Below are 72,089 nucleotides of genomic sequence, written 5' to 3'. Positions count from 1 at the left end.
TTAACCTTCGAAGAACTACTACCATCTGGTGTCTCAATCTCAACAACGCCATGAGGAAAAACAGTACGGACCAAAAAGGACCGGTCCACCGAGAGCGCAACTTCCCGGGGAATAGATGCAAACGAGTGTCATACAGAAGAACTTTTTGACCTGGAGAAAATGACTTTCGTAAAATATTCCTATCATGCACAAGTTTCATTTTGTTCTTATACTCCTTAGCACTATCGTATGCATCTCTACGAATCTCGTCCAACTCATTGAGCTGGAGCTTTCTTTGAGCTCCTGCCTTGTCAAGTGAAAAGTTTAAGTTCTTAATAGCCCAATAGGCTCGATGCTCTAACTCAACAGGCAGGTGACATGCCTTGCCAAACACTAAACGATAAGGTGACATTCCAATGGGTGTCTTAAACGCAGTACGGTAAGCCCATAAGGCATCAGTAAGCCTCGACGACCAGTCTTTCCTTTTGGATTAACTGTTTTCTCTAGAATACGTTTAATTTCCCTATTGGAAACCTCTACCTGACCACTAGTCTGAGGGTGATATGGGGTTGCTACTTTATGGGTAATACCGTATTGTTTCATTAAAAGAGCAAACGGTCTATTACAAAAGTGTGAACCTCCATCACTAATTATAGCTCGCGGCGTACCAAAACGTGTAAGTATATTCTCTTTCAAAAACTGGACTACGACCCTGTGGTCATTCGTTTACACGGAACCGCCTCAACCCACTTAGACACATAGTCTACAACGACAAGTATGTAAAGATAACCAAACGAAATAGGAAATGGACCCATAAAATCAATGCCCCACACATCAAAGACCTCAATCACTAAAATAGGGTTCAAAGGCATCATATTTCTACGGGAAATGGTTCCTAACTTCTGGCAACGCTCACAAGAAACACAATGACTATGGGAATCTTTAAACAACGAAGGCCAGTAAAATCCACACTGCAAAATCTTAGCAGCAGTCTTCTTAGCACTAAAATGACCCCCACATGCATGTTCATGACAAAAGGAGATAATACTAGACTGGTCACTCTCAGATACACATCTCCTAATAATCTGGTGGACAATACTTAAACAGATAAGGATCGTCCAAAAAAATGCTTAACCTCGGCTAAAAACCTAGAACGATCTTGCTTACCCCAATGTTGAGGGGTTCGACCAGTAACAAGATAATTCACTATATTTGCATACCAAGGTGATTGGGAAACAAGAACAATTGTTCATCAGGAAAGCTATCCCTTATAGGAAGGGAATCACTAGGGGAACTAACAACTAGCCTAGACAAGTGGTCTGCTACTACATTTTCTGCACCCTTTTTGTCTCTAATGTCTGGGGAAAATTCCTGTAACAATAGGATCCATCTAATCAATCTAGGTTTGGTATCCTTCTTAGATAAAAGGTATTTCAAAGCAGCATGATCTGTATAGATTATGATCTTAGAACCTAATAGGTAGGACCTAAACTTATCCAAGGCAAACACGATGGCTAAAAGTTCCTTCTCGGTAGTTGTGTAGTTCATTTGGGCATCATTCAGAGTTTTCTAGCATAATAAATCACATGAAGTAATTTGTTTTCTCGTTGTCCTAAAACGACGCCTATAGCATAATCTGAAGAATCACACATAATCTCAAAGGGTAGGTTCCAGTTAGGTGCCTGGACTAGTGGGCGTAGTGAGTAAAGTTTTAAGCTTCTCAAAAGCCTCTAAACAAGCATCATCAAAGACAAACTTAACATCTTTTGCAAGCAAATTGCAAAGAGGTCTAGAAATCAAGCTAAAATCCTTAATGAATCGACGGTAAAAACCTGCATGCCCTAGGAATGACCTAATATCTTTTACGGTTTTTGGGACCTGTAAAGTCTTAATAAGGTCAACTTTGGCTTTGTCTACCTCTATACCCTTTGGAGATGTGCCCTAATACAATTCCTGATTTAACCATGAAATGGCATTTTTCCCAATTAAGCACAATTTTTTTCCTTACACCTAGTCAACACTAATGTCAAATGATGCAAGCACTCATCGAAAGATGAACCAAACACTGAAAAATCATCCATAAAGACCTCTAAGAACCGTTCTACCATATCAGAAATATGCTCATCATACAACGCTGAAAAGTTGCAGGGGCATTACATAGCCCGAAAGGCATGCGTCTATACGCAAAGGTACCAAAGGGACAGGTAAAAGTGGTTTTCTCTTGGTCTTCTGGGGCAATAACGATCTGATTATAACCGGAGTAGCCATCTAAGAAGCAATAGTGACTATGTCCAGCTAATCGCTCTAGCATTTGGTCGATAAAAGGAAGGGGAAAGTGATCCTTCCTTGTGACCTTGTTCAATTTCCTATAGTCAATACACACACGCCATCCCGTGGTCACTCGGGTTGGGATTAATTCATTATTATCATTCTGGACTACAGTGATACCTGATTTCTTGGGGACAACCTGAACAGGGCTGACCCACTTACTGTCTGAAATTGGGTAAATAATACCCGCATCTAACAACTTAAGCACCTCTTTTCGAACTACCTCTTTCATGTTAGGGTTCAGTCGACGTTGCATCTCCCTAGAAGGTTTGGAGTCTTCCTCTAAATGAATCTGATGCATACACACAGTAGGACTTATACCCTTAATGTCTGCTATAGTCCACCCTAAAGCTTCCTTATTGTCTTGAAGTACATTTACTAGCCTACTCTGATCACTATCCAAATCGGAAGCTACATCACAGGTAAAGTCTCAGATGGGCCTAAAAACACATACTTTAGAGTATCGGGTAGTGGTTTAAGGTCCAACTTTGGGGGCTCTTCTAAAGAAGGAATTAGGGTAGTCTCAGAAACTGGTAACGGTTCGAACCTAGCTTTCCATCTATCAGTGTCTAACACAGGGGTAGAATCTAATAGAGCATTCACCTGTTCAATAGTGCTATCGTCGTCAAAATCTAAACCAAAATGGGATAGACAACTTTCTAATGGGTCTTCAGACAAATGTTTGGTAATGACTCCTGAACTAAGGCTTCTATCATGTTCACCTCTCAACACATGTGTCATCTAGCTCATGAGGTTGCTTACTGACATTAAAAATGTTCATCTCCATAGTCATATTACCAAAAGATAAACTCATCACACCATTTCGACAGTTAATGATCGCATTAGACGTAGCTAAAAATGGGCGACCTAAAATCACAGGTATCTGGTTCTCTGGGTCAGGGACAGGTTGGGTATCTAGGACCACGAAATCCACTGGATAGATAAACTTGTCGACCTCAATAAGGACATCCTCAATAACACCTCGAGGAATTTTAACAGACCTATCAGCTAACTGCAGTGTTATCTGAGTAGGTTTCATTTCACCAAGTCCTAGCTGTAAGTACACATGGTACGGAAGTAGGTTCACACTGGCTCCTAAGTCAAGTAAAGCTTTTTCTACCCGGGTTTACCTATTGTACAAGCAATGGTAGGGGAACCTGGGTCTTTGTACTTTGGAGTTGTAGTGTTTTGAATAATTGAACTTACGTGACTAGCTAAAAAGGCTTTCTTATGGACGCTAAGTTTTCGCTTTCGCGTACACATATCCTTAAGGAACTTGGCATAAGCAGGAATTTGCCTAATTGCATCTAATAAAGGAAGGTTTATGGTAACTTGCTTAAAAACCTCCAATATGTCATTAAAGTTCGATTCCTTCTTTGTTGGTACTAATAGCTGAGGAAATGGGGCTCTAGGCACAGAATCAGACCTCTCAGGAACTGAGTTGGCATCATCAGAAATTTTATCAGTTTCCTTAGCTAGTGGTCCTGAGGGGTGAACTACAGTATGTTCACTATCGGGCATGGTTACCTGATTGTCTACTATTCTACCACTCCTAAGGGTTCTAATAGCATTCAATTGATTCGATGGTTTTGTACCTACTTCATGAACTCCTCTAGGATTGGGATTAGTCTGACTAGGGAACCTACCATTATCTCTCTCACTTAAGGTCTTAGCTATTTGGCCGACTTGAAGTTCTAACTTAGCAAGGCTCTGAGCATTAGTTTGAAAATTCTGCTTGGTTTCCTGTTGAAAACTAACATGGCTCTGTGCTAACATTTCCTGAGTTTTTGCTAACATCTTAATAGATTCCTCTAAGCTAGTCGTTTTATTTTCTGGGCCTGATGTATTCCTAGTGTAGCCAAAACCTGGGGGAGCATTAGAATTATTAGACTGACCCTGACTCTGGCCCTTAGACCATGAAAAGTTCGGATGGTTCTCCAACCAGGATTATAGGTTTCTGAATATGGGTCAAACTTCTGACGATTATCAAACCTAGTGTTATTATATAGAGCATTGGCTTGCTCTTCATTATTCTGGCCTTCCCAAAAGGCTCCAATCTACCACTAGTGTTACCCACTTCTAAAGCTTCTAACCTTTTCGCTATAGCAGCAATTTTGGCATCTGATTCATAGCCTCCTTCTACCCTATTAACGTTTCCTCTGCTAAGAAGAATTGTTTTCTGGGGTCCCCTACTACTTTCCCATTGTTGGGTTTTTCGGCGACTTCATGCAAATATGTCATCGCGTCATCAACTGTTTGGTTCTCAAATCCACCAGTACACATAGATTCTACTGTGGTTGTGGTGGGATAATCTAAACCCTCATAAAGGATCTGAACTAACCTAACCTTCTCTAAACCATGATGAGGACATTGGGCTAATAAATCATTGAACCTTTCCAAATACCTATACAAAGTTTCCTCTGTTGAGAAAACGTGCAGATTTGCGTCCTAATAGACGATGTTTTGTGCCTAGGGAAAAACTTGTTCAAAAAGGCAGATGTAAGTTGTTCATACGTTTCGATTGACCCGGAAGCCAAACTATATAGCCACGATTTAGCTTTATCTTTCAGGGAAAAGGGGAATAACCTAAGTTTCAAAGCATCATCATCTAGGTTTCTAATCCTGAGGGTACTACAAATTTCCTCAAAGTCCCTAACATGGAAATAGGGGTTTTCATTTTCTTTCCCTAAAAAGATTGGGAGCAGCTGTAAGGTCCCAGGTTTAAGTTCATAAGTTGCTTCCGTCTCAGCTAACCTGATACATGAGGGACGAGTAGTCCTAGTTGGATTCAACAAAGCTTTCAAAGTTGCCATTTCTGGCGCTATCGGAGCAACAGGATTCTCTCCTCAGTCAAAGGACGTTCAAAAACAGACTCTTCAAAAGTCGGACTCTCTAGATTAAGGTAATCGAGACGCTTCGAACTACTAGGTTTCTCTTTAACAAATCTACCTAGTGCGTCTCTTTTACGTTCAGGCATACAATAGAATTTTCTAAATTGGAAGGGTAAGCAAACACAGATCAAGGCCGACTCAACCAAATCAAACCTATTGATTTCTAGCAAACAAAAAGCATGATGGCTCCACTTAGATTGTTTCTAGACCAGCTTCTAATCCTTCGAACGGGAATTCGTTACAATTTAAGCAAACCCCTCTGGAATCAATCCGAGTTAAAGTAAGTTGAATAGAGGCGAGGGAAGCTCGGTGGAGCTTTGATACCCAAGGCCTCACCGGTATTACAAGGCGGCGCAGTCACGCATTCAACTTACAGAAACCGTCAAGAACTTCGAAGTATGCTTAAAAGAGTAACCAATATTTTTCGAATGACTTTCCTGTTAAGCTCGTTACCCTATCGGTCTCGTTCTAGTCAAAATTTTAGGCTTAGGTTCGCGTAGGTTACGTGTTCCTAAAGCGGGCAAGAAGAGAACGGTGATGAAATCCGAACCCTTATCTTGTATGGCCAGGCCTTGCCCTTTACTAGAAAAATAAATGTCCGTATTCAGTCCTCAACATATATGCATACGAAGGAGTCCAGTAACTCGCTGACAGGGGATTCGCGAGTGTTTAGAATCTTACCTCCCGTTCCAGACGGGGGATGAATCGGTTGTAGTCGACTCGGGCCACTGACTCCGATGTCAAGTGTACGAACCCAAGGTGCAGAGACAATATCGTAATTGTCCTCCTTCTCTGCAAACAGTTTATATTTAAAGTACCCTTCCGTAGGGTAATAAAAAAAATAATGTCCCAAAGTCCAAAAGTCCAAAAAGAAAAGAAAAATTACAAAAATAATAAACCCTAATACAGTTTTTTTTTTCTAAAAGAAAAAAAAACCCTAAACTAAAATTGTCTAAAATAAAATTGTCTTCTTTTCTGTTCTTTTTGCTTTAATCTTTAGCTCCAAGTCTTTATGAAATCACCAAACTCTTTGGCTCAATTTTCTTTATGATCCAGAACCTGTAGACACAAGATAAATACCCAAAAACATAAAAAAGAACAAAAAAAATAATAATAAAATCTAAAACCCTAAAAACAAGTCCGCGTCGGCGGCGCCAAAAATTGATGTGATTTGTAGATAGTGGTAAAAAGTGATTCGATTCTCGAACTTGTGAAGGATAACTTTAGACTTAAATTCAAAACTAAATAGAAAACTCACTAATAATTATAACAAACACAAAGTTGGTATCAATATTAAAAGAACACTGAGGCTAAGATTCCACTATTTTCCAAGTTCAAAGTGATTTGGTCCAAATATTTATATTCATGCAATTTTCTCGTTTAATTTGATTCTAAAATATTGCAACTAATAGATTTTCAAAAGTAATAATTGTAAATACCAAGTATGAAGCATCAAGTCTATAAACTAAGCATACTCCATCAAAATAGATCACAATCACTCAAATAAAAATCATATTCAATAATAGTTCAAGGCAAATAATCATAATAATAATTGCAATAAATTAAATAAAATAGATTGTACCAATTTTTGTTGGAAAAATAGCTTCCTCTATCGCCTCAGCAATGGGGTTTAGCTCCTCATATTAATCATGATCTCAAAATATTTGTTTATGGCTCAAAAGATGATTAAAAAGATGAAAAGATGAAAAGTGATAATAAAAACGATTCGCAACAGTTTGTTGGTGTTGCAGAATCACTGTTACAGGGAGAAATAGTAGCTAAAGACCTAATGCAACCGCTGTGATGAACGACACATAGGTTCTGCTGTGAAACAACGATAGTTTTCTGCGACAGTTGCTTGTGCGTCAATGTTCTTCGTGTTCTTCCTCTTCAGCAGCAGCAGCAGAATAAGGTATTTTCCTGCAACTTGATCTCTGGAGCTCTGTGGTGTTCTAAACTTCTCTGAAAGGATTCGTACCCATTATATGACTTATCCCCTCTCCTTTTATAGGCCACAACTCGATTAAATCTCCCCCAAAATCTTGGTTTATCTCCACAGCAAGTTTCGGAGTTTTCTTTCTGCCAAACTCTCTTCACGCGTATTTGACCTCTCCCAATACTTCCAAACTCTTTATTAGATAACTACGAATGTTGGGGAAGCTTTTCTAGCCTTTAATCTCCCTGAATTGTCGAAAAAATATTCCAACAGCAACCCGTGACCACAACACCTCTGTTTCCTTCTCCCGGTCGATCTAACCCAATTCATTCGATCCAATCACATATACCAACCCTGTTATGCTCTAGGAAGTCCAGCCCAACAAAAATCCGATTGAATCTCCTTATTTCCCAAGAATGCGAACCCAATCTACATGCATGCTGGTTTGTTTTCCCGCCAAATTTGAAATTTGAATTTGTGAAGAAAGGGGGCGCCCCTATCCAGAGTAGGGTGCCTTTAGCAGCTGCCTTAAGGGGTGTCCTGGGGTGCCCCTTATCCAAACCGGGGTCCGAATAGCAAGTGTCCTCCGGGTGCTTTCCGACAACTTTTCGAGCCAATTTTTTCCAAAAATGTTTATTGGCCAAAAATACCTACAAATAAATAAAACACCATAATAAGTACAAAAATGAGCCCTAACAATATATAGAATCGAGACAAATCGGACACAAAAATGTGTCTATCAACTACCAATATGTGTATTAGTATAACCACTCATAACTTGCTTATGTTCTTGGTAAAACTATTCACAAGGCCTGACTTTTGCATTGGTATGACTTTTATTAGTGAAAACCGATCTAAGTAATCACCTGAGATGGTATCGATTTAGTGTTATTGGTATGAACAACTCTAGGCAAAGGAACCGATCCTAGTAAGAGGTGCAACCGATCACAAGAGGGGACTCGATCCTTGTATGGGTGCAACAGTTTCTAGATATTGGAACCGATCCTACGAACATGTGCAACACTTTTTAGACATTGGGAACCGATCCTATGGACATGTGCAACAAATACAAGTTATATACCATATAATGTGGGAACCGATCCTAATACCTAGTCAAAACCGAATTTTGGAAAGCTAGCGTGACTAATTCCAGTACCCACATGGAGGTAGAACCGAAACTTGTTTTGGTAGAACCGTGAAACCCATGTTTTGGTGATATATAGTAATCAATCACGTAATGCTGGGAAGTCAGATGAACCAATTCTAACTTGTTTGGAAGTGTGGCAAAATCGATTCCAAGAATGTAAGTTATGAAAGAGGACTCACAAAGCAAAGATGTCGACATACTTTGCACGTGCAGTAACGCTTACCTTTTATTGTTCAAAGATATTCCTTAATAGCTAAAGGAGAATCCCGGATCGAAAATAAATTGAGTATCTTTTAATTAAGTTTTTAATTTTATTTGGAAATGAAATTAGTAATGTGCATTTACTATTTGGAGATTTTCTAAGAGATTTCGGTCATTATTTAGACAAAGCTTTCCAGGAATTATGGAAACCAAATTTGGAATATAATTGCATATCTTGAGAAATTTTCGGTTTTGGAAATTCCTGGTGTCCAAACTTCTTGGTCTATAAATATCAAAGTTTGCATTTCGAGCAAACTAATCCTCAGAGCCAGCAAAATTACCTAGTTGTGTTGTTGGCTGGCGAAGCCGCCTATTTCGAGAGGAAAGTAACCTAATTAGGAAGAATCTCTTACGACCGCTCGGTTTAAAGACTTCTTTGGGATTGAGAAGATCTATTAGTAGCATTGGTGGGAAACTAGATAATTTCGGTTTATTATTAGTTTTCGATTGATTGATTGACTAACGTTGGTGACTTTGATTGCACCTGGTCTGTTTATTCTTGAGATCTCTCTTTTGATATAAGATTACTCAAACTAGATCGAAATTTCGATGGGTATCTTTAGACTGTTTGTGGATCTAAAGAAGTCTTGTGATAATCCTTGTTAACAACTTCGTTCTGTGTATGATTGATCACAAGAGATTCAAGTTGATTGTGCAGTGTTTATTGAAGTCTAGAAGACTTCAAATTTCTGATTTGGGTTCATAATCTTTCGTGCACAATACTTGTTTCGGGTAAAGAGGATCCACTATAATCAGTTTACCCTTGTGGTAATTGGATTGATTGTTGAGTAGATCGCATCATCAATTCTTTGTGATTCAAGTATTGATTGCAAATCTTGACAATTATTTTTGGTATTTGTTATTACATAGATCTAAGGACCTGACAAAGGAGTTTATTGGATAAACGGAAGAGCCTTTTGTCGAACTCATATCACTTGGTTGAAAAGTTGTTCCCGAGACAATTTGTTGTTCCTTTACTGTTTGGAATACGAACCAAAGGATTGTTCCAATGCGTGACTATTTGCAAGTTGGAGCGCAGGGATTCAACAGAACTAGGTGAACTATAGGTTTTTAGTTACTTGGTCTCAACTATACGAAGTTGGTTTGATTTTTATAGCGGCTTCATCCTGAGAGTATTCAATTCTGGACAAGATCCTGGGGTTTTTTCTGCATTTGCGGTTTCCTCGTTGACAAAATCTTGATGTGTCTTTTACTTTTCTATTTCCGCAGATTATAATTTGTTTTTATTATAATTAAAAGTAAAATACACAACGTATTCTTATTTACTTGATAATAATCCTATTTTGTTTGTTTAAGCCCGAACCATTTATCAAGTAAACATACTTCGTTTTGTATTGTCCTCGATCTTGTATCTATATCAATCATGCAAGTTATCTTGTTGTCGTATTTTCCGATCTGGATCCATAAACGATCACACGAAGTGTGAATCGGTTTGTTGTATTGTCTCGACTCGGTCTATAGACAATGATACTTTCACCCGTTTCAGAAAAGTGATACTTCACCCGTTTCAAAAGTGATCTTTCAACACTGTTTCAGGAAAAGAATACTTTCTCAGTTTCAAAGAAATGATACTTTCATCCCGTTTAGGAAAAGTGATACCCTCATTGCTTTACAAATTCACAAGTCCGACTCCGCGGCAATTTTTTTGATCGGTTCCCACTGGCACTGGTCATCTAGTATTATTTAGCCAATATACAAAAAAAGTTTAAAACAAGAACACAACGATAAAAATCTAGTTTCATAAGAAAATCAAAAATGGTTGTATGTGCTGACTATAGGCAAGGAAGCCAAAAATACCTTTCACTGGGTTAGGATTGTATTCTTTACAAGGTTCTGTTAGGAAAAGATTGAAGTCAGGATAATTCATCAACTCTAATTCAACAGATCTATTCCAACGTCACACCACCAAGCTGAAATCAGGATTAAGGAACTACAACCTTCATATAGTCCTCATAGCACCACTCATCCGACCATTTTATCTTTTATGGTCTTTTAATCCTCTTCTTGTTCTCCCAATGGCTGATGAGCAACCGCACTCTACAAGCAATGCATGGAAGACAAATCTAGCCAACCAAACTCATACAATCTCCCCAACATCAAGCACGCCTACTCGATACAATGCGAATTGTGAGTAATGAGTCACCTGCATGCTCTCTTTCTAAAGCTCTCACTCAAAAAAAATATTACGTCACCCCCGTCAATATCATCAACATCATCTTTATCCTTTCTATCATCCGCAACTATCTTTTCAAAAGAAAAACAATCTCCAACCCCGTGTCTGGTTCGAGAAGAAAGTTCTAATTCTCCACAGAACAAACCTCAAAAAGAATATCAACCTTTTGCACAAAAAGGAAAGTGTTAGAGCACTGCTCGGTCGAACTCGCAAGCGTTGTTATCTCAAGATTGTTTGTCAAGTTTAGTTGCCAAAACTATAGGTCTTGATTTCTAGTCTACTAATAGCTAAGTCTCGGACTAGGATAGAGGGTGTAGTTGAGATCTAGACTCCACGGTGTTCATCATGCAAAGACGAAGAACTACTCAAGGAACTGGTGGAAATTCATCGATAAAAAGGTATGTGGAGACTTGAACTTATCTATCACTCAAAAGTATACTTTATCTCATATCTTGAGACAAAAGTCGTATTGATATATAGACTATGATTATACACATGTACTATTTCGAGCTGAGTTTATCTCGCTTATCTATTTCTCGAAATATGTGTTGGTAAGCTTTCGCTTTGGCCAAGTTCATCTTTACTAGTGACGAAAGTCATATTAGTTTCAATCACTTGAAAATCGCTTTGATGAAAAATAGTTTGTGAACAACAACTATATAATCTTCTCTAAGAATGTTTCAATGAGAGTTTAGAATACATAACCATGGTTGGATATAAACATTGTGAGACAACTCATATGTGTGTAAGTCCAATATCCTTGAACCAAAGTATGCGTACTTTGCTGCTCAGGATAACCAGAACTAAAGTCTACGTACCAGTACGCGTACTGTCGGAAGTTCACATCCCGTGAATTCTGCTGGAGTTTGTGAACTGAAAACAAACTTATTCTAGGTACTTAAGTTCGCGTACCAGTATGTGTACTTAAGCAGGTTAATTTCTAAAAACAGTTTAACTCGTGAACTAAGACATTTATATTTTAAGGAATGCAATCTTTGCAAACCGTGGCTATAATGTTCATGAATCGATTGGAGTGAACTAAAACTGTTTTTGTTTCGATTGTGTCTTTTATACTTCTATGAGATCTAAGAAATTTAACAACTCTCTAACTAGTTCATTTGAGTCATTTGAACTAGTTGTGGTAAAGAAGTGTTGATGGTGGTTTTTATTTCAGGGTTAAAATTGTAAACCTTGCATTTAATATGCCGTCACTCTGCAAAGAAACAGAGCCATATAAAAGTGATGAGTGATTCAACCTCTTCACTGGCGTATTTATTGAGCAATTCAACATTTTCATATGAAATTTATCCAGAATGGTGCATGTAGCAACAATCCCATAGATTCTGTAAATTTCGGAACCTTGCCTTGCCTTTATTATAAGTTTCTTTGAATACTTTCTATGCTATGTTCCCTGGACGAACCCTTAACATTGATATGGCATGACAATTTGTGTTCATTTGCAGCAGAGTAACACGAATTTCCAAGTATCAAGGTTAAGGTCCTTGCATAAAGTACTCAATCAGAAAGCATACTGCTCTCTAGCAATAAACTTAAAGAACTCTCTGTCAACACATATAATACAATCAATTTTGTGATAATTCATAAGATTCGAATATTACCCTGACTAATTTGCAAAAATTAGGGTTTTGCTCCTTGCGCAATATATTAGACCTCGTTGGTAGAAATAAAGCTTAGGAGAACTAAGCAATTAATCCGCCATGGATTAGTAGGTGCAAAAATCCTACCAAAAATCATAAAGGAGTCGCGGAGTAGGAGCAGCAGCAAAGGGAGGTGTGGCCATGCTTTAGGCACGCCACATGTTTCCCAACCAGCCCTATTTGCTTTCGACCAATCAGGTCGCCTTAAACCCGCCACACGATGGCTGGGCCCATACTTTCCGACCCTATTTCCCATTGACCAATCATGTCGCTTTAAATCCGCGACACACATACCAGAAGTGTGGCCACTCCCATGCTTGGCCGACCTCTCTTATATTAACCAATCAGGTTGCTCCAAACTTTCCACAGTGTTAATAGAGGCAAACTACGCCAAATGGTCACAAAGCCATTGGTTTTCTAAAAACCGCGCCAACATGCCAAACGTGCTATCTTACGCCAATATGCTGAATGACATGCCAACATGCCACTCCGCCACGCCAAACGTGCAACAGGCCAATGTGTTGTAAATAGCGCCCTACGTGCTAACCTACCTCCTATTCGTGGCCAACGCCATTTTGTGCTTAAATTAGGGTTTTCTAGTCAGAAGCACGACTCTGCTTCAGGCGCATTAACAAAAAACCTAATTTCCAGTTGTGGCTCAAGTTACACCACTTTGGGCCCCACAACATGCCACGAGCCATATGGGACCCAGGAAACCCTAGGAATGGCGCCATATTATAGTCACTCATATGAATTCTTGCTCCTGTGGATTTTTCCACATTATGGCCTTACTATAGTTCATTTGGCATGACTATGGCGCCTTTTACAAAAGAGCGTTACAATGCCGCGGCCGCGTACCACACGCACTAATTAGGGTTTCGGCATGCCAAACCCTAATTTAGGCGAAGTTGCTACGCCAACCAAGCCAAATCATGCTACCCAGAGCATTGGGATTGATGTGGCAACTAAAACTAATATTTGGGTCTAACACCAATATGCCAAAATCTAGCTGCCATGGCTACGTTAGGCGCTATTTTCACCACCGTGCCACTGGTACGCACAAACTATGCCAACCACGCCATTGTGTCATTATCAGGCGCCAACAGAATGTGGCCATAATCGATGGCCACCATTTCTCATGGGTCACAATCTTAGCCGTCCAAATTCTCCACAGAATTGACAGGCCTGTGGCAAGTCTTAGGCGACCAGCCAAGACAAGCCTAATAGCATCACATGTTATTCTCCCGCGGCAAGTCTCCTGACTTTGACTTGCCACACATAGCAACCTGCTACACGTTTTCCACGAAAACACTCGAGACATCAAACATGTCACAAACTGTGGGATACTCATCAGGGTATTGGTCTGGCGGTTTACAGCGTGCGGTGTGCAACACGCCCATTATAAGAAAGTGTCAGAAAGCAGGGAATTTAGTGGCGGCAAGAAGTAGTGGGTGTAAACTAACTCGTCTCCTTCATAATGGGAACGTGGTTTTCTGGCATTTACACACGACCCCATTTCTCCATCACTCAATCATTCCCACTTTTTTCGAGATCATGGTGCGTTCAATATGACTTGTATAAATAGGTTCTACCTATTTCAACCAAACGACAACAGTTTGGTTAATAACAACACAATATACAGAAAACACCAAAGAACTGATAGCTTACATTCCACAAGCCAGTTCCACATTCTGATACAAGTCATACAATATCCACACTTTCAGAATTAACCATTCTGGTCTCAACACCTTCTTCGCTTCCCTCCCTAAGACCAACCCTTTTCCTTCACTTTGTGACCGAAGCAAGCCTGGAACGGCCATTTCTTGGTTTAGGCCAGGATTGTACAGATTGATCTCTTGAATCTAAAGTACTCCCATGCAGTGCATTTGTTTAAGGTTTAGGCTCGTTTCTCATCCACACACCCAAATCGACCAAAACCAGCAGAAATAGTTTTTACTCATAAACAATTGGCGACCACAGTGGAAGATTAATCTCTCGGTTGCAATATCAAATTCAATTATCAATTTCATTTCCATCCCAATTGGTTTTAGGCTTAATCTAATCATTAACTAAAACTCATTTCAGTCAAAGATTCTTTCCATATGTATTCGGGTCATGCGAACCTTGCAGAAGCTATGAATAGATGGAAGCCAACTACCATGGAAGACATGAAAAAAATTCCATAGGATGTGGTTACCATACAAGTCGATATTATCAGGCGGAAAAATGAGACACTTCGTATCCTGAAGAGTATAATAAGCCTATTGTGGGAAGAATCAGCAAAGGCTTATCCGAAGGATCCCGCCAATTTCAAGAGTAATACGAAGTATGTTAAATATTTGGCTAAAGCCTGCGACTCTACCAATGAGGATGCTGACGGAGCATGTAGCCACACCATAAAGGAGCAGCAGAAGAGCGTCCAATTGGATTCTGCCAACACAGAGAGCCAGGAAAATTTCACAAGACCAGGGGAGGATACTTTCCAGGTGCGCCATAACATCTGCAAGACAAAGGTAAAGAGCCTTCCTATGAAGCCTTACTGGAAAATATTTATCTCCAAACCCTCGCATAAGTTCAAAGAGTTTTCCAACAGTCCGAAACCACGACTACTTTGCTGAAAAGAGAAGTACCTGAAGAGGGGGGAAAACTACCAAGACGCTTATGGAAACGAACACTACGCCAATGAACAATTTCCAGCTCAGCCACCACGTGTCGTCGTCGCTGACGCAACCCCTTCAAGATATATTACCTTTCAGCAATACGGTATAAGTAAACGGTCCGCTCATGAATCAATGATCGCTCAAGCGTCAGTTCTGCCCTCAAAAGAGCTTCATGCCAAAGCCTGCAAGAATTTACGCCAAAGCAACTACTGATGCGGGAGAAGCCAGACTCAAAATATCCACGCTTCTCGTTGCCTATCATAAGAGTTATAGAGTTACTGGAAATTTGGGTACGAGAGGGAGTAGTCCAACTACCCCCGTAGGGCGTCCACCAACTGATCAGGAGATGCTAGATTCAAGATATTTCCACTATCACAAGTTTATTCATCATTCGACCAACGAATGCAACGCTATGAAGCGCATTGTCCAGAAAAAGATTGATTCAGGGGAATTACGTCTTGGGACTGGAGGTTCTCCGCCTTGCCGCGGATCGACATAGAGATGTTACAAAGACAATAAAGGATGACCGGGGACTTCTCGCGGCCAGGATTGCGTCACACAATAAACTCGGATTTGCAACCTGAAAAATTCAGTTTTGTGGAGAGACCCCTAAGCGAATAGAGTATGTGGCCGTATCGGATGAGAGCAAAGTGGAATGGACAACACCAATGTACCATCCGCAAGCGCAGTCAAGACGTCCATGGCGTTACATCCTCTACCACCAACACCAGCAGCACCAGAAGCATCCCTTCTGACGTGACGCCTCTTATTACTAGAAACAGAGCCGCCGCTACTGCTAATATTTCTTCGAGCATGACGCCTCCAATCATCACCAGGACTGCCACCACTTCTTCGTCAATAAGAGAGACTGGAGGAGACAGAGGAAACCAACCTTCCCATTACCATTATCGATTTAATAGAGAGACATGAAGTTCTTGCCAAAACTCAGACGGACATGGCCACAACTCAGAAGGGGCCGCTTCAACGTTTCACTCCAGGAGCCGCTCCGCTTCAACGTTCTCTCCAGAAGTCGCTACTCCTCTCTGCCAAGGATCGTGCCGTAGCCTCCACACTCCTCCCTGCCAAGGATCGTAACGTAGCCATCACACTCCTCCCTTCAAAGGATCGTGCCGTAGCCGCCACACTCCTCCATGTCAAGGATCGTGATCACAACCAGCCAAGGTTCGTAGTTGTGGCCACTTTTTGATCCATCTCGCCAAATATTATGGTCGTGGATAGTTTACTCGCCTAAGCATACAGCCAATCCTTTTGGTTCCATGGACGCCCATGCAATTCCATCCAACCTATTTTGGGTTCCCATGACAATGTAGTCTCTTCTGCTGCCAAGAACTGTTGTTGTTCGTTTTTTGATACCAACCAGAGCTTTACCATAGCAACAAACACTACAAAGGTAATCCATATTTCTCCATATTTTAGTTTCACATGGAAGAAGTAATAGAGTCACCAATACGGATGCAAGATGATATCTTTATCATGGTCAGCTCACGACCATACAAGATATAAACATGTAAACCAAACTTGGGGACTGAGGCTCTACACGGAATCCCTTCACTGTCAAAGCTCGGGATGCACGGTCAACCCAAAAGTCATAGCCACGACAAGTCCATCTATTCTTCAAAGGTGTAACGTAAGGACATCATCACATCTTCGTCTAGAAGGCGCCCGCAACACTTTACGAGGCCTGGATCCCAAGCCTACTTAAAGAAAACAACTTCAGTAACCAAAGAGAAGTGCGACTGGGAACTGCTCACCGCGGTCCATCCCCGACAACAATCAAGCATTCATGAGATAACTCCAGAGACGCGGATGAAACATTTTTCTTGAAAAGATAGAGGGAGCCACGATTAACAGCATAACTCTCTTACTTCTACCTCTTCGTTGTCCAGAATGTTTCGTCCATGTGATGTTCCAAGCATCCCAGCATCACATCCAGGAGAGTACAATAATCTTGTATCAAATTACACAGGCGTGGACTCAAGGCGATGCAATTAAAGTAGGCTACACTTGGGGACTGAAGCCTCCTTCAGGTTTAGAAGTTTAAACGCAGTCACCACCTTACCAGTGAATGTAGTAGAAGCACATCTTCCACGAGAAACTAGGCTCAGGATAATTACACATGGGGACTACCAGCATGGGATGCCTTCACTTCCCTCAACCAGGTTATTCCTGATTTCAACATTATTACTGTCGAAGCTTTACGAGCCGCAGGAATTTCTCAACATGAAGCCGTACACATGCATCAAAGACTCCAAAATCACGCCACAGAGATATTCACATATCCGGCTACACTATCGGATCTATGACCAGACGGAAGTGTAACTGGGGACTGTCATCGCATCCCATTCCATACAATAGTCCAAGATTCAGAAGATGGTTCAAAGGATGTCTCTTGGAACGAAGTCCTTGAAGACTTGATAGCAGCACATCGGCAACAGAATGCCTCTCAACTCATTTATTTCACCCAATGATCCGGAAGATTTCGACCATACAAGCATCCACAACAGATCACCATCGCAATCATAAAGTCTAGGCACCAAATAACCTAAAGTCAAGGATGGACCAACAACACAACCACAATCTCCAAGATTAGCCCTGACATGATCATTGTCGAGCACATATTTCATCCATCCATCCCTAGAGTGCAATGGAGTTTGGTAAATTTTGAAATCCGATGGAGAGGTTAGATACTCATTCTTCTGGAGTCAGAACCTTATTACACATTCTGGAGAAGATTGATGGTACTGTTGGGTGGCTACATGCGCAAAATAGGAGAGAGCACCTACCTTGAGTTCTCTTGGCTCGCCTTGCTGCTGGTTATAACTATTGGAGATTGTTTTTTTGCCGTTAATGATCGCTCTACCACCGCTAAAAAAATGACGAAGAGGAGCCAGACGCTGCAAACGAAAGCACAGAGCCGGACAGGCAACAAAAACAGAAGAGGGTCGATACCCCTTTTCATACGATCGGAGTTTCTAGAGTTTGAACAGAAGAAAGATTCCTCCTTGCTCCATGAACGAGAATAGATGTATGGGTGCACCACACTCATGCTCCATATCCGAAAAACCAACGCGCCAAGATCACCTCTCCATAGCCGAACAAGCAGCGCACGAAGATCTCTGCTCCACGACCTAACTAGCAGCGTGCCAAGATCACCAACCACTCAGACTTGTAACGCTCCACAACACCAATATCCTGTGTCCAAGCCAGAAGTACTCCAGGCGCCAATACCGTAGCAAATACAGAGGTACGCCAAGCGCCTTCACCTTGTGGCCAAGCCGTCAATGCAAAGATCATAGACTACTCATGCCTCTTGTCAGGATTGACGAAACCTGAAAAAGAGAAACTATTTCACCTACCGTATATGAAAGCTCGGGATACGAGATGTCAACTGGTTTAGATACTTATCTATCTGAGATAATTGGCTCACCTGGGTTGCTGATGGAAGGAAGCTCGCCGCTATAGAAGCAAAGCCAACATAACAAGAGTAGAAGAGAATGTAACCCCTTTTGAATGCACGACACCTTGAGAGTTTGGGTAGGAAAAGGAATCCATTTTGGATTCATCCACACCCAAATTAGTGCCAACGATCCAGGATACGAAGCTCCATGACCGAACCAGCAACGCGCCAGCACGAGGAGCACCAGCTGCTCAACTTGCAATACTCCGTAGCCAAGCCAGCCGCTCAACCTGCAGCGCTTCGTGGCCAAAGTTACAGTGCCAACATCAGCATTTCGTGGCCAAAGTTGCACTACAAGCATCAGCACTCCGTGTCCGAAGTTTCAGCGCCAACATCAGTACCCTGTGGCCAAGCCAGAAGTACGCCAACACAAAGATCATGGACCACCCATGCCTCTTGTAAAAGGTCAGTCGAATTTTTCCTGGAAATCTCCGCATGTTTTGTCCCTTTGATTTTATCCTTGTATGTATCCATCTCATGCTTACCCCACAACAATGCCACTGGTACGAGCTAAGCAGGGGACTTAATATGATGGTGGTTTTTAGTTCAGGGTTAAAATTGTAAACCTTGCATTTAATATGCCATCATTCTGAAAAGAAACGGAGCCATATAAAAGTGATGAGTAATTCAACCTCTCCACTAGCGCATTTATTAAGCAATTCAATATTTTCATATGAAAATTATCCAAAATGGTGCATGTAGCAACAATCCCAGAGACTCTGTAAATTTCGGCATCTTGCCTTTATTATAAGTTTCTTTGAATACTTTTTGTGTTATGTTCCCCGTCTGAACCCTTAATATTGATATGGCATGACAATTTGTGTTCATTCGCAGCAGAGTAACACGAATTTCAAAGTATCAAGGTTAAGGTCCTTGCATAAAGTACTCAATCAGAAAGCACACTGCTATCTAGCAATAAACTTAAAGAATTCTGTGTCAATACATAGAATTCAATCAATTTTGTGATAATTCATAATATTCGAATATTACCCTGGCTAATTTGCAAAAATTAGGGTTTTGCGCCTTGCGCAATATATTAGACCCCGTTGGTCTAAATTAAGCTTAGGCGAACTAAGCAATTAATCCGCCATGGATTAGTAGGTGCAAAATCCTTCCCAAAATCAGAAAGGGGCCGCGGAATAGGAGCAGCAGCAAAGGAAGGTGTGGACATGCTTTAGGCACGCCCCATGTTTCCCAACCGGCCCTATTTGCCTTCGACCAAACAGGTCGCCTTAAACCCGCCATACGCTGGCTGGGCCCATACTTGTCGACCTTATTTCCTATTGACAAATCAGGTCGCTTTAAATCCGCCACACGCATACCAAAAGTGTGGCCACGCCCATGCTTGGCCTGCCTCTCTTATATTAACCAATCAGGTTGCTCCAAACTTGCCATAGTGTTAAAAGAGGCAAACTACGCCAAATGGTCACAAAGCCATTGGTTTTCCAAAAATCCGTGCCAACATGCCAAACGTGCCATGTTGCAATAGGCTGAACGGCATGCCAACATGCCACTCTTCCACGCCAATCGTGCAGCATGCCAAAACATGCCAACGTGCTGTAAATAGCGCCCTATGTGCTAACCCACCTCATGTTCGTGGTCAAAGCCATGATGTGCTTAAATTAGGGTTTTCTAGTCAGAAGCACGACTCTAGTTCAGGCGCATTAACAAAAACCCTAATTTCCAGTTGCGGCTCAAGTTACGCCACTTTGGGCCCCACAACATGCCACGAGCCACGCGGGACCCAGAAAACCCTAGGAATGGCGCCACATCATAGTCACTCATAACAATTCTTGCTCATGTGGCCGTTTCCACATTATGGTCTTACTATAGTTACTTTTTCATGATTATGGCGTCGTTTACACAAAAAGCGTTACCATGTCGCGGCCGCATGCCACACGCACTAATTAGGGTTTCGGCATGCCAACCCTAATTTAGGCGAAGTTGCTACGCCAACCAAGCCAAATCATGCTACCCAGAGCATTGGGATTGATGTGGCAACTAGAACTAATGTTGCCAAACCATATTTGGGTATAACACCAATATGCCAAAATATAGCGGCCATGGCTACGTCGGGCGCTACTTGCACCATCGTGCCACTGTCATGCACAAACTATGCCAACCACGCCATTGTGTCATTATCAGGCGCCAGCAGAATGTGTCCATAATCAATGGCCACCCTTTCTCATGGGTTACAATCTTAGCCGTCCAAATTCGCCACAGAATTGACAGGCCTGTGGCAAGTCTTAGGCGACCAGCCAAGACAAGCCTAATAGCATCACATGCTATTCTCCTGCGGAAAGTCTCCTGACTTTGACTTGCCACACATAGCAACCTGCTACACGTTTCCCACGAAAACACTCGAGACATCAAACATGTCACAAACTGGGGGATACTCATCAGGGTATTGGTCTGGCGGTTTACAGCGTGCGGCGTGCAACACGCCCATTATAAGAAAGTGTCAGAAAGCAGGGCAGTTAGTGGAGGAAAGAAGTAGTGAGTGTAAACTAACTCTTCTCCTTCATAATGGGAACATGATTTTCTGGCATTTACACACGGCCCCACTTGTCCATCACTCAATCATTCTCACTTTCTACGAGATCAGGGTTCATTCAATATGACTTGTATAAATAGGTTCTACCTATTTCAACCAAACGGCAACAGTTCGGTCAACAACAACACAGTATCCAGAAAACACCAAAGAACTGATAGATTACATTCCACAAGCCAGTTCCACATTCTGATACAAGTCATAAAATATCCACACCTTCAGAAATAATCATTCTGGTCTAAACACCTTCTTTGCTTCCCTCTCTAAGACCAACCTTTCTCCTTCACTTTGTGACCGAAGCAAGCCTGGAACGACCATTTCTTGGTTTACGCCAGGATTGTACAGATTGATCTCTAAAGTACTCCCATGAAGTGCATTTGTTTAAGGTTTAGGCTCGTTTCTCATCCACACACCCAAATTGACCAAAATCAGCAGAAGCAGTTTTTACCCATAAACAAGAAGAATAAGGTTGATATGAAAGTACTCATATGGATAACCTATGATTAACTACCGTTGAACCAACGACTTGTACAGGTTTAGGTACGGTTTCTCAAACCTAAATGAAGTTACATTTCATGTGAGTATAACAAGCTAAGATTCGATCTAACGGTTTAAAGATATTAGCTTGAATCTAATCAGGTTTTCATCTAACGGTGAATATTGAACGCTTTGTTACCAAGGTGACATTGATTGCAACCCCTGATTCTAAGACTATATAAAGGAGAACTCTAACAACTGGGAAACCTAATCCCCACTCCTCATGTGTGATACTAGTTATATGAGCTAGAGTCCATTCTCCTTTAACTTAGGTTTCTATCGAGACCATGTAGGTTAACGACTTGAAGGCTTCATTGGGATTGTGAAGCCAGACCCAACTATTTTCTCTGTAGTTGTTGATCTGATTTTGCTGTTTCTATCGTATTTGAGTACAATCGTAAGATTGGTTTGAGATTAATTTTTCAGATAGGCAAGATAAAAAAGTAGTCACAAACATCTTCGTCTCATCGTTTGTGATCCCACAATATCTAGTTTCGCCATCATACGATTTAGATTATTGTGAGGTGATTGATAATTCTATGATGTTCTTCGGGAATATAAGTTCGGGTTATCGATTGGTTCTTGTTCGATTTATCAAAAAAAGGAATAAAACTCGTAGGTATTTCTATGGGAGACAGATTTATCTATTCCTGTAAACTTTTCTGTGTGATACAAATTTGTTTATTAAAGTCTTCGACTTTGGGTCGTTGCAACTCTTAGTTGTATCAATCTATTATTGGTAGACTTTTATATCTTACAGCTACTAGACCTGATATTATGTTTAGTGTTGGTTGTTGTGCTAGATTTGAGGCCAACCCAAAGGAATCTCATCTTGCAGCTACAAAAAGGATCATACGATATGTGAATCACACGGTCGGGTAAGGTCTATCTTACACGTTTGATACTAACACTGACTTTTCTGCTTATTCAGATGCTGATTGGGCAGGATGTGTATAAGACAGAAAAAGTACATCAGGGGGTTTCTAGTACGTAGAACTGAATCTTGTGGCTTGGCATATCAAGAAACAAAATTCACAATCCCTGTCCACATGTGAAGCAGAATATATTGTTGTCGGCTCATGTTGTACTCAACTTCTCTGGATGAAACAAATGTTGGCTGATTATGGAATAGATAATGGAGTAATGAACATCTTTTGTGATAACTCTAGCGCGATTCGAATCACTGAGAATCCCGTTGAGCACTCAATAACAAAACACATTGATATAAGGTACCATTTTATTCGAGATCTCTATGAAAATGGTATCATAAATATGGAATTTGTGCCTTCTGAACAACAGTTGGATGATATTCTTACCAAACCATTAGACACTGCAACATTTCAACACTTACGACAGTCTATTGGTGTTGTTTTGGTTCATTAGTTATTCCTAAAACTCTTGCCCCTGTGCTTATCTCGATCTTTTGGGCAATTGAGTTTGGAACTCCAGTAAGTGTTTACTTCAATTCTGCATTTGTTTCACTAGGCTGTTTTTTTGTCAGGTATCTTAGTGTAATTTCCAAAGAAATCCTTCTTTTCTTGTGAAAATAAGGTCGCTCTTGTTGTTCTTTCGGGAATGGAATTTTATGGGTGAGAGTTCTTAATTTCCAAATCTTTGTGGGGAGTTGTTGATGGTGGTTTTTAGCTTAGGGTTAAAATCATAAAACTGCACATCTGACATGACGTCACTATGACCACTAGCACATTTATTGAATCATTCAACATGCCTACGTAAGAATTACCAGGTTACCTTTTTTTCTATATATACGTGTGTCATGTTCCACGGCAGAACCCTTAGTATTGTCCGACATCACCTTCGTATATGCCAAACCCTAATTCTCATACCACCGTGCAATGGAAAACCATGCCAGCCACGTCTCCGCGCCAAGGCATGCCAGCCGCACCACCGTGCCAATGGCAAACCATGCCAGCCACGTCTCCGCGCTAAGGCATGCCAGCCGCACCACCATGCCAATGGAAAACCATGCTAGCCACGTATCCGCGCCAAGGCATGCCAACCTCCCCACCATGCCAATGTCACACCATGCCAGCCACGTCTCCGCGCCAAGGAACGCCAGCATGTCAGTCGCACCACCATGCCAATGGAAAACCATGCCAGCCACGTCTCCGCGCCAAGGCACGCCAACATGCCAGCCACGCCTTCATACCAAAGCCATGCCGACCCTAAACCATGTCGTTGGCTGCCAAAACGAAGGGTTGAAACGATCAACGACCACCCTTCCATCTGAGATGCAGATCTTAGCCTTCCAAGGTCACCAACCAACGCGTGGTAACCTTTGGCCCAACGTCAAAACCCTAGTTTTGGCCGCGCCTAAACCGCGCGAAGGCATGCCGACAATGCCACATGTGCCGATGGCATGCCGTGCCAGCCACCTTTCCGCGCCTAAACCATGCCATGCCGACCTTCCCTTTACGGCTGCCAAAACGAAGGGTTGCAGCGATCAACGACCTCTTCCATCTGATATGCAGATCTTAGCCGTCCAAGGTCACCAACCAACGCATGGTAACCTTTGTCCCAACTCCAAAACCGCGCCAAGGCATGCCGACCATGCCACATGTGCCAATGGCATGTCGTTCCAGTCACCTTGCCGCGCCTAAACCATGCCATGCCGGCCTTCCCTTTACGGCTGCCAAAACGAAAGGTTGCAACGATCAACAACCACCCTTCCATCTGAGACGCAGATCTTAGTCGTCCAAGGTCACCAACCAACGCATGGTAACCTTTGGCCCAACGCCAAAACCCTAGTTTTGGCCACGCCTAAACCGCGCCAAGTCATGCCGACCATGCCACATGTGTCAATGGCATGCCGTGCCAGCCACCTTGACGCGCCTAAACCATGCCATGCCGACCTTCCCTTTACGGCTGCCAAAATGAAGGGTTCCAACAATCAATGACCACCCGTCCATCTGAGATACATATCTTAGCCGTCCAAGGTCACCAACCAACGCATGGTAACCTTTGTCCCAACGCCAAAACCTTAGTTTTGGTCGCGCCTAAACCACGCCAAGACATGCAATCCATGCCACATGTGCCAATGGCATGTCGTGCCAACCACATCTCCACTCTAAGGTATGCCAACTATGCCACATGTGCCAATGGCATGTTGTACCAGCCACATCTCCGCGACAAGGCATGCCAACCCCACCACTGTGCCAATACCATGCCAGCCTTTCCTTCACGATGTTGGCTGCCGAAATGAAGGGCTGCAACAATCGACGGCCACCTTTCCATCTAAGATGTGGATCTTAGTCATCCAAGGTTACCAGCTAACGCATGGAAACCTTTGGCCCGACGCCAAGCCTTAATTTAGTCGCGCCCAAACAATGCCAAAACCCTAGTTTTTGGCCACGCCTAAACTATGCCAAAATCCTAGCTTGGCCATGCCTAACCATGTCGGCCATGCTTTCATGCCACTAGATACCAAACGAAGGGTTGCAATAATCAACGGCTACCCTTCCTCTCAAGATGCAAAATCTCGACCGTCGAAGGTCACCACCGATCCGGCAAGTCTCCCAAACTCAACTTGCCAAACAGCAGCAACATGCTACATGTTTTCCACGAAAACACTCGAGACATCAACACATGTCACAAACTGGGAGATGTTCATTGGGGAATTGGTTTGGCGGTTTACAGCGTGCGGCGTACACTATGCCCGTTACAAGACAATGTCATAAGGATGAGGCAGTTAGTAAATACAGGGAGTAATGGTGAAACGCTTTCCTTCATTATGGAACATCAATTTCATGCGTTACCGTTTACCACCTCCTCCCATTTACTCATCCGTTTCCATTTCTTACGAGACCAGAGTACGTTTCACTTCGACTTGTATAAATAGGTCTTACCTATTTCCACCGAACAACAAGTTTTGGTCAGGACCATACAACACTCAGAAATCACTTGTTAGCTTTCCCATCTGTTAGCTTTCACTTTCTGATACAAGTCAAACAACTACTCTTCCAGAATCAACTATTCTGGTATCAACACTCTCTTCGCTTCCCTCCCTAAAACCAACCCTTCTCCTTCACTTTGTGACCGAAGCAAGTCTGGAACGACTATTTCTTGGTTTAGGCCGGATTTGTACAGATTGATCTCTCGAATCTAAAGTATTCCCTTGGAGTACATTGTTTAGGGTTTAAGCTCGTTTCTCACCCACAACACACGAAATTACCGAAACCAGCAGAAACTGTTTTCACCCTCAAACAGGAGTGCAGATGTGGAATATTATAAAAGTTATCTTGTATCTTTATAAACTCCTTGATGAATGCATTTAGCTTCGGCTATATGATTGCATCTAAAAAGTTGATATGTACTTTCTTTTGGTCATGAAATGTCTCTGTGGAAATTTCATGAGGATCCCACTAGTTTTCGTACCTTTGCCAATTTTATTGACAAAAAGGGGGAGAATTAATGTGTAGTTCACACTACAAATACATATGGTTTTCGGATCATTATGTAAGGGGGAGTGGTTTTCATGTGAGATGGAGTATTGAGTAAGGGGGAGTGATAAATATCACCATAGTATTGTTGTCGAAGTTGTGATACAATTGAACTTTGATGTTGTGTAATAATATTATGACACTGCATAACAATGATTGAGAGCTTTTTTTTTCTCATTGTTATGGATACATATTTTCAACAACGATAATGTTGAACTTACAACCTTTGGAATCATTGGAGTACTTGGAAGTGACGAAGATTTCGAGTAATGTTGAATAACCAAGGAGATCATGCATGTGGAAAAAAAGATGCAAAGTTTATTTATTTTGTATTCCATATGTAGTGTAAGAAAGGTTGTCGTTCACTCGGAATTGATGATATTGATTTTAATAATTAATAAACAAAAGTACTTAAAATAGCAAAAATATACAAATTATGGTGACAAGATGAAGAGGCACTGAGACGCAGGATTTCACTATTTTTCATATTCTTGTGGTTCAGTCATTAACTCTAGACAATATAGCTCAAACAAAAGAAGTTGTGACTCTAATTCTTTGCCAAGTTATTTGTAAGTTGTAAGCATGATGCATCAAAATTAATTTAAACTAAGCATGCGACATTAGACAAAATAACGAGTAATTAATAGAAATCATAAAACAATTAAATCTATGCAAAAAGTCAATAAAGGAATTAATTCATTTACCACAATCATGAAAAGTTGCTTCCTTCGTTGTCCCAGTGATGGGGTCTAGCTTCGCATAGTGAAAACACACTCAAGGGAATTTTTCATTGCTCAAAAAGGTGTTTTTATTGGAGAAATATAAGAAAACAGAGATTTGCAACCATCTGTGGGCGTTACAGAACCCACTGTTACAAGTTATACATTTGAAAATTGTTACAAAGAATCTGTTACAAAAACTAATGCTCAAAACTGTCGCAGAAGCAACAGTCGCAAAGAGGAGAAAAGATGACAGTCGTTAAACGACTGTCTTTATCTGTTGGCTGCACGTCTTCTTCCCCCTTCTCTGCTGATGAAGAACAAGCTCTCTGCACTAAAGTTTATCTCTCTGTTCTAACCCCTCACTCTACATGTCCCTTTCTGTGATCCCAGAAGCGTATATATACCCATTTGGACCGAGAATAAATCCCTTGAACTCCAAATAATCTCGGCAATCAATCAAACATATTTTCTTTTACTCTCATGCAAGATACGGGATTTTTCTTCCCTTTCAAATCTCTGCTCGCGAAAATCTTCAACTGACACACTCCAAATTGACTGAAACACGTTCCAGAAGTAGTTATGGTCGTGCTATCTCATGAAATCTTCCAAAAATACAACCAATCCCGTGATTATCTCTCGGTCAAATATTCCTTCTTCAAGCGTCTGTTGATGTCTGCAGCTGTTATTTTCTCCCTTTTTTTTTATCTCCTACACGTTTCAAATTGTAGTCTAAGTCCTCGCAAACATAGTGAAGATTGATTCCAACCCACAACAAACTCGGGACAGCAAAAAAGACCTGTGGTTATCCCACTTCTCTCTGTTTTGTTCCACACATGTATATATCCTTTTACCTTCGAAGCAAAGTCAATTACCATCCCTAGTTTATCAAAACATGCCCATATGCATCCAAACCAACAAGGAAATCACTAGAAAATCTCTCCACGTTCATTCCAGAAATACGCAGGTGATAAACATCTTTTGCCGCCAAAAATGATTTTCAAAAGGTTAAGGATGGAGTGCCCTTATCCTGTACGAGGTCTGAATAACATGTGGGGTGCAAATAACAATGGGTGTAAATAGCAGCGACTGCCCCTTATCAACTTGAGTGCCCCTTATCCGAAAGTGAGAGTCTGAATAACACGTGTCCTCCGGGGTGCCTTTAACAACTTTTCGAGCCGAATTTTCCAAAAATGTTTATTTCCAAAAAATACATACAAATAAAGTTTATTAGTGATAAAAAGAGTCACAGCTAATGTAGTTATGGGTGAAAATGCGTCACACTTTCGTGCTTATCACAAGGTGACCTAAACACTACTTTTTTTTACACACAAGCTTCAATCCACCACAGGCATAATCACATCCATCAACTTATAACGGACCAAGGTACATGGACTCAAATTCCTCATTTTTAGCTTTTTCCATAAGCAATACAGGGCTCAACAAACTACAATTGATTGGAACTTATTCGAGGGCATTCACCCAAGATTAACGGACACGCAATATGCAAAGCACAACCACCATCACTTATGAGGAATTTGAGACAACACTGCGATGAATCAGGTTGGAGTAGGCTCCAGGTCCAGACGGATACACGAGTAAATTCTTCAAGGAACTTTTAGATATCACTGGACCTAACTTGTGGGCTATGGGTGAACACTTCTTTCAGCATAATCACCCCCAACACCCGATAAACCACACCAATATCACCCTCATACGAAAACTCACAACCCTCTCAAAACCTTCTCAATTCCGGCCAATTGGACTATGCAACGTGGCTTACAAAGTGAAAGCCAAATTCTTGGTGAACATAATCCGTCCAATCCTTCAATTCATCATCAGCCCATTTCAAAGTGCATTCGTGCCTAACAGAGCTATTCATCATAATATTGTTATTGCCGCAGAACTCTTCCACCATATCCGCAGCCCCCCCACCCCCAACAAAACATTCAAAGATAGCACTGAAATTATATGTAAAAAGGCTTATGATAGTTTAGATTGGGGGTTTGTAAAAAAAACTTTCACTAAGATGGGATTTCCAGGAAATTTGTGGAATATATTATGACTTACATAACAACAGTCACGTATGCCATCAACATTAATGGAAGGGCTCAAGGACACATCCAACCAAACCGAGGATTACGGAAATGCGATCCATTATCCCCGTATATCTTCATCATTTGTGCTGAAATTTTATCAACCAATCTTGGTAAGCTTGAGATGCAGGGACGGTTGGAAGGAATTCGAATATCAAAAAAAGGACCACCAATACTGTACTTAATGTACGCAGATGATTTCCTCATCACATGCTCAACCAAGCCTGAAACATGCACCACGCTACAACAAATCCTCCATGCATATTCAACCTCAGCAGGACAAGAATTTAATAGATACAAGTCGAGCATCATCCATCACCCGAAACTCTGGCCACAGGAAATCCAAGGATTGGAAACTACCTTTCAAATAAGCACCACATCTGAACCACCAAAGTATTTGGGAGTCGTGTTCAATAAATGAAGATATTATGCACATATTCATGTGGAATTATTGGAACGGCTACAAAAAAAAGCTCAGGGATGGATAACAAAGTGTGTCAATCAAGCAGGGAGAGTGGTTTTGATAAACACTTCACTTACACCGACGGCAAATCAGGTGATGTAAACTCAAATGCTTCCTGATCGTGTTCACAAGAAGATGGATAGGATTACCATAAACTTGTTATGGGGGCACAATAATCAAACAAGGAAGATGCATCTGATAGGATGGGGATAAACTTGCTCGACCAAAGATAGAAGGAGGTGTAGGTATCAGGAAAAGCAAACAGCACAACCAGACACTACTACTGAAAAGAGTGTGGCATATGCATAAGAACCATCAGTCGATTTGGAAGAAAATGTGTGATGAAAAATATCTCCATAATGAGCCAATACTAGATCATATACACATCACATAAACACAAACCAATGCCATCCCATATTGGAAGAATTTTACTAACATGGTTGCTTTTTTTGCAGGATAAATGTTTTAAAATAATTGGAAACGGACAATCAACAAGTATCAACAGAAACTGGATACCAAATCAATCCTTAAACTTTACCACCAACTTACCACGCAAGGTACACCAGTAGCTTTTCTTATAAACAATGATACAAATTCATGAAACCGCCACCTCATATTCCAATCATTCAATGTGACTACGGCCCAAAATATCATCAATATCCACCTACCCAACAGCAGGTTCAAGACCAATATATCTGGTCGTATTAAAAAACAAGAGAGTACACAGTAAAAACTGGATATGCAGTCATCACACATTCACAACCACCCAATAACCAAACACCACTGGCATCACAGCCTAGCATCACCCCTATAAACTCATTTGGGATTTACCATGTCCACCAAAAATCCGACTTTTCTTGTGGAAAATAGCCTTAGAAGGATGACCAACCTTCGCTAAACTCCATCATATCAACCTCACCCCAACCAACTTATGCCCAGTTTGTTGCAATCATCAAGAAACCGAGCAACATCTCTTCTTCGAATGTACCCAAGCAACCCAACTGTGAAACCTTCTCCGTACACACTTTCCTAGAAGTCCAAACCCAACTCCAATACCCAACAAACCAAACAACATCTTTGACGTGCTTGCTAAACATCTACTAGCCGCAACTAAATGCATATTCTGCTTCACCATATGGCATTTATGGCTGGCGAGAAATTCACAGGTTTACCAAAGGAAGCAGCACATAGCACTACAACTCAATAGTATGGTCCTAACAATGTTTACAGAATACCAATGGGCACAACAACATCTCATACCAATTTGTCCGGACCAACAACCTCAAGCAAGACCAGCAAGAAGATTCACAAAAACCACAATTTTAATCACATGGCAGGCCCCTAAAGAACAACGGATCAAGATAAATTCAGATGGAGCAGCTCGAGGAAATCCAGGACCAGCAGGCGCATGATGTATAATCAGATCAAATACAGGACATGTAATTATGGCACTGGCAAACCCACTAGGCATCAACAACAATCACAACAGAAACATGGAGACTTTTATTAGCAACAAGAGCAGCAAAACAACAACTCTGGCCTATGGTTTGGTTTGAAGCCGACTCACAAGCACTCATTCAGATGATGAAAAACGAAAGTGACACCATTCCATGGTACTTGAGAGGGGTGATGCGGGAGATTAATTTGCTAATGGAAAGCATACCATATATTAAACTGACACATACATACAGGGAAGCCAATCAAGCAGCGGACAAACTAGCAAATGAAGCGGTGGATCATCAACAATAATACCCAACTACATCGACGACAAGAATTTGGGACAACACTTGTCCATCCTTTATTTCAAATATTGTTGTAGATGACATAAATGGGTAACCTATACCCGCATTATTAGAACTTAGAACTGTACTTACTACCTTTCAGGAAAAAAAAAAAAAAAGAAAAAAAACAACGAAAAGCAACCTTGTGAGCACATTAGGGTGCCAGAATAATTCCGGCATGTAATATCTGGAAGCGGAACAAAAGGAACTAGACCGAAAACCACTAATTGTTTTTTTTTTCTGAAAACCAGGGACCCCACAATTACCTGGAATGGAAAAACATCCGTAATTTGATAAATTTCATCTTCTATAAACCCAAATTTTTTGACATCATCAGCACCAGCGAGTAAATGCACATAGTGTTTCGATCACCCGCGAAAAATGGCGTCAACTCAGTTGACTCAGTCTCCATACAGAAATGGAAACCCTAGTTTTCATCAAGAATTCCCAAATTACTCAAAACCCTTTTCTCAAATTCTGAAACCAAACAAAATTCGATTCTTATCATCAAGCGGAAAAGTCAAAATTAGATGTGAATTAACAAGCTTTGAGAATTCACACAAATGGAGTAGGAGTGATGATCGGATTCCTGAAATCGACCATCACAGTTTTCATAGTTCAATTTCTGCATTACCAATGGCTACGAACTCTATAGATTCTTCTTCTACTCAGCAGAATTCTAAAAGAGTTTGTCTGTTTTATTGTACTGAATTCAAATCTCTAGCTGAACGAGTTGCTGCTCAGTCCGATTCAATTGAGCTCAGAAACATTACCTGGAGGTAAAAAAAAAAGATTTGATTTTTAGGATAAAGTTTGAAGCTTTTGGGGTTTTGGATTAAGGGTCATATCTAGTTTCAAACTATTTGTTAGAATATGCGTGTCCAAATTGCACGGTCGCCTCTGCTTCTTGAATAATGATACTATTTGAGTCATCTGACAAGTTGTTTATTCATTGTTAGGACATTTGAGGATGGCTTTCCGAACTTGTTTATATCTAATGCCCAGGGCATACGTGGACAACATGTTGCTTTTCTAGCTTCATTTAGTTCCCCAGCAGTGATTTTTGAGCAACTTTCTGTAATATATGCATTGCCGAAGCTGTTTATTTCTTCATTTACACTAGTGTTACCTTTTTTCCCAACTGGTACCTCCGAGCGTGTGGAAGAAGAAGGAGACATTGCAACAGCATTCACCCTTGCTAGAATTTTATCAAATGTACCAAACTCGAGAGGTGGACCAACTAGTTTAGTGATATTTGATATCCATGCTCTGCAGGTTTGTGTCATTTATGTATTAAAACAGCTTAACAAATGTACCAAATGTTGTACCATTTACAATGTCAATCATTATCCAAGTAGATGGGTTCTTTTCTGATTACTGTGCTGTCTATTGCATGTCGCGGAACCAATGTCTTACCCCTCTTACTGAATTGCAGGAGAGGTTTTACTTTGGAGACAATGTTTTACCATGCTTCGAGAGCGGGATTCCTTTGCTTAAAAACAGGCTTCAACAGCTCCCTGACTCTGACAATGTACAAGATCCTCATGCAGATGTTTGTAGTTGCTTTTCTTTACATTTGTTTACTACTGACAAGGTGATGTCGTTTGTTAGATAATCATTGCTTTTCCTGATGATGGTGCATGGAAGAGATTCTATAAGCAGCTGCAGCATTTCCCTATGGTAAACGTCCTAGCCAAGCATATACCGTACCTCTGATTCAAGTGCTATCCTATCATTTTTGCCCAGAAGTGTCTTCTTGGCATATAACTTTGTTCTGCGGTAGTGACTAAATACCAACAAATTTAATGTATATATGGTTTATTTTATAGAAGACCGCAGGAAAAAAGCTGTGTTGTTCCTTGCCTGTTGTCTAATAATAGTGTTTGCATGTTTGCTCTGGAAAATATGGGTGTATGTTCTTGTCGCGAATTTTGCATTCTTATGTGCATAGATAGTTGTCTGATTTACAACTTATATTCATTAAATTGCGTTAGTATCTAAGTAAGTACATTTCAGATTATTTGCACCAAAGTTCGGGAAGGTGACCAGAGGATTGTACGCCTCAAAGAGGGAGACCCCAAAGGCCGCCATGTTGTAATTGTTGATGACCTAGTTCAGTCTGGCGGTACACTGATTGAATGTCAGGTGAGAATGTTATTTATGAAAGTAGTTCGGCATCAGATCCTATCGTAGATGAAATTATCCTTAGATTGGCAAAATAAACTATGCATTAGGTATTAGATGATCAGGAGTCTATACTATGTGAAACCGTTATTTCGCCGTCTCATAAAGAAGCACACATGTCAAAGAACCAAAAAGGGAAAATAATCCAAACGTATTATCTTTATTTGGAAGTTCTGATTCTCAAAGTTGTCTTGATTTTAGGCCTCAAAGGTGCTTTCTCGACTTAGTTAGGCTCTATAATTGTTGTCAACACTCTCTCTTACCTTTGGCTCTTCTTTTAGAAAGTTTTGGCCGCACAAGGAGCAGCTAAAATCAGTGCTTACGTGACACATGGGATCTTCCCTAATAGATCGTGGGAACGCTTCGAACCTGATATGGGAGGTAAACTTTTTGTTAGTTGTAATATAACATTCGAGTAAAGAAGACGTGTTCCTCTTATGTAAGATTTATATATCATATTTTTCTTTGGATAACATTCATCTTTGCATTTAATCGACTCCATTTGAGTTTTTTGGGCTTGCTGATAAAATAGCCTATGGCAGAAGGACAGTCAATAATGATTTTGTTTTAGAATTTAGGTTTGTTCTTGTAAGTTGGAATTGTTCTTACTTGAGATTTAACTCCCTAATCAATAGTCAGAGAGACATTCTTTTTCAAATTTACGATTATATGATATTTTGATGAAGGATAAACAACAAAATTGTGTGATCTCTTTTTTCTTATTTGTCTCTCCAGGATCTCCAGAGAATGGGATGACCTACTTTTGGATCACAGACTCTTGTCCGCTGACGGTCAGAGAGGTAAAAAACAGACGTCCCTTCGAGATCCTTAGCCTTGCTAGCTCTATTGCAGCCAGCCTTCAGATATAGTGCAGCCCATCAACGACTGACTACTTTGTGAAGGTTCTTTGTTCATTTTTCCTTCTTTCTTTTTATGGCTTGCATTTTATTTTTTGAGTCAATCCAATGAGAGTGGGTGCTTGAAGTCCCTTAGAAGCGGCAGCAGTTCATTAGTCCGGTCCCTTTTGTGTACCAGCACAACCCCATTTATTAGGTAGATTTGGTGACATATTTAACTGAACTTGGACTTGGGCGCTTGAGATTATTTTAATAGGTATAAAATATTTCATTAATTGGCTGGATTGTACAAATAAATTAATTGTCTGAAAGAATAGAGTAGATTGAATGGCAAATAATCGGGTTGTTGGTCAGGTGGAAAGATTCTTATTTTCCATAATCGAATTTTCAAGTCGGTATTGCTGTTGGGCAGTATGCATGGTTCATTCAAAAAATCTCACTGCTGAATGAGTGTAACCTGTTTGGAAATTCAGCTCCATAACATCATTAGTTAGACTTAATCGTGACTGTAAGCATACCTTTGTGCTGCAATGTAATCATCCCTATTACGGGGTATTATCATTCTCTATAGCTTCATTGATAAAATCTTAGATAGTTAAACCACGCAGCTTGATAATTACTGTCGGACATGGAATAAACAGTTACTAGCAATACTTTCCTTGCGATAAAAATGAGTGATACTTCCTCCGTCCCAAATTAGATGAGCTAGTTGGTTTTAAATTTTGTCCCATAAATAGATGAGTTTTCTCTCTAATTAAGAGGATATTTCTAAAACTACCCTTTTAATTGATTATTGTTACTATAAGAAATATGTATAATTTGATAGTCATGTTTATATTCGTTATGTAGGTGTTTTAAAATGCTTTTCAACGGAAAAACCGTGGTATAGTTTAAGAGATGAATCATTTCTAAGTTTTACTAGTTATTATCCATAAGAGCATAATTGTAAAAAAAATACTTAAACATACTCCCCTTACCTCCCTGCCTTAAGAATTGTGCTAACTACAACTAGCTCATCTAATTTGGGATGGAGGGAGTATTACTGATGATGATAAACACGAGTATAAGACCGGTTCCTATGGGGTTGGCTAACCCATCCATTACCATGTCAGGCGGCCTGGCAAACTGGCCGCACCACTACGGGAAATAAGTTAAGCGATCGAGTCTCAACCGAGCGGTCGAGACTACACCTCTAGCGGCTTCAACTCGACTGCCCGGTGGAGTTTGCACCGGTAGCGATTTAAACTCGACCTCCTGCGGTCGGTGCTTTACCGTTTATAAATACCACCATTCCCTTCAGTTTTCATTCACAATTTTTCTTCTTCTTTCCTTCTCTAGAGAGCAAACTAGAGTTATTTTTTGCTTAAAAATGAGTAGTTCCAAAACAAATAGACAAAGGAAAAGAAACAGGAAAGATAAAGGAAAATCTGTTGCAGATAGTGATATTTTATGAGTCCAGGATAAACAAAAAGGATTCGTAAATGTTAGGCAACTAGTTGGACCTGGTGTATTACCTACACATTTATCTAACCATCCCGAGCGAGTTGGTTTATCTAAATTAAGAGGCGGGTGGTCTGAGATAGCCGAAGTGTTTAGGCTCCTCCCTGAAGCTGTTCAAGAATCCTTGCGAAGATATCCTTGGCAGCGTTTATATTTCATGAAAGGAACAAACGACAGTATTGTTGTTATGCGAGTTACTCCCTCCGTCCTAATTTAGATGCCAAAATTGGGGATTTTTTTTGTCCTAGAATACTTGCTATACTTCATATTTTTCCACCTTTTATCCTGATTTGCCCCTAACTTGGAATCATACCATAACATGGAGAATTGTGTATTTCAATTTTCAAGACACTTTTCAATACTTTTCTCTATATATTTCCTCTAATTTGAATTTTTCCAACTAAACAACAAAATCCTAGACATCTAAAAACTGGGAACATTAAATACTAACCTAGCGTAATTGTGGAAAAAAACTATTCTCTTTGTGTTTCTTAATCTTTGTGCAAAATACTATTTTGGCATCTAAACTAGGACGGAGGGAGTATGACAGAACATTGGTGGAACACTGCAAATACGTTATTTTTCAAGGATTTCAAGTGTGGTAAGTTCTATTTTCCATTCAATAGTTTGATTTTTAGTTCAGAAACAAATTTAAATTTTTAGAGATTCAATTTTTTAGTTTGATTCAAATTTTAGTTCCACATACGAACATTAATTTTATGTCCATGTTGTTTTTAGGGTTCACACAATTAGATTTGTATATGTTGACGGGAATAAAATGTGAGGGTGAAATAGTACAATTTAATCAATTAAAGTGAGTATCAGAAGGAAGATGGAAACAACTACTTCCCTTGTACTCAAATGATATTGATGAAAAGCCAGATTCCAGAATATTACACTCATATTGGTTAAGAGTGTATGGGTTGAAGGCTCTTTTGAACAGTTATGCTGCCAAGGGGTTACACAGAGTTGAAGATTATCCCGAACTTGAACGTATTTTTGTGTTATGGTTGTTAGTCCAAGTTTTTTGCCCTCAATGCTAGCTCAGTAAAATTAATTGGTTTTCTCGACTCTTTGGAAGATTTAACTAAAACCCCAAATTATGATTGCGTTTCTGCAATTTTAACTGAGCCATACATAAGTCTCGGTGAATGCTCGAGTAAGGATAAAGATAGCTTGAATGGATTTTAGGTCTTATTGGGGGTAAGAACTACAATCACTTTCTATTATTTGATTAATTATTGAATTGTTAAACTGATGGTAAATGTACTGGCACAACAATGTTCGTTGATGTTATTTTTCAGTATTGGTGGTATACCTACTTTAAGGTCTATGAACCGGAGCTTCATGAAACATGTGATACTTTTCTAATCGTGTATAAGTACAAAACTGATGATTGGATTGGTCAAAATAATGATGGTCAAAATGTCGTTGCTATGCAAAGGATGCAACAAGTGTGCAGAACTAGTGTAGACGGATGAATTTATATCCGTTAGATTAGATCTAATGAACAGTCTTGTTTCCACCGAACGGCCTAGTCTAAGCCGCTACCCGTCTAAACAACAACGAACAGACAAAACCTGAACAACCCAACTAAGCGTCCAAACTCAAAAACGTAATCATAATTAGCACGTTAACGGAAAATTTCCCTTTCGATTTACGAGTTGTAACAGCTAGCTATGAACCACACTCTTCAAGTGCAAAACTCAAATAAAATTTGCCATTTTGGCTGTTGACCTGTTGCGTTACAAACCACACTCGAACAAGCTGCAGATAGACAATCCCTTACATTGACCTGAGCCGCATCTAGCCGTCTTACCGCTTATGAGTATCGGGAAATGCTGCGCAAACAAATACTTTGAAATGTAAAAATTTGGAGGGAAAGAGAAACGTGGAAGACCGTTGAACCAAACTTGGCGCGAAAAGAATAAAAAACAAAACAAAGAAAACAAGGTCAGCTGTGTTTATCAACAAGGTTTCTGCCCGCGGTCAGATAATCCCGGGCAACTTCACCTTAACATTGCTAGACAAGAGTCTAGACAGTAGAGAGAGCAGTGAATAGGGAGTGCGTGTTTCTATTTAATGGTTCACTCATTTCTCATGTCCCGCCTCTATCTCACTTCTTTTTCCATCTTCATTAAATAAAAATAGCAACTTAGGAAATAATCATTCCATCCAAATAATGGGTTCTTTATTCAACTCAACTTTGTGCACATTGAGATGGTTATTCCATACAAAGATCATCATTCAGTGGGAGGAGGAAGAAAAAGCAAGAAGAAGACGAAAATTGAACTAGGTGGAACTCTATCAATATTAAGAACACCACCACCACCTTTACCAAAAATATGAACAGAGAGGGCTGAGATTCAAGTACAAAGGAAAGTGGAAGAAAAGTGTTCAACAACACCAACAAGTAAAGAAGCAAGATTGCCAAAAAGAATAGGATGTTCACCAGCACCAAGAAATAAAGGACAGTGTCGACATTATGTAATTTTAACGTTGAAGATTTTTTCCATCCACCTGATCTAGATTCTGTTTTTAAATGCTATTTTGGAAGTCCCAAGTACTGTTTGTTTTCTATTACTACTACCGTACACTTTTTTTTTTCGCTATGCAGTTGGGGAGAAGTCACCAAGAGTTCCAAGGATAGAGTCGACTGGCATAACCTTTTCTTTATATATTGTAAGTAATAGTTAGAGCTTTGTGCACAATGGCATTGGCACTTACACAACCCAGATGACAGAAGCTCATATCATGAGAATCAATATGATCCTTATGTTCCGACCTACTTTCATCAACCGCATCATTCAGCAAACCCGTGATTCCCAAGTGAAACCCTTCTCAACAACCTCATTTATCCTACATAACATAACAGACTTGGACTGGAGTCTTAGTGTTAAAAAGCTTAAACTAAGAAGACCGCGAATTCTTGTCTATCCAATTGCTATACTACATCAGTTCACATGTTTCGACTTGATACCCATGCATATGCCTTGCAAATTTTGCAGCCTTCCACCCAATTCATCGAAACAAGAGTGGATTCCATCACCTGGTTTACTCCTTTTCCTTAAATTTTGCAGCAGTTTTCATATTGACCTGTTGAATCAATCATAAGCATGCTCATGTAAGCACACAATACACAGCAGATTTGAGTACAGCTATAATAGTAACTTCCAATCCCTACTAATGCATTTTCGTGTTCAAGAATAAGGTTATCTGGCCAGTGTTTCTGAACATGCCACTGATTAGGAATACTAGCTTTTCCCAATCTGTTACAAAGCTAACAATTCGAGGTTCAAAAGAAACTTCTCTTTTTTAGTCTCTTAAAAAAAATGGACTTTTAAGGCATACAATAAGCATTTAATAAGATTGATCATATAGGACCGAGAAATTTGCAAGTGGCGGCATATTCATCATATTAAAGGCGCCCTGAATCTTAATACTTCCAGGTTAAATAAAAGAAAATACACCACCCATCATTTTGTATGGAGGAGATTTCAGACTTGGTACACAAGACAAAACAGAGTAGAATCGAAGATTTATGTTGGTTTGTAAATCTATATCTTCCTAGAGGACAACCTTTCACTATAAAAATAGCAACTGGAGAGGTTAGGACTTGCCTGACAGACCAACCCAGGTTGATTATTGAGCTTGTCCTTTAGTAGGAAGAGATGCTGCTATAATACGTAACTGATTTACAATCTCCGCAAAGCTCGGCCTTTCTGCAGGGTCCGCCGACCAGCATCTCTCCATCAGTGACTTCCAATCCGCATCACAAGATTCCGGCACGGCTGGGCGCAACGTGTTGCTGACGATACCACCTTATTTAATTATTTAAGCAAGCAGCAATATCAGTTGCAATATTTAAGGGTAAAACATCTCGATTGCCAAATAGCCACACCAAGTCACCAACAACCGTAGTGATGGAATAACTTGACTCGTCCAAAATCGTACCAGGCGAATTTTCTGAATGGAAAGCTATGGGAAAATTACCTATAATGGCTCCATAATGTAAGTCATCATATGGCTCTTCTCCAGTGAGAAGCTCCCACATAACAATTCCATAAGAGAAAACATCAACCTGAAAAAAGATAACAAGAATAATATGGAAGTCATGAAACTAAAAGGTACTTAGACGCTCTGGTAAATGTTTACTTGACGGTGAAATGGAAGAAATGAACAGAGATGGACAAACCTTTTCAGAGACTAGGTTACTGCTGCCATTTAAAAGCTCCGGAGCCATCCATGGAAGTGTTCCTCTAACCCCACCTGAGATCAAGGTCTGACATTTCACCTTAGACAGGCCCAAATCACCAACCTGGGATCAAAACAAGAAGTGTTAATTTATATGATATCAAATAATTGAAGAAACGGGTTTGTAAGTACTAAAGCACACTAAACATGACATAGAACAGATCCTTTGATCCGGCTTCAGCATCTCAAATTTTGGATAGCTGCACTGCCCAGATTAAATTCTGGATGCTGCCAGTTAACATGTACCACACACAGTTCAACATAAAGGTTGATCTTGAATATGAAGCAGAAAAAAAAACCATAAACCGATTAAAGAAAATACCATAACAAAGTCAGCGTCATAACATTGCTTGATAAGCAAAAACAACGTTAACTCAAACAGGAAGAAGAAAAGAATTCTAGTATCCTAGTCTGCAAAGTGAATCTGATGTAGCTAATGAACTGTAGGGGATGGTCAGGGACGGAGCCAGGATTTATTGTTTGGGGGGACAATATGCATTGGTAAAGTAGTAATGCCGTAAAATAGGCGGCCGAAAGCCGCAAAAATTTTTTAGGCGTTTTTTCTACTTCGAATGGTGTCACCAAGATACTAGATACGCTGTACAACGTTGAAATTAATAATTTTTGACATTTTTCATTTCTTTAAGCCGAGTTTTATATTTATATTTAAGCCGAGTTCTATACTATAAATGCTTATTACCTGCAGTTTTTAAAGGAAATTGTAGAATTTACATAAAATCTTATATGAATAAAGGCAGGGTAAGTGATATCTAAATATAATGGGGGACAAATTTATAAAAATTTAAACTTTCCAAGCCTAATATGATAATTATGAAAACCCTAATATGTAATTAGGAAATTCTAGGGGGGACAACTGTCCCACTAGACCTAGGCTTAGTTTGGGATGGTTGCGGTTTACAAAAGGACTTTTCTGCCGTGCGTTGTTGTGCTGCGAGAAAAAAGTAGTTAGACGTTTGATAAAATATTAATTAAAATTAAAGCTAATTAAAAGAGCAATCAAAGTGTGTTTGGTAAAATATCATATTCAACCATTGTTGTTGTAACAAATGACAAAAACAGACATATATATCTGAAAATAGCTTTGTTCAATTTTATTAGGTTTAAAAATAATTAATTTTTTTACTATTATATATAAACATATATAATATTAAATATACTTAACCACTTTTTAATATATATATATATATAATTTTCGAACAAAAAATCAAACTAAAATTATGTAATTATTTAATATTATTATCAACTGTGTTATTAAGCAAATATTTTATTATTTAATGTTTGTTTTTATTTTTGACAAACTAAATGAAATGGTATCATAAAATAGTTTGAAAATAAAATACAATAATATTTAAAGAATAAAATATTAGAAATTAAAAATTAATTGTATACATATTTAAGGGCAATTTTTGTCATTCACAAAATAAAATAGGGACAAAGAGGATAAATCAAGCATTAAATTTTGGTGGGACCAAAGCTTATGCTTCTGTAGCTTTTAAAAGCTCCTCCTCCCCAGCTTCTGAAAATTGAGGAATTTGGGAAGTGCTTTGGGTAAAAAGCGTTTTCATTTTTTTATCAAACACCAATTTCAAAAATTATTAACATAGATAGGTTTTGAAAGTGCTTTTGGAAAAATAAAAGCATTACCAAACCCAGCCTAGTGTGGTGCAAATATAAATGTGTCCATTACTACTTTTCTGTCTATCTAAACTACAAAGGTTGTGGCAAGCTTCAGTGCTTAAACTACCAGTGCCACACAAAAAACTAATATACCCTCATTTTATTCCAAAGCACAGATTTATCCGACTCCCAACAAGTTAAGACTTATGAGGTAGATACAGATCACAATATAATGGATGGTTTGCTTCATCTCCTTGACATCTACTAAGAAAATCTCAGCTTCGACAAGTAATGGAGGACCAGCTGGTTAAGGTTGATTCTCTTTATCTCACTCCATCTGGTCATCCCTAAACAGTATACATATTTCTACTTAAGCTTGTATCTGTTGAAGAATGATACATAAGGAGAGCAATTTCCCCGCTTTGCTGGCTTACAGAATACCACTATTTCTTACTTTCTATTTCATTACGTTGTGTTCTTATACAATTCTTTCTTGTTCATGTTTTTCTCTAGCGCCTCCTCTCTCCATAATCTGCATTATTTTCATGTATTTCCTTTTTTTTGTATATCCTATACTATATTGCATTATTGCTTTATTCTTCTTTTTCCCCAATTGTTCAAGTTTTTCTCTAGCACCTCCGCTCTCCATAATGTGCATTATTTTCATGTATTTCCTTTTTTTTTTGTATATCTTCTACTATATATCATTATTCTTTTCTGGTTCTAATTACATCATTATGATTGTACTTTATAACTAGTTCCCAATTCGGGGAACTTTGAAATCCATTAAGGATCTGTTCATCAAGTTTTTAAAAATGAAAATTTGTTTGGTCTGTCATCAGTTCTTTTATCAGCAAGTTAAAGACACAAGAAACAGCTAAGTAGGTAACATGTGGATCAAATAAAACTTACAATCAACGATAAGAGTATTATGCAAAACATAAGACCGTAGACAAACAGTTAGACACGTATAGCCACCACAATAAACTGGAAAGCATTTAATTAAGGCCCTGGCATGGTACCTTGCATATTGGCCGGTGAGGATCCCGGAGATTGACTAGTAAGTTGTCACTTTTAAGGTCGAAGTGTACGATATTCTTTCCATGCAAATACTCCATTCCAAACGCAACATCCATGGCTATAAAGAGACGTTTACGCTTATCAAGTGCCCTGGCAAAAACAAGTAGCAGTTCAAATGTCCTTCAAAATGACAATGATAACTCTAAATGCACATATAGTATTGACGGGAAATGCAATGGGGTTAGGCCAACTGTATTTCAGCTGATTAAGAGAGAGAAACTATTACAACCCACAATCTGAACACATAAAAAAGACATTACTTGTCATTCCTCTGAAAAGCTTGTCTTAGAGAACCGTTAACCATGTATTCTGTTACTGTTGCTACAGAACCACCAGGCCCATCAAGAACGACACCATAGAAAGCTACCACATTGGGGTGGTGTATGTCAGCAAGCTTGATGGCTTCGTTCCAACAATCGTCTCTCTATGAAAAACACAGAAGCATATGATATGCCCGAGTGAGAAAAGATAAAACATGAAGACATAAACAAGCTCAAAGGCCTAAATTTTGATAAACACAGACCATTCGGGTTTGCTCTGATGGCTTCCCAGCAAAACACCTATCATTGATACGTTTAATTGCAACATCAGTACCCCTCCATTTACCATGATAAACCGTACCGAAGGTGCCAGACCCTAGTTCTCGTAACTCTTCGAGATCACTGTTCTTTATTATCTGCCAAACAAAGAAAATCATAAATGCACAAGTTAATGAAGGAGCATACGAGGACAGCCTAAAAGAAACCATCCTGATTTATTTGGCAATATAACATCTTGAAAGTTAAATCAGTGACCTGTAAGCGACCGATGCCATCTGAAAGCGATACAGAAGAATTTGCCTCGTCTTTAACAAAATCCTGAGGTGAATTTGGACAGGGTAAGTAAGTCACTTTAAGTGATGAGGAAGTGCACAAAAATAGCAGTTCCACTACAACCATACCTCTGCTTCTGTGCAACCAACACGAAGTTCCATTTCTTGGTTGGCGTCTGGAATGGGCTGCTTCATCTCATGGTCAGAGTGGTCTGAATGTAATGAAGATTGGAGAACTGACGCAGCAACACCCTCAGCGACAGATTGAAGTTCTAGCCTGATATGTTCCTCTGCAGATCCTATATTGTTGAATCGATACATTATTATTTCAGCGAAAAACATTACAATAACATAACAAAGAAAAAACATCTTTTCAACATGTTTCCTACCTTTGCTAGAGTTACCATGTTCTGAGGCTGAATCCTTGTTAAGATTTCCAGGTTGCTGGTGGAGGACCCCTTCCTTGGTTGTACAAGTTTCTCTACCAGATACTACCTTGCTAGGTTTTGGAGGAGGGAAATGTGTGTCGTGCCTCAATATCCAAGGATCCTTTGTGCTGAAAAGCGAGTCTGAGGTGGCAGGATCACAAAACTCTGGAACCAAACCACTGGAGACGGATACAGTTGGCAGGTTTCCATTAGAAGAGGCAGCCGTTGCATCATTGAAACCCATACTCGACTGGATATGTGGAGCCTCGTCCTTCCAATCACCAACGAAGGGGACCCTTTCCCTTTCGACATTGGTAAATGCCGAATCAATCTGTGGGATTGTTGGTTTACCATGCCATATTTTGTCAGAAGCCAGATGTTCAGCAGGAGTAGTTGAATGTGGAAGTGGTTCAAAAACACCTAATCCTGATGATTGTGCGACTTGATTGAACTCTTCAAGTTGATGGTTGTGCAGGTAAAGAGCCTCTGTAGACGACGCTGGCAGTATATCAGCTGGCTTACCATGATTTTCATCGAGAAAATTGCCTGTATTGGCGAAGGCATTGGTTTGGGGCACGTCATTCGCCACGAACTGTGGTCTAGCATCCAGGATCCTTTCCTGAAATATATTAACAGGTGACCTAGAATTCTCGTTGTTTGCAGAAGTCTCAGGTGGAACTATGTGAAGTGCTTCCAATCTCACATTGATTCGTCTTAGATCATCAATGTCTTCCTTCGGAGCATTCCTAAAATTCCTATCTGAGTGTTCCAAGAACTCCCGACTAACTGGTTCTGAAGTTTGGAAAGGTACCACTCTAACTGGAGGGGCATCAGCATGGAGTAGATGGCTAATCGAAGGGTCGTTTATATCACGGTACTGATACTGCATCGTAGGTTGCTGGACAACATCTCCTTGGCGCACCTGAGGAAAATTAGCCATGTATACACCATGAGGTGAATGTACATTATCTGGCATCACGCCTTGAGAAAACATCCCCCTACATTGATCAACAGCCTCAGGATGTTGCAAGAGGACACTTCTATTGTCATTTCGCACACGCAGATTGATATTTGGAGGAAACCCATGCAATCCTAGCTGTTGAGCAGCAACATCATGATTCATAGGTCCAACATATTTAGGTCGTGGCCAAGCTTCTAGATGTTCAACTGCAACAGTACTCTCCCCTTGTGGTCCACTAACAATTACTCTATTAGCAGATCGAGCTCTTAATGCATCTTCAACACGGAGACTCTGAAAGCTGGCATTGAAGAAGAAACCATACTTGTGGCTTGATCCCTTTGGTCTTGTACCACAGTATCAGAGTGTGCATGCGGCAATGCTTTTTGGCACATATGACAATCTTCCAGTCTGGAAATTTGTTCAGGAAGAATCCCCTGTTGACGAGGTGAGCATCCATCGGAAAAGACCACACTACCTGGAGCTGTAGGTTGGTGCCAATCATAACCTAGTCCAGCCTGTTGTAAGGGAGCCTGTGATGGGAGAACTCTGTAGTTGTGGTCGTCTAACACCTGAGTAACCCTACCACCAAATGAATTTTCTTCGGGGTAGGAATTAACATGGGTTTGATGCTGTTGAATTAAATGCTGAACTCCATTGGGTCTCATGCTAGCATGAGTCATTTGCATTGCAGGGATGAACTGATGGGACTGAACACAAATTGTCTGCATTGTGTTATCGGCACGCCTATAAGTTGACCCTGTGATCCCCAATACTTGAGGTGGATTTAAATACCCCATTTGGGAAGTAATTGGCGGATGATCTGCATCTTGAAATACCTCCTGGCGAGGATATCCCTGCATATAAACAGTTGAGGGCGTATACTCTATTCCAGAAGGTGGACCAAAATCACTCCCCAATAATGGTGGTTGTCCCATTGCTTGCACTGGTCTCTCTAGGTCACTTTCAAACAATTGGGCAGGAGGATGACTTGATGAAATAGTTGGAGCAACATAATTTGCTGATTGAGCTTCTGTATACATAGCATGATTAGGAGCTACATAAACAATCCTTGCTTGGCCATCATGGGAAGAAGCCCCAGAACTTCTTCTGGGAGATAAAACGACTGGAGAAGGTGGCCCTTGACCCAAACTTGAGCTATCAACAGCTTCTCCCCCGCCACTCATCCTATCTGAATTCTGTGTTGATGCCACACTCGCCATACTGCCTCTCCTTGTAATACCACAACCAACAAGATCAGAAATTCTATTCACAGCATCAAAATACTTCTGTGCACTATCGTTTGAATCACCTAATTTCACTGTACCAGATGAGTCAAGCTCAGATGCAGAGAATAAAAATACCCGAAGTTTTGCTGACCCGTCAACGGAATTCTCAACCAACTTTTCATACTCCTCTACCATGTTATCGAGATCCTCAGGACATGAAACTGAGACTAGGGCATCAAGATCCTCATCAGGGAGTTGGTACTTGAAAACCACAGGTTGCCCATAAACGTCATTCATTTTCTGCACCAACTCATGAAAACTAACATCTCTCCTAACACTAATGATCCTAGTCTGACCTCCAACATATCTCAAAATTCCATCACTTGGTCTAGGCAGGATTTTACCACCAAAACTACATAAGAATTTTAATTTCTTAGTTTTAGAGGAATCGTCATTACCTTCATCACTGGGATACTCACCGAGATTGCTTCCATGACCTTGATTGTTAACGAAATTCTCAATATCTGTATCATCCCTGGATCCAGTTACAGGAACAAAACTAGAACCAACAGGTTGTAATCGACAAAGTGGGTACCAAGCCATGGCTGGATTAGCAAAACCTAAACCTGTTGCGCCATATCCAGCATCAGATATCGTTGCTGGATAGAATACTGATCTGGAACCAGGATCAGCAGCAGACTATTAACATCAACTACAGAATTAGGGCAAAATCCTTCCAATGCACTTCTCCCTATTGGAACGCGAGGTTCATCTCCAACTGTTCGAGGTATGTTCGAAGGACGAAGATCTTTAGGAATTGAGTTTTGATCACCCATTAATGACCAAAATGTGCTCCAGTGGGTATGTACCTGAAAGCAGTAAACAGTAATAAGTAAGAAAAAGATAGTACTGTATAAGATAGCTGATAGTGCCGCATCCCATAGCGCTGCATTCCATCTTTGTTAAAAGACTCATCATTTTATCATGGTATTCCATGCTACTGTATGTCAAAAAAAAAATCTGGAACTCAAAAGGCTCTTCTTTTTCTATGTTCATGTATACTGTCAACAAATTAAGAATATCCAACTTAGTATTCTAAAATGATCCAGAACAGCTTTTTGGGTTTTAAGAAACAGAAGAGGAAGCACCTTAAAAAGGTGTCAAGTTGAAACTAACATTATCTGTTAAGCTAGGTCCTTCAGAGTGGAGGCCTAAAACCCCAAGTCTTTTTTGAATAAACAGTAACAAATTTGAAATTCATTACCCTAATATATTTTAAATAATATCACTGTGCAGAAAAACATATGATACACAATGGGTGAGCGGCATACTTAATTCACATAAGAAAAAAACGTAAAGCCCAAACTACTTATTTAGTGAAGAAAATAACCAACTAACACAACCTTACTAAGTCTCTGTTTTTTTCCTAATGTTAATCACGTCAAGACTAGAGGATTCAGTTTAGCTTCTGCATATCCCAATATGGAAACTGCCTATAGTTGGAAATGCAACTTATAAATAGAGTAATCGGCAAACTGTAGGGATGATTCTTAGCTTGATTGTTATGTATTAACGAGACTTGAGAATAAAATAAAATACACAACCAGGATCGACAGTGTTCGATGACAATGTTATACTTTTGTATTCTCTATCCCTGCATATGCCCAATCCAAATTTGAGAAGATGATCCATGGTGTGAGGCTAGTTAGTCCACATAGAAAGCTGCTCACCTTGAATCGTATAACTCACGCAACCCCCTCTACTGAACGAATTAATGAAGTCATGACGGAAAGCTATTCTCCGAGTTCAGTTCATAGTTCATTCTCCTGATATGTGATGTCAGCTAGAAACATGCCAGCTGCAGAATCACCTATTAAATCTCTTCTTCTTCTTTTTTCCCTGCAATACTCGACCTGTGCCTAGTTAAACTCCAAAACACTAAAAAAAATTCAAAATTTCTCTGACTTTTCAATGATCAAAATCTAACCGACCCCCAAAAAGCAAAGGGTTATGTTATCAGTAGTTATCTCCTCAAAATACTGAAAGACTTTGATAATTTTATAATATGATAAAGGTCCAAACTAAATATCTTCGTGCACATTGAACTCTGCCATATGAATGCAACACATCTAAATGCAAGATAAGCTTTAGATCTTACCACTACATCCAAATTGAATGTCCTGTCACAAAAAATCAATAGCTATTGTATTGCAGTAAAGTAAAACATAAAATACACTCATAATACCTATTGATATCTCAAAAAAAAAAAAACCAAAAGTCCGGTAGAACTGCAGTTTCGAGCCCATTATGTACATTGCGCAGCATTTGAAACATTGTGAGATTTTCAGGTTAATCACATTAAAAGAGATAAAATGGCCTGGCTTCCTCTCTTCACTCCTATGCACTTCAAACATTTATGTGAATTTAAGGGTCAGTTTAGTTTTCCCTTCTCTCTTTATGACGTCTGTTTACATTGCCTAACTCAATAACACAAATGAATAAACCTCTTCTACTAGTAATCTAGCTAGCATCGTTAATGTTATATACACAACCATCAAACGTCAAAATCGCTTGTAAAAAACAAGAAATGGAATGAACATAGCCAAAAGAAAGAAATTCGCAATTAATTAAGCAGACACTACCTTCTGATCAGGTTCCGTTCGCCGTCTCCAACCTGATATATGCCCCAAGAGGATTGTAAATTCAAAATAAGGGATGAAAGTAGAATCAAAATTAGGCGGTATTAATGGAACTGTTAAGGTTTAGTTTGATATTAGTGTCTAATTTGGGATTTGGGGGACAACAATAAATAAATAAATTAGGGTTTAACTAGATTGTGCTGAGAATTCCTTCTCATTATTGAAGAATCCATTGATGGTTGGATCATTCAATTCTCTAACATCTTTAGGGATATCAGTTAACTCGCATAGCTCTGTTTCAAAGTTACACAAGGTATTTTTCCACATATTAAGCTTTTGTTCATAGTGAGTTACCTATTTCAAGGAGTGATTAATCTTGAACAATAGATCATTTCTCCTTGTCATGAACCCATTCACCTTGGCTCTAAAATCATTGTCATAGTAACAGGCGGAAAACAAACATGTAGCCGAGGAAGATTCTGCATATTCCGTAAACTTTCTATTTTTGGTTCTAGATGATGGGATCCCTTCGCACAGAAAAACATTGACAGATTCTACTGCATCCTTCTTCGTAACACCTCTAGTAATAAGAGTCATTGTTCTCTACCTTCTTTCGGAGTTGAATGACACATATATAAAAGGGAACCATAGAATCGAGAATTTGAATAAAATAAGGATAGTGATATATTAAACAAAACATTCCATGGGAAGTTTGTGACCCAGTATATCACAGGTTACGGAACCTAGTAGTACGCCCTTAATACCTTAGAAACACAAACATCAGAAAACATTGTTTTCTTGATGTTATTTTGTGTAAACCTCATATTTTCAAGATAATATTATGAGGTTGCACTCAGCACTAAAATTAATTATTGACGGGGTTAGTAGGAAACTCACCACTCGTGTCAGCTGACACAAAAAGGTTAGTTACGTTTTTCTTACCGTTTCTGACTTCCTTTTTCTTTTCTCCCATTGAGACTCTAAAGAATTTGTAAGGTTGTTCAAAGAAAGATTTATCTTTTCCATATCATTCTGAAGTTTGACAAGAATCTTGCCATTTTTCTTTGACCTCTGACACTTCCCTTTATAATGACCACAACTGCTATAAAAAGTGCAGTGTACGGCGAGAGAATTTCCAGAAGGAACAGACTCACTTCTACTATCATGAACACTTTCACTCTCATTGAAACCTGCAAGAGCGAAAGTATTGTTCCTGGTGAAGGAGGTTTACTCTTAAACCCAATTCCACTGGTATTACCAAAGGAATTTTGACCAAATAACATAGCTGAGATCTTATCAGAACTTCCTAAAGACCTTGTAATCTATTGCAGTTGAGTTGTACTCATCAGTCCACTGTCAAACACATTTGCACCCGTGGGGGTGGGGGGTATAGGTTTCTGTACCAAAAGACAATGTTTCATTGTATGCATATATAAGAAATACGTGGGTAATTAGTGTTTAGAAGACGAATTCAGAGATATATTAAAACCAATATGCCGAACTCATATTTTTAAAAAACATAGTACTGGCTATAGGTTTCCAAATCCTAATATAGTAGGCCCTAAATACAAATTAGCCTTTTAAAAATCTATAGAAAGTCAATCTTAGTTCCAATTGCAATTAGGTTCAGAGAGACAGGATTGTTTGATACTATGTGATATATCTCATCAACATAATTAATGACGATTCGGTGGGATGTATCTCAGTTCAAGATGATGCCCTAATTCTTCATTTAAAAAGCAAAGAGAAAACTTGTCCCAATAATTTTTCATTTTATATGTCAAATAACATAAAATAACGACCTATAATACTAATAATTCATGTCATACCCATGGGTAATATAAATAAAAATGCAAGTAATGATCCTGAAGTTCATATATACACAGATGAAATTCCATCTATTTTCTTATTTGATATGGTGCAAACAGTTATTGGTAGTAGTCAAAACCAATTTCAATAAAAGTGGTGGTGGTAGGAGGTAATCAAGGTGTTGGTAAAAGGGTTGTCGCTGATGATCATGCTGAGAGTGGTGATGATGATTTCGAATTTACTGGTCCGAGGCCATGTCATTCAATATGCTATGTGGAATTACTCAATCAAATAAAAGGAATATGCATAAGGGGATGTTTGTGATTTTAGGGAGGTGGAAATTGATAAGGATGAAGTTCTTGTACTCGTTGGGACTCGTAGGACGAGTTTCGATATAGCATAGATAGCCGCTGTTTTGCATGACGGTGATCCAAAGTTAGGGATAAAACCCTACACTGCTGCAAGAGGAAAAGCGAAAGTTTTTTTTTGCAAATCATGTCTTCGTTGATAATATCGCTGGAACTTCTGCAACCATCCACAAGTGGAAAGATGTAGGTTGACAAGTGAAAAGTCAAATTTATCTGTTATTTTGTCTTATTTTATGTTTAAGGATCATATGTACAAAAGATTATTGTTTTGTCTGTCTAACAAAAAATATTATTTAATTTTGTTTCAATAGGCAAAGAGACCTTGTCTAAAATAGACTTATTATATCGTTATAGGTTCGATGTTATTATATAAAATCTTTCTGAATCAATACTGTTATATTTACTGTAAACCTGAGGTACATAGTCGGAGACATCAGATCCATAATCATGATATTAAAAGATATAATTTAAACTTGTTGACTTCAGATCCTTAATCAGATACTTCAGTAACAAAACGACATAATTTTAAACTTATTTAAAATGCAGTCGTGATATGTAATGGTTTAAGAACCTAATGTTACAACATTGCCAAATATTATTTCAACTCGGTCTTTTACAAGATGTTTTTTTTTCAACAAATGGCATGTAACCATGGTTTTGACTGCAACTCAAGATGCTAGAAACTTGTGAAGGACACAATTGAGCCGGTTGAAGTCTCCACAGAAAGGATATAGCTCTGAAAACACACTGGTACCTTGAGAGAAAAAATCATGATTTTTGATGGATGGATTTTGATGAGATACAAGGTGTACTTAATATGAAGTAGTAGATAAACTTGAAGCAAAGAGGGATAACGAGAAAAAGAGAGGGAAAATATTAAAAAAATTAGATAAAATGCATTTCTTGTGCATAGTCTTATAGTATACATCCAGAAATTTGGGTGGTGGGTAAAGGTTTCTGTACCAGATATAATTATTTAATCATATGTATATACAGGAAATATGTAGGTAATTTGGTTTCAAAAAACAGTTTTGGACGTATAATAAACTCTATATACCGAACTCTTATTTTTCAAAATATAGTACTAGCCATAGGTTCCCAAATCGTGTACAACTCAAATTTTGTCTGACTGCCAACTTGACGTTGTTTCATAGAGATTATGGAGCTTCAAATTTCTAACTTAATTCTTGAGGATCCTACACAGTAAAAATATACTGGTCAATAAGTGTAATATTCTTACACAAAATTACCAAAACTACAACTTCACCATTACTCGATGTAGCCAAATTTTGGTAGCCATTTTGGTATGCAAATAGGACTTCCCTGGGTATCCCATCACCGTCCTCTTCAAGTGGCATCAACTGGTTAACAATATTTTTCTTAGTCTTTTTCTTCTTTTCTGACACTTCTTTGGCCCTTTCTACTGAATGTGGTTCCTTAATGTCTTCCTCATCAACTTGGTCATCAAAATTATCTGATTGTTGTTCCTCGATAACTACTTCTGTTTCACCAACATTAGGCCATGAAGGTTCTACATAATTGGGTAAATCAGAATGTAGTACAATTGATTGCATCACATCAATTTCTTCCTTATTTGAAACAGTTTCTTCCATCAGATTTGTAGTTTTAACGTCATATTTGGTTGTAATCCTTTGCTCCTCCATTCTGTAACTGGAATCAAATGTTTGGTTTTTGTTAATTTAGTACTAAAAGGTAATGGGTAACATCACAAATTAGTGCATGTAAAAATAAATTGAAACGAGAGAGAAAAGTCAAGGGCGAGTGAGGCGATTTTCTGGCGGCGTTGACTCGAGTCAAGCATCCATTTCTTCAATCAGTTCTTGGGATTTTCTTATCAATTTCTCTTATGTATGTTTGGATAGAGCTTAATGATTGGTGTTGGATAGTAAGTGGTTTGATTTTCTTTCTTGTTTTTACTTTATTTCTTTAACTATGGTTCTTTCTATGCAATCTGGGTTTGAATCTCAGATGGGAGGTGGTGCTAGGGTTCCTGCGAAAACTAGTAATTGGAATGGATTAGGGAAAAATCCTAAATGGTCTGAGTTATTATCAGTTGATAAGGATGTGGATATCCACGATACATTAGTACATGAAACTTCATCTATGGTAGATGGGGCAAAGATGATGGTGTTTTCTGAACAGGAAATTGAAAAGGATGTGCAGAAGTGTGAAAACCTAGTAGTCGGTTACTTTGTAGGGAAACGCTTAGCATTCCAATTGTTCGAAATACAGTCAAGAGGGTTTGGAAAGTGAAGAATGATTTCAAGATGCCTCTCCATGATGATTCCATTTTCGTTTTTGAGTTTGATTCAGAGGAGGACAGAGCTTCTACTCTTGGACATGGATGTTTTTTTATTGCAGGACAATTATTTGTTGTTAGGCCATGGACTTTGTTGATTGAGCAAGAGTTGTCAGAACTGAAAACAATTCATGTTTGGGTGAATTTAAGAAAAGTACCCCTTCATTTATGGAATGCTAAGGGATTGGGGAAGCCTGCAAGCTTCATTGGATTTCCTTTGAGGTTGGATAAACAAACTGCATCAAGATCCAGGATGGATTATGTAAGGATTTGTGTGGAGATTGCTGTTGATTCTGATTCCCCCTCATATTGATGCTCTAGTGGGTAATATGAAGATTCAGGTACCAGTGGAATATAGCTGGAGACCCCAAGATGTCAACACTGTAATGTATTTGGACATACTCAAAGTAAGTGTTCTGCAGCTGCTTCAGCAGCTAAATTGGTTCTTCAGAATTCAGCTCAGAAGGAAAAAGTCATTGAATCTAATGGATGGCAGGTGATGGATCTCAAGAGAAGTAAGAGGAAAGAATGAAGGCAAAAATGATGAGACTGGTAGGACAGGTGCCAATGGAGCTTCTAGTAGTAAGTCTATGGAGACAGAGAATAATTCAGTTCTTACACAAAATAAGTTTTGCCATCTTGAGGGGGAGAATTCTGATATGAATATAGAGATACCAGTGATTCATGGTTCAAAGGAAGAAAATATTTTTAAAGAAATTGGAGGAAACAAGGAGAATGAAATGGTGATGGAAGTGGTTATGACATCTGATGACCAACAAAAGGGGAAAGAATTCCCTACTAAAGTTGGTACTGATAATGTAGGTTTTGTCTTAACTCAAGTTGAGAAGATAGATGATGGGCAGAAAGGAGATGAAGGGGATGGTGCAAGAGCCCATTTTCTCTCTAAATATGTAGGAGTTGGTAAGCCTTCTTTGGGTGTTAAGGGAGCAGGTAGACCTGCTAAAGGAAGAAAACCAAATCCCCCGAATTTAATATGATAAAAATGGGAATTTGGAACACAAGGGGTCTCAATGATCATTTAAAACAAGTAGAGGTTAGAAATTTAATAAGAGATAGTAGTTTGAGTTTACTTGGTATTGTGGAGACTCATGTCCAAGAATCAAATAAGGATAAAATTAGGAGGAATATTAATCCCTTTTAAAAGTTTTTAGATAACTATTTTATGGATGGTGCTGGTAGAATATGGGTTGGATGGGATACTTCTATTGTGAAGGCTCAAGTGATTCGTTGCTCTTCTCAGTATGTATTTTTAGAGGTAACTGATTGTTATAATAAATCTTTTGTGGTTACTATTATTTATGCAAGTAATGATAGTATTATAAGAAGGAACCTTTGGATTGAAATAACAGCTTTTGCTTGTTATAACCACCAACCTTGGATTTTGATGGGGGATTTTAATTCTCTATTAGAAGTTGGAGACAGAGTGGGGGTGCTGAAGTTATTCCTTCTAATTATAAGGAGTTTTATGACTGCACTCAAGATGCTCATATTTTTGATTTGAGATATACTGGTTGTTTCTTTACTTGGAATAATAAACAAGAGGGGGAGTATAAAATTGCTTCAAAGATTGATAGAATAATGGTTAATATGGAATGGATTGAAGCTTTCTATGATTCCACTGCTGATTTTCTTCTTCCAGGCATTTCATATTATAGCCCAGGGGTGGTTAGTATATTTGAAGGGAGATATCATGGTCCACCTCCTTACAAATTCTGCAGCTTTTGGGTGAATGAACCATATTTTATGAGTATTGTGAGAAAGTCTTGGATGGAACCAATGCATGGTAACCCCATGATGGTGCTGGTGAATAAACTCAAAAGACTTAAGAAGGTTCTTATTCTATGGAAGAATGAAAGATTCAAGAGATTCTCTGAGCAACTTTTAACTGCTAAATCTTCTATGGATGAAGTGCAGAGACAATTACAGGCTCAACCTTTGAGGAATGATCTAGTTGTCAAAGAAAAAGAAGTTGTTAAGACTTATGCTAAGCTAGCTAGGTGTGAAGAATCCATTAATAAGGAGAAATCTAAGGTTCAATGGATGGAGGCTGGTGATCTAAATACAAGATTCTTTCACAACTCTTTAAAGGAGAGGAGGTCAAAGAATAATATTCTTGTGTTGAATTCTAGGGAAGATATCAAGTTGGAGGATGTCAAGTTGATAGGAGAAGAATGTGTTAACTTTTTCAGTGAATTTTTTAGTGGAAATTCTAATCAGGGGGATATTCAGGAGGTGCTCAATAAATTGCACTTCAATAGATTTTTATTCATCCTTCTGAGGCTGAAAAATTGGTGGCGCCTATTTCTAGAGATGAAGTGATTGAAGCTTTGTCCTCCATTCATTCTTCTAAAGCCCCTGGCCTGATGGTTTTAATGGCTATTTCTTTAAAAGTACTTGGTCTGTGGTGGGGGATGACTTTGTTGCTGCTATTACAAATTTTTTCAAGACAGGCAAGTTAGTTAAAGAGGTAAACAGTACTCGCTTTACCTTTGTTGCTAAATGTGAGAATGCTTCCACTGTTTTTGACTTCAGACCCATCTCCTGCTGTAATGTCATCTACAAGTGTTTGACAAAATTTTTGTCTTCTAGAATGAAGTTTATCTTAAAGGGTTTAATTAGTTCTAGTCAGTCTGCTTTTATATCAGGGAGGTCCATTCAAGATTATATCCTATTAGCTCATGAAATTGTTAGGAATTACCATAAATCTGGTGGTAGTCCTAGGTGTTCTCTCAAAATAGATCTTCAAAAGGCTTATGATACTGTCAGTTCAGATGTTATTGCTGCTGTGATGAGGAAGTTTGGATTCCCGGAGATATTTATTGATTGGGTTATGGTGTGTATTTCTACTGCCAAGTTCTCTGTTATGATAAATGGATCCCCTTATGGATTTTTTGGTGCTCAAAGAGGAGTGAGACAGGGGTGCCCTATGTTTCCCTATCTATTTGTGATGGTAATGGAGGTCTTAAGTATTTTACTACAGCAATAAGTGCTGGCTGGTAATAATGGGATACACCCACAGTGTAAGGGCAAAAATTTAACACATTGGTGCTTTGATGATGACATTCTTGTTTTCTTCAAAGGCAATGTAAAATATGCTCAGGTGCTGTCAAAGGTGATAAAGGATTCCAGTGGCTTCTCTGGTCTGGATGTGAACTATAACAAAACCTCTCTATTTTCTTCTTCTGTGGAGGCTGGGTTTCTAGAAGATATTTCTTGCTGCCTAAATTTTTATAAAGGAGAGCTTCCAGTGAGGTACCTGGCTATTCCTTTAATATCTTCAAGACTATCTTATGTTGATTGTAAGCCTATTTTAGGTAGAGTGACTAAGAGATTTAAGTCTTGGAAGGCTAGACATTTATCCTTTGCTGAAAGGTTGCTTCTTATAGAAGTTGTTCTTATTGGCATGGTTTATTTTTGGTTTTCTTGCTTCATTCTTCCTAAGAAAGTGATTAAAGAGCTTAACACTACTTTCAAAAGATTTCTTTAGGCATGATCTGATCTTGGAAAAAAGCATAATCCAACCAGTTGGAGCCAAATATGCACTGTTGAGGGAGCTAGGGGTATTGGAGTAAAGGACTTGGAACAAACAAACATTACTGCCAATTTAAGACACATATGGGATATTAATTCAGGAAAAAACACCATTTGGACTCAATGGATACATACTAATCTCATTAAACAAAGGGATTTCTGGACTTTGGTTGTTCCAAAGGATTGCTCATGGAGATGGAGGAGAATTCTTGAATTCAGAGACACTGCAAAACAGTTTATGGGCACCTTCCTTGGAAATGGAGAAAAAACTAGCTTATATTATGGATTTTGGCACCCCAAAGGTAGGTTATGTGATTGGATGGAGGTTGAATGTCTTGAGACAATCTGCCCTGACAAAGAATTAACAGTAGCTGATTATATGGTTGATGGCTTTCTTAATTTTCCTGAGTGTAATCATGAGCCTCATTGTGATGGGAAGGATATTCTTCAAGGGGTGGATTATGATTTTGGAGATGAAGACCTGGTGCTATGGAAGGGCAGGAAGAATGGTGATTTCTCTATGAAAGAGACATTTAGAGCTCTCTCTGGAGATATTATTGAGGTGGGTTGGACTAAATTGGTGTGGTTTAAGAATAATATCCCTAGACATTCCTTTATAAGTTGGTTAGCTTGTCATAAAAGACTTAAAACCAAAGCAAAACTACAAAGATGGGGTCTTGTGAACAATGCTGCTTGTGCCTTGTGTGGTGGAGGAATTGAACATGAGGAACATCTATTCTTAACATGTTCTTTCTCCAGTATTATATGGAAAGGATTGCTAATCAAGTTGGGAATCTTCAGAAATATTGCTAGTACCCGGGATGAAGAACTTCTTTGATGTCAGGATAATTTCAAAGGTGAAGGAGTTGTTACTATTATCAAGAAGTTGTGTCTCAATAGCTTTGTGTATCACATCTGGATGGATCACAACAACATGATATTCTATACTGCAAAAACCAGTCCTGATGGGGTGAGTCACTTAATTACCATGGACATCAGACTTAAGTGCTTAGATGCTAAGGTTACTGATGTTGATAAACCTTATACTAGAAGATTCATGGAAGGCTGGGGCATTGACTGCATTTATAAGGAGGTGAGGGTGATATATTTCTCTTGGTTGTTTCCTGGTGAAGATGAAGTTATGGTGAAATTTTATGGCTCTCGAAAAGATGATTCTGGAGGAAGTGGTGCTATCATCAGGAATCACCAGGGGGATACTATTGCTGCAGCTTGTGGTGGCTCCATTCCTGCCACAGTTTTGTACATGAATTACAAGGAGTGGAGGTAGGGTTAAAGTTGACAAAGCTCAATAATTGCAGGAAACTGCATACATGCTCTGACTCTATGAATGTGTATCGACTGCTATCTGGGCAATGCTCTCCTATCTGGAGCGTTTTACATATTTGGAAGCGTATTAGATATCTCCAGGAAGAGTTTATGGAGGTTAGATATTCCCATGTCTATAGAGAGACTAATAGGGCTGCACACTGGCTTGCTGAGAAGCACCCACAAAAAGATTTTCTGATCATCGGTATTGACAGTTTTGATAGTGAGATGAATATGATTCTTGAGTAGGATAGGAGTAGGAAAGTTTACCATAGGAAGTAGGTTTTCTTTGGTTTTGTTTTTCTTTTAGCTTTCTTGTAAGGTTATGGGTGTTTCCTTAAACCCTGCGGACCGTGTCAAAAAAAAATAAAAAAAAATCACAAATTAACATAATTGACATAAAAAGACAACAATTCAAATTGAGGAAGTGGCAGTTAATTGTTACCACTGTGCAAGTGGGGAAGTTAGGGAATCAAAACGATTTAGTCTCTTTTTATTTTGGTACTTTCAAGTTGAAAGCACACAAAATACATAACAGAAACCTCATATCCTTTTTATAGTACGCGAATATATTTGATCTTGTAGAAAAAATCATGGCCAAAGCACACTCACGGCCAATGCCCTGAATCAACGAAGACAACTTTTGTCAAACATTCCGAACGAATCAACGGCTTGGGAGTTGGGATGCAGAACTTCTAAATACTCCTGATGTTTGTTTTACATTTGTTGACCAGTAAAATTAAAAAGGTGGTCATAATATCGACCTAAGTGGCCGAACTAAGTGTTGGAATAATTTTTGAAAAATATGCGAGTTTCATGTTCGATACTGTTGTTTAGTAAATGGACGAACAACCTATAACTGTCTGTGGACGCCATTAACTAAATTCCAAAGAAATTTTACAAATTTACTCAAGTCAAAACAGAAATTAAAAAGACGATGAAAAATCACCTGAGATTTCGTATTAGTGCCACTTATTCCTTTTCCCTTTATCCACTCTCCAAAAAAAGTGTTTTTCCCAACCTTTTTCGGACCGGCTACAAAATCAAATTGAAGTACTACTTCGATTATCAATCTGGTTCGTTTTTCCATGGTTTTAATAAGAAAGATAAGGATGTTTCGGTTATGTTTGATCGCCATACTTCTTCGAATTTGAAAAAAAGTTCAAAAAACCTTCTGATAGTGGAAAGTTTCAAGTTGTTGGGGATGTTGTAAACGTTATTCAAAGCTAATATACCTATTTCAGGATGAATAACATAAATATAATACAAACAATTCAAAGGTATATTAGGTTTAAGCGCAAACCATGTTTTCATGTAGCACACACCATTTGTCTTTAATTAGAGGTCTTTTTTTTCAAAAGAAAAGAAAAAAAAAAATCATTGACTTGGTTTGGGTGAGCAAAAACGCCCAAATTCGTGAATTTTACACAAACCAATCTGTATTTTGGCAGGTGGACACCCAATCCGTTTTTCGGCTGTCGGGTGTGGGTGAATTTTTGAAACCGGTTGTTTATGGGTTGAATGTGGGAGGAACATCACCCATCCATCGGATACCCGACCCTAACAATAACACATATACTAGTGAAACCGCATGTACGATACACTTGCCGCTTGAATCGAAGATTGAGCAGTACTTCCTATTATTCTGTTTCAAAACTTGTAAAACATAACCGCAAGAACATGCGACGCATACAAATAGTTCTAAATAAAACCCATAATTTCATTGCATTTTGTTCCGGACTGATAAACATCAAAATTCAAGACCTAAGAATCCAATTTTTACTTCGATAACTTTTCAATTCAAAGTACTCATTTACATAAATAAATTTACGGCTTCAATAGACAGTGGATTATTGACTACATCCATCGCGATATCAATCAACTGTCTAAGTAAACCATGGATTGACTGTCATCTGTGATGATATCAATCCACTGCCGTAGTCGAGCTTGCTCGATTATTCTAAGGCATTGATGAAGATTCTCTATTGATTCAAGGGTGGCTACATGATCATGCATCCACCCTGCAATCTGCCCCTACAACATCGGTTAGTCGGCTCAATATAAAAAGATGCACTCAAGTTCTGAATAGTATATATCTAAAAGGCAGCATAAAAAAATATTCATATAATGACTAATGATAGTGAAGGAGCGAAACATATAATGTGCTTCAAGGGTTGAGATCTTCTTTGGTTCCCCATCAACATCCTTCATTTGGGATTTCCCTTCTGCATTTCATCCGATACATTATGTGCAAGACATAAATGACGATCTCTAAATTTATTCTCTAAAAGATAGTGTAACCCCTATATTTTTTCCAGTATTGATTTGTTAGACCTACATCTTCGTTGTAGTATGAGTTTATAAAATTTATCTTTTTAAAATTCTAAAATGGTAATTACCTACTTACCTTCGAATTATTTTCTGATAAGTGCTTAATTTACATGATTTAGTATCAATTCCATACTTGTTTTAGTTACATTTATTTTATTGTATGTTGTATTACTCTTGTTCTTTTTCTTATTTGTTTATTCAGGTGAATCCAAAAGGAGTGGAAATTGCTACAAAAGTGCTAAAGAATGGAGTTTACAAATGAGGATCAAAATAAATATGTTCCAATCCAAACTTTTTCACCTCTATGTTGAAGAGAATTCAAATACGAAGAGAATGCAAAAAGAATGAGGTCATTCCGACATCGGACGAAGAAGTTAAGTGAAAAATAAGATTGGGAGATTTGAAGTCTACAGAGAGATATTCGACTGATAACTTCATCAGCTCGAGTCAGCCGAACCTGCAACACAAAAATCAATTTTTTAGAAGATTTTAAGGAGAAACACTCGGATAGAAGATGATCCAATGACCTAAGCTGAACCTAAAAATGAGTTTTGAACAAAATACCCAGGAGAATATTCGACTAATAAGAAAAACCATGAAGTGAGCCGAACTTTGGAGAAAGTTTTGGACGAAAATACAACAATTTACAAGAGATTATTCGGCCGTAAGAGTGCTAGCCAAACCCAGGTTCGGATGATAACTTTCCACCACTTTTGATCCGAACCTGACACTCATTTGGAGTAAAAATAACTTTTCAGGTTTGGCCGAAGAAGTCCACACACGTTTGAGCCGAACTTGACAACTTCCTGAGACACTTTTGACATGTTTTTTTAACCCCGTTTTCCATAATACACTGGCTCATAAGGATTTTGAAGACTTAATTTCATGAGCACTATATAAAGACACCTCCTAAACATTAAGAAGAGATCTTTTACATTACTTTGCAAGCTTGGAAGGAGAAACAACAAAGGAGCACAAGCTAGGGTTTCGGAGTGGTTCTCATCAATCATAATGATTTCCTTTCTAGTTTATCATTTGTATAACATGGATGCTAATACATACATGAGTAGCTAAACCCATACTTTATTGAGGATGAATTCAAAATATATGCATCTATTTTAATTTTCTTCATATGATTATCATTCGCTTCTACTTTAATTGACGTTTATGATTGATTAATTGATTGCTCTAGGTGGAAAAATGTAAGTAGTTTATTGATTGATTTATTTCTATTAAAGGGTTAGGATATTTGTGTAACTGGTGAGAAATTCATACACAAGTAGAAAACGTGAGACCTTGCAGAGGGATTCTGTGGAGCAATCGCGTGTAGAAACAACATTAGAAAGTGGACCTTGCGCTAAGAGTCTAACTAATAGGATTGGCCTAAATCACAAAACATAAAGCATTCGACCAAGTTACACCTTGAGTGATTTACTACTTGGTGACTTGGACGAATAGAATCTGATATTCGAGAGCTTTGGTATCCAGTGACCAAAGGACTTTAGGGGATGCCACTGCTCTAGTTGTTTTCCAACGGTTGACGATAATTTATGATTAGTGACGAATTGATGAATATATTAACTCATTGAAGGTTTAATAATGAATAAGGATTCCTCGATCATCTATCTCCATATTGCTTACTGTTAGAGCACTGCTCGGTCGAACTCGCAAGCGTTGTTGTCTCAAGATTGTTGTCAAGTTTAGTTTCCAAAACTATAAGTCTTGATTGCTAGTCTACTTATATCTAAGTCTCGGATTAGGATAGTAAGTGTAGTTGAGCATTAGACTTCACGATGTTCATCGATTGAATACGAACAACTACTAAGGGGAGCTTGTGAAACTTCATCAACAAAAGGTATGTGGAGACTTGAACTCATCTATCACTCAAAACCAAAAGGTATTTGAGACAAAAGGTATTTGAGACAAAAGACATATAACTATATAGACTTCGATTATACACATTTGATATTTCGAGCTGAGTTTAACTCACTTACATATTTATCGAAATATGTGTTGGTAAGATTTTGCTTTAACCAAATTCGTCTTATATTCTTGACGAAAGTCAAAAGATGATCATTTGAAAATCGCCTGGTAACATCTTACATGATTTGTGTGAGACAGTCATTTGATGTAGACTCAAACTGTTTCGTATTGATCATTCGATTACTTGAAAATTGCTTTGAAGCTAATAGTTTGTGTGAGACAACTATTGTCGTCTTCTAAGAATGTTTCAATGATTGATATGGGAGTTTAGAACAGTTAACCATGATTGGATATAGCATAATATGCGTACTTGTATGCTAAACTATTGCATGTTATTCCAAGTCCGGGAACCATAGTATGCATACCCGTACGCGTATTGGTTGGTTAATGAAAGTCCGGGAACTTAGTATTCATACCCATATGCGTACTGGCGTAAAGTTCATTTCCATAAATTCAAATGAGTTTGGAGGTATGCGTACCCGTTCGCATACTGGAGAACCCAAACTATGTCCGGCCACTTAGGTATGTGTATCTGTTTGCATACTTGAGTAGGTTATTTTCTAAAATCGGTTTGTTCATGAACTAATACATTTATATATTAAGGAATACAATTTTTTGCAAACCGTGGCTATAATGTTCATGAATTGATTCGAGTGAATCAAAATCGATGTTGCTTCAATTGTGTCTTGTATACTTCTATGAGAATATAAACAATTAAATAACTCTAGAACTAGTTTCATTTGATTTATTTGAACTAGTTATGGTTAAGATGAATAAGGTTTATATGAAAGTGTTCATATGGATAAATTTGGTTAACTATTGTTGAGCCAACAAGGTGCACACGTTTAGGTACAGTTACTCATATCTAAATGAAGTCACTTTTCATTTGTGTGTAACAATCTAAGTTCGATCTAACGGTTGAAAGATATTAGCTTGAGTCTAATCAGGTTTTCATCTAACGGTGAATATTGAATGCTTTGTTACCAAGGTAACATTGATTGCAAACCCTGATTTGAAGACTATATAAGGGAAAACTCTAGCAACTGGGAAACGTAATCCCTACGCCTCCTGTGTGATACTAGTTGCAACTAGAGTCGATTCTCCTTTAACCTTAGGTTTTTTCCAAAACCATATAGGTTAACGACTTGAAGACTTCATTGGATTGTGAAGCCAGACCCAACTATTTTCTCTATACTTGTATGTTCTGATCTTGCTGTTTTCTATCGCATTGAGTACTATCTTCTCTAAGATTTTCTGAAGATTTAATCTTAGATAGGCAAGATAAAAAGTAGTAACAAACATCTTCGTCTCATCGTTTTTAATTCCATAATATCTTGTCTCGCTACCATACGATTAAGATTATTGTGAGGTGATTGATATTACTAGGCTGTTCTTCGGGAATATAAGACCGGTGTATCAATTGGTTCACGTTCACCTTGATTTATCAAAAGACGGAACAAAACTCATAGGTTTTTCTCTGGGAGACATATTTATCTATTCAATAGACTTTTCTGTGTGAGACAGACTGGTTTATCAAGTCTTCGACTTTGGGTCATAGCAACTCTTAGTTGTGGGTGAAATCAGCTAAGGGAATCAAGTGCGCAGAGTCATGCTGGGATTCAGAGGCGTAAGGAACGCGATTGTACCTTGATCAGTGTGCGCTTGGTTAGAGCTCAACTACATCCCAGTCCGAAGTTAACTTGGAGTAGGATAGTGTCTGTAATAGCTTAATACAGTGTGGTGTTCAAATCTGTCATAGGGTTTCTTAAGCATTTGCGGTGTAAGGAACCTCAAGCTCGTCAACGCTATTTGACTGGTCTAGAGATGATCAAGAGAATTTAGCCTCTAATGATTCAATTAGTTAATATAAATTTTTATTTGTAGAAATTAATCTAACAACAATCTAAATGCGAAACTAGTATCCCTGGATAGATCTCATAATGTTAGGCGACATTGACTACTCGAGCGTGTCATTCGGATACAGGACAAAGAAGAAATCATCGGATTAGTGAGAAGGACAAATAGTCTTTTTTCATCGGAACGATCTGGCTGTCCTTATCCATTCTACTGGGTGTTCTAGTAAATATCCTTGGTCTTATCTCGAAACCATTCGGTAGAGAAAGTCATTTTCTCTTCTTATTCTTCTCTCTTCTTCTCCCGCTTTCTTTCTCTGTTCTTCTTCTCCGACTGATATCAGTGCTTACCATTGACAAAATCGATTGATGCTGTCATCTAGATGATGAGGGAGGTGTTGTTGTTGTGAATCATGAAGAAGGAGTGATGGATTGAAGAGAATTTGAAGTTGGGGTTCTGTGAGTTGTAGATAAACTGATTTAATTAGATAAGAACAAATTAAAGTATGGGTTTCAATGAATCTGTTGTGAAGTGGAAGGTTATGGTTTTGATTTCGAAGAAGAACAATTATTCGACAGATTGAGGAAATTAGGGTTTGTGATAATTTCCGATGAAGATTTGGAAGATGAAACTGAAGGATGGGTTTTGAAGATGTTGAGGTGAATAAGAAGTTATTGATGTTAATTTGAAGATTCAGTTTCGGTGAAGGTAAGGTTTAAGAAATTAGGGTTTTTCTTCTTCCCCAAACTAGAATTAGGGTTTGTGGATCAAATTATATATTTGTATGGATTGGATAAGTAAATTGAGTTGTTGGTGGATGAAAAATAATTGTGTTGTGGCTTAATTAAAGATGTGAAGTATTGTGTTGGAAGATCGGTTAGTTAGGGTTCTAAAGAGGATTGAGAAATAAATTGGAGTTTATAGTGTTGATATTCTGAGACGAGTTGAACTGTTGAGGAACTGAATAGAGTTTAAGTAAGAAGAATAGGATTCAATTGCTCGACCTGGACCATCCTGAGGTAATTGTTTCTCTGAGTTAATTCAGTATGGTTATTCAATTCATTGTGTTAGAGCATTGCTCGGTTGAACCCACCAAGCGTTGGTATGTCAAGTTTGGTTGTCATATTTTGGTGAATCAAAACTCATTTAAAGAGTCGCTTGATTATGTACTAGAGTCAACTTCGTATAGGTTAGCTTGAAAGTATTAGGATATGATACATTACAAGTATTGCAAAGTCTTGAAGATGTGAAGAAGCAAGGAGATACAACGATAACAATCATCCTTCCACTTGAGGTTAGTGATATTTGACTTGTACTGTTTCATTCCCTAACGTATCTTTCAAGTCGTGCATATTGAAAACATAACTGCGAAGCATATTTGAACTCTAGATAGACATAGTATTAAAGAATACAATACGAGGTTTATTGCTTAACCATTAAACTTTATATATAATACATCGCCATAATTAATTGAATGTTATTGTGATTATGTATGGGTATGAGGTGAGGATTTCATCCTAGGGAACAATGTTTACATGTGTTCTAAGGAAGTAAGTTCATAAACTTGTTTGTGGACCGAAAAGGAAATTTCCAGGTGTTATTGGTTTTGTTATTTATTACATATCTTATGAACAACCAATATGTGTGATTGAGTATAACCTCTCATAACTTGTTGTGTTCTTGGTAGAACTATTCACAAAGGCCTGACTTATGTATTGGTATAACTTTTATTAGTAAAACCGATCTTAAGTAATCACCTGTGGTATGATCGGGTTTGTGTGTCTGACCGAATATGGAAAAGGGAACCAATCCTAGTAAGAGGTGCAGTACATCACAAGGGTAACCTCTCCTTGTATGGGGTGCAGCAAGGTTTATAGCAGAAAGGGGAACCGATCCTATGGACATGTGCAACACGTTTTTAGGCAAAGGGGAACCGATCCTATGGAAATGTGAAACACATATAAGTTAGATACCATATATATGTGGGGAACCAATCCTAGTACCTAGTCAACTGAATTTTGGAAAGCTAGTCTGACTATGCACAATACTCACATGGGGGTAGAACCGAAACTTGTTTTGGTAGAACCGTTAAACCCATGATTGTGATTGAATGTTGGTTTGATCAATCACATAGTTCTTGAAAGTCAGATGAACCAATTCTAAACTTGTTTGGAAGTGTGGCAAATCGGTTTTAAGGTTCTAATTGTGAAAGAGAACTTACAAAGTAAAGATGTCGACAAACTTTGAACACGTGCTGTGAATGTTTATTTCTTTAATTGTTCAAAGATATTCCTTAACGGCTAAGGAAGAGAATCCCAGGATCGAAACATAAGTAAGTTAAGAATCTTTTAATTAAGGTTATTAATTTCATTTTGTAGGGAAATTCCAGAATTAGTAATGTGCATTTACTAATTAGATTTTCCGAGAGATTTCGACCGTTATTTTTGGACAAAGCATTTCTAGGAATTATGAAAACCGAATTTGTGCTTTAATGAGTATCTTGAGAATATTTTCGGTTTTGGAAATTCCTTGGTATCCAAACTTCCTTGTCTATAAATACTTGAAGTTTTCCTTTCTAGCAAACTAATCCTTCGTAACAACAGACTTCCTATTTTGTTGTTGTTGCTGGTGTAGCCGCCTATTCGGAGAGGAGAGTAACCTAATTAGGCGAAATCTCTTACGACCGCTCAGTTTAAAGTCTTCTTTGGGATTGAGAAGCTCTAGCGTGTACCGTTGGTGGGAAACTAGATAATTGCGGTTTATCTTTTGTTTTCGATTGATTTGATTGACTAACGGTGGTTGAAATATGATTGCACCTAGTTTGTTTAATCTTGGGAATCTTCTCTTCTGATATAAGATTCACTCAAACTAGTTCAGAGTTTCGACAGGGATCTTTAGACTGTTGTTAGTTCTAAAGACGATCTTGTGATAATCCATTGTTAACAGACTCCGTTCTGTGCGTGATTGATCACAAGAGATTCAAGTGATTGTGTGCAGGTTTTTATTGAAGATTTAAGAAGATTTGAAGACAAAGAATATATTGAAGATATGACTTGGGTTTTATAATCTTTGGTGTGCACAATACTTGTTTCGGTAAAAGAGGATCCAATTAATAATCGGTTTATCCTAGTGGTAGATTGGATTGATTAATTGAGTAGATCGACATCAACACAGTCCTTCGGATTAAAGGTGTTGTTGGCTTAATGTTAAACGATTACTTCGATAATTGAACATAAGATAGATTTAAGGACCCGACGAAGGAGTTTATGTTAAGATAAATGGAAGAGCCTTTGTCCGACTCATATCACTTGGTTGAATATAGTTGATACCAAACAGATTTGTTGTTCCTTTACTGTTTGGAATACGAACCAAAGGAATTGTTCCAAGTACGTGACTTATTCATAAGTTGGAGGCGTGGGAATACAGACGGAACTAGGTGAACTATAGGGTTAGTTACTTGGTCTCAACTATACGAAGTTAGGTGTAATTTTGTGTAGCGGCTTAATCCTGAGAGTATTCAATTCTGGAAAAGGTCCCGAGGTTTTTCTGCATTTGCGGTTTCCTCGTTAACAAAATCTTGTTGTGTTATTTACTTTTATTTTCCGCATTATAATTGTTCTATTATAATTAAAGTAAATTACACAAACGTTAATTCCTATTTACTTGATAAGCAATCCTATTGTGTTTGGTTAAGTCCGAACCTTTGTATCAAGTAAACATACTTCGTGGTAGTATTGTATCGATCTCGTATCCATAGACGATCACACGAAGTGTGAAACGATTAGTTGTATTGTCTCGACTCAGTCCATAGACAATCACTTTCGGAGGAAGGACTTATATGTAGGAAAAGTTTTAGCTTGAGGTATATTTGGGTACCCTCGCCTTTTCAATTGGTATAAGAGCAGGGAAACACGAAAAGATCTAACAATCTATGTTTGGTGCGATCCAACCTATAAGAAATTGAATTCATGATCAATTCAATTAACGTTTCAAGATCTTCTGTAGATCGTCAATAAGATTATGATGAATATTCCATAGGTCTTGTCAAAATCTTAGACAAAAAGATTGAACAAAACCAGTCACTTGCTGATGAAATCAGTAATATCATGAATGATAAAAAACTGGTAAAATCTTTAGATGGTTCCAAGGAGTCTCTAAATTATTCAATTCTGACTTCTAGATGTTATAAACAGACGAAGAAGAAACTGTCTAGGAATTTCTTTCAAGAAGGATGGAGTCATTTATGTCGGAAAATTTGTTCTAAAAAACTTCTGATCAACGGTGTTATGAATCTTTATAAGAACTTAACAATCCTTCCTAAACCTGGTGAACAATGTCTGGGAGATTTTTCTTTAAAACCAACTTCACCATTCCAGTGGTTTCTTGATAGTGGTTGTAGCAGACATATGACAGGTGATCTCTCTTGGTTCACAAGGACTGAAGACTATAAGGGAGGATCTGTAACATTCGGTGATGGAAGCAGCTGTCTTATTAGCAAGAAAGGTACTATCAAACTTCCTGGTATTCCTAAAATTCACGATGTTGTTTATGTTAAAGGAATGAAAGCAAATCTTTTGTCTGTAAGTCAAATCTGTGACAAAGGTAACAAAGTTATCTTCAATATGAAAGGTTATGATATTGAAGACAAGTCCGGGAATATAATTTTTCGAGGACGTAGAAGTATGAATAATTGTTATCTTCTTGATATACATTCCAATCTGTATTGTAACTTGACTAAGGTTGAGTCAACCCATTTGTGGCATGAACGGTTTGGTCATATCAACTATCGAATGCTGGGAAAGCTGATTAATCGTGAACTTCTCAAAGGTGTTCCAAAAATCAACACTAAAGTAGAAGGTGTTTGTGGAGCATGCCAAAAAGGTAATCAAGGAAAAAATCCACACAAATCTTTTCGAGACATAGCCACTCGTGCTCCTCTCGATATTATTCATATGGATCTGTTTGGTCCAATCCAACAAGCATCCGTTGGAGGTAATAAGTATGCCTTAGTAATGGTAGATGACTATACTCTGTTCACATGGGTTGCTTTTCTAAAGAACAAGAATGACACTCTTGAGGAATTCAAGATTATTGTGAATAGGATACAAAATGAACAAGGTTGCAAACTTAAGAAGATAAGAAGCGATCGTGGTACAGAATTCAAGGATATGAAAGTATATGAATAATGTAATGATCTTGGTATTACCCAAAAATTCTCTGCTCCTATTACACCTCTGTCGAATGGTGTAGCTGGGATAAAGAATTGAAATATTCAAGAAATGGCAAGAGTGATGCTTCACAATATAAATTTCTGGGGGGGGGGGGGGGGAAGCTGTTTTTATAGCCTGTTATCTAATAAACAGAGTTTACTTAAGATCCAAAACTCTAAATACTCCATACGAACTATGGTATGGAAGAAAACCCAATCTGAGCTACTTAAGGGTTTTCGGAAGCGAATGCTATATTCTCAAGGATAGAGAACATAGAGGAAAATTTGATTCCAAAAGTGATGAAGGAATTTTTCTTGGCTATGCCTCTGATAGTCGTTCCTTCCGGGTATACAACATCAGAACCAAAGTCATGGTGGAATCAATTCATGTTGTTATCGATGACATTAGTGACTTTAGTCAAGACAACCACACTGCAACATAGCTCCCTCCCTCTGAAACTGTTATTAAAAAAAAACAGACTGTAGAAGAACCATCCGTGGTTCCTATAATTAGTGACATTGATGATAAAGATGATAATGAAAGTATTGTTGAACAACCTAATGATATTGAATGTATTGTTCAAAAACCTGCCAAGTGGGTACATCAAAGACACTCTACTGAAGACATTATTGGAGATGCCAATGCCAGAGTTATGACTCAAAGAGAACTTCAGAATGTCTGTCACTATTCTTGTTTTCTATCCTCAATAGAACCAAAGAATATTGAGGAAGCACTCAGTGAACCAGCTTGGGTAAACTCTATGCATGAGGAACTCAATCAGTTTAAAAGGCAAGAAGTAGGGGAACTTGTTCCAAAACCAGCAGGAGTAAACATTGTTGGAACGAGGTGGATCTACAAAAACAAATTAGACGAATTCGGAACAATTGTCAGAAACAAATCCAGACTTGTTGCTCAAGGATATTCTCAAATTGAAGATATTGATTTTGATGAAACTTTTTCTCTTGTTTCTCGTTTACAATCTATTATACTTTTAATTGCTTATGCATGCTATCTTAAGATAAAATTATTTCAGATGGATATCAAATCTGCGTTTTTAAATGGGGATTTAAAAGAAGAAGTTTTTGTAGCTCAACCAAAAGGGTTTGAAGACCCATCGTTCCCGGATCATGTCTTTAAACTTGAAAAGGCCTTGTATAGTATAAAACAAGCTCCAAGAGCTTGGTATGACAAATTGACATCCTTTCTACTTCAAAAAGGATTCTCTAGAGGTGGTGCTGATAAAACTCTTTTCACCAAGTGGTGTGGTAAAAATGTCCTTATAGCACAAATATATGTAGATGATATCATATATGGATCCACCTCAAAAACTCTAACAGATGAATTCCTAAATCTTATGAGTGGAGAACTTGAAATGAGTAATGTCGGAGAATTGTCATACTTCCTTGGTTTGCAAATACAACAACAAAAAAACAATATTCTTCTTTCTCAAGAAAAATATGCAAGGAACCTTGTTGAGAAATTCGAACTAAACAAGTCAACACCTATGGCAACTCCAATGCCGACTACTGGGAAACTCCAATCCAATCCAGGAGAAAAATTTGTTGATCAGAAACTATATAGATCCATGATCGGAAGCTTGCTGTACTTAACTGCAACAAGGCCAGACATTGCTTTCAGTGTGGGATGTTGTGCCAGATTTCAAGAGGATCCTAAAGAATCACATCTTAAAGCTGTAAAACGTATCATAAGATATATTAATGGTATTATAGATTATGGTCTATCATACTCTATGGATACAAACAACACTCTTGTTGTCTATTCAGATGTTGATTGGGCAGGGTGTATAGAAGATCAGAAAAGCACCTCAGGTGGTTGCTTCTATGTTGGTCAAAATCTTGTTGCCTGGAACAACAAGAAACAGAATTCACAGTCTTTATCAACCTGTGAAGCAGAATACATTGCTGCTGGTACATGTTGTACCCAACTATTGTGGATGGATCATTGACTATGGAATAAATATTTCAACCATGAATATCCTTTGTGATAACTCAAGTGCTATTCGCTTGGCTGAGAATCTTGTTGAACATTCTCGTACTAAGCACATAGATATTAGATATCACTTTATTAGAGAACTATATGTGAATAGTGTTATCAAATTAGAGTATTTTCCATCCGAGCGTCAACTATCTGATATTCTCACTAAACCCTTAGATAGATCAACTTTCGAAAAACTAAGGAAATCCATAGGGATTGTCAAGGTACATTAGTACCTTGTGGATCAGGTTTTCAACTTTTGCTTGCAATTATTAAAAGTGGTTTTCAACCTTTCTCTGGTAAAGGTTGAGGGTTTTTGTTATTCTTTTGTTTATGCATAAGGATGACAACGTGATGATATTTCGATATCAATTGTCCCTGGACGAAGATGCAATCATATTGGAGAAGTGGATGCGAAATTTGAGGTAACATTCTTGTTAGTTAATTGTTTTCTTATTTAAGAAAAGCCTGAGTTTATATTATATATATTTGTTGCTTTTGCATAACAAAATTTCGGTTCAATTGATGTTTATTCCATGATGTGTGTGTGGATGTATGATTCAATTGGTTCCGGTTAAGAAAAACTATTGTTATCTTGCTTTATTGTGTGATATCAATTTTTTAGGC

At 38.6% G+C, this 72,089-nt stretch overlaps 3 protein-coding genes across 3 annotated transcripts; 2 read left to right on the top strand and 1 right to left on the bottom strand.

Annotated features, from left to right (window-relative positions):
- The first annotated feature begins 31,354 nt into the window (after positions 1 to 31,354).
- LOC113276191 (ribose-phosphate pyrophosphokinase 4-like) lies at positions 31,355 to 34,588 on the top strand. The gene is made up of 7 exons (XM_026525764.1): positions 31,355 to 31,915; positions 32,096 to 32,411; positions 32,572 to 32,667; positions 32,748 to 32,816; positions 33,153 to 33,281; positions 33,602 to 33,701; positions 34,056 to 34,588. The coding sequence occupies exons 1-7, from the start codon at positions 31,518 to 31,520 to the stop codon at positions 34,187 to 34,189; spliced, it is 1,242 nt and encodes a 413-aa protein (XP_026381549.1). The 5' UTR covers positions 31,355 to 31,517; the 3' UTR covers positions 34,190 to 34,588.
- Positions 34,589 to 38,329: 3,741 nt separating this feature from the next.
- Positions 38,330 to 49,029, bottom strand: LOC113272886. Its single transcript, XM_026522677.1, has 13 exons — positions 48,718 to 49,029; positions 47,806 to 47,974; positions 45,121 to 46,944; positions 43,850 to 45,073; positions 43,590 to 43,759; positions 43,444 to 43,506; positions 43,173 to 43,325; positions 42,910 to 43,073; positions 42,592 to 42,739; positions 39,873 to 39,995; positions 39,671 to 39,758; positions 39,298 to 39,498; positions 38,330 to 38,773 (listed from the first exon to the last, which is right to left on the bottom strand). Exons 3-12 carry the CDS (start codon positions 46,676 to 46,678, stop codon positions 39,320 to 39,322), a joined length of 3,870 nt encoding a protein of 1,289 aa, XP_026378462.1. The 5' UTR covers positions 46,679 to 46,944; positions 47,806 to 47,974; positions 48,718 to 49,029; the 3' UTR covers positions 38,330 to 38,773; positions 39,298 to 39,319.
- Positions 49,030 to 54,394: 5,365 nt separating this feature from the next.
- On the top strand, positions 54,395 to 57,601 carry LOC113272885. Its single transcript, XM_026522676.1, has 5 exons — positions 54,395 to 54,487; positions 54,655 to 55,464; positions 55,679 to 56,182; positions 56,333 to 56,484; positions 56,758 to 57,601. Exons 1-5 carry the CDS (start codon positions 54,395 to 54,397, stop codon positions 57,599 to 57,601), a joined length of 2,403 nt encoding a protein of 800 aa, XP_026378461.1.
- Positions 57,602 to 72,089: the final 14,488 nt, after the last annotated feature.

This window comes from Papaver somniferum, chromosome 4 (genome assembly GCF_003573695.1).
Source record: "Papaver somniferum cultivar HN1 chromosome 4, ASM357369v1, whole genome shotgun sequence".
Taxonomy (NCBI): Eukaryota; Viridiplantae; Streptophyta; class Magnoliopsida; order Ranunculales; family Papaveraceae; genus Papaver; species Papaver somniferum.
Note: the sequence above shows the minus strand (reverse complement) of the source record. Positions and strands in the feature narration are given on the sequence as shown.

Bases quoted from the DNA above. Each gene is read 5' to 3' on its own strand.
- LOC113276191 (XM_026525764.1), top strand. From the start codon at position 31,518: ATGGCGTCAACTCAGTTGACTCAGTCTCCATACAGAAATGGAAACCCT. The intron at 32,668-32,747 runs GTACAAGATCCT...GTCGTTTGTTAG, and splicing joins AGCTCCCTGACTCTGACAAT to ATAATCATTGCTTTTCCTGA. The intron at 33,282-33,601 runs GTGAGAATGTTA...CTCTTCTTTTAG, and splicing joins GTACACTGATTGAATGTCAG to AAAGTTTTGGCCGCACAAGG.
- LOC113272886 (XM_026522677.1), bottom strand. From the start codon at position 46,678: ATGGCTTGGTACCCACTTTGTCGATTACAACCTGTTGGTTCTAGTTTT. The intron at 43,074-43,172 runs GTCTGTGTTTAT...TGTTTTTCATAG, and splicing joins CATCAGAGCAAACCCGAATG to AGAGACGATTGTTGGAACGA. The intron at 39,499-39,670 runs GTAATTTTCCCA...TAATTAAATAAG, and splicing joins ACATTATGGAGCCATTATAG to GTGGTATCGTCAGCAACACG.
- LOC113272885 (XM_026522676.1), top strand. From the start codon at position 54,395: ATGGATGGTGCTGGTAGAATATGGGTTGGATGGGATACTTCTATTGTG. The intron at 54,488-54,654 runs GTAACTGATTGT...AGTTGGAGACAG, and splicing joins CTCAGTATGTATTTTTAGAG to AGTGGGGGTGCTGAAGTTAT. The intron at 56,485-56,757 runs GTACCTGGCTAT...TAATCCAACCAG, and splicing joins AAAGGAGAGCTTCCAGTGAG to TTGGAGCCAAATATGCACTG.